Raw genomic sequence first — 72,089 nt, forward strand, 5'->3', positions numbered from 1 at the left:
TTCAGTGCAGGATGGTGTTGTTCAGTGCAGGATGGTGTTGTTCAGTGCGGCATGGTGTTGTTCAATGCAGGATCGTGTTGTTCAGTGCAGCATAATGTTGTTCAGTGCAGCATGGTGTTGTTCAGTGCGGCATGGTGTTGTTCAATGCGGCATGGTGTTGTTCAGTGCGGGATGGTGTTGTTCAGTGCGGCATGGTGTTTTTCAGTGCGGCATAATGTTGTTCAGTGCGGCATGGTGTTGTTCAGTGCGGCATGGTGTTGTTCAGTGCAGGATGGTGTTGTTCAGTGCGGCATGGTGTTGTTCAATGCAGGATCGTGTTGTTCAGTGCAGCATAATGTTGTTCAGTGCAGCATGGTGTTGTTCAGTGCGGCATGGTGTTGTTCAATGCGGCATGGTGTTGTTCACTGCGGGATGGTGTTGTTCAGTGCAGCATGGTGTTGTTCAGTGCGGCATGGTGTTGTTCAGTGCGACATAATGTTGTTTAGTGCGGCATAATGTTGTTCAGTGCGGCATAATGTTGTTCAGTGCGGCATGGTGTTGTTCAGTGCGGCATAGTGTTGTTCAGTGCGGCATGGTGTTGTTCAGTGCGGCATGGTGTTGTTCAGTGCGGCATGGTGTTGTTCAGTGCAGGATGGTGTTGTTCAGTGCGGCATGGTGTTGTTTAATGCGGCATGGTGTTGTTCAGTGCGGGATGGTGTTGTTCAGTGCAGGATGGTGTTGTTCAGTGCGGCATGGTGTTGTTCAGTGCGGAATGGTGTTGTTCAGTGCGGCATGGTGTTGTTCAGTGCGGCATGGTGTTGTTCAGTGCAGGATGGTGTTGTTCAATGCGGGATCGTGTTGTTCAGTGCGGCATGGTGTTGTTCAGTGCGGCATGGTGTTGTTCAGTGCGGCATAATGTTGTTCAGTGCGGCATGGTGTTGTTCAGTGCGGCATGGTGTTGTTCAGTGCGGCATGGTGTTGTTCAGTGCGGCATGGTGTTGTTCAGTGCGGCATAATGTTGTCCAGTGCGCCATAATGTTGTTCAGTGCGGCATGGTGTTGTTTAGTGCGGGATGGTGTTGTTCAGTGCAGGATGGTGTTGTTCAGTGCGGCATGGTGTTGTTCAATGCGGCATGGTGTTGTTCAGTGCGGGATGGTGTTGTTCAGTGCGGCATGGTGTTGTTCAGTGCGGCATAATGTTGTTCAGTGCGGCATGGTGTTGTTCAGTGCGGCATGGTGTTGTTCAGTGCGGCATGGTGTTGTTCAGTGCGGCATGGTGTTGTTCAGTGCGGAATGGTGTTGTTCAGTGCGGCATGGTGTTGTTCAGTGCGGGATGGTGTTGTTCAATGCGGGATCGTGTTGTTCAGTGCGGGGTGGTGTTGTTCAGTGCAGGATGGTGTTGTTCAGTGCAGGATGGTGTTGTTCAGTGCGGCATGGTGTTGTTCAATGCAGGATCGTGTTGTTCAGTGCAGCATAATGTTGTTCAGTGCAGCATGGTGTTGTTCAGTGCGGCATGGTGTTGTTCAATGCGGCATGGTGTTGTTCAGTGCGGGATGGTGTTGTTCAGTGCGGCATGGTGTTTTTCAGTGCGGCATAATGTTGTTCAGTGCGGCATGGTGTTGTTCAGTGCGGGATGGTGTTGTTCAGTGCGGCATGGTGTTGCTCAGTGCGGCATGGTGTTGTTCAGTGCGGGATGGTGTTTTTCAGTGCGGCATGGTGTTGTTCAGTGCGGCATAATGTTCAGTGCGGCATAATGTTGTTCAGTGCGGCATGGTGTTGTTCAGTGCGGGATGGTGTTGTTCAGTGCAGGATGGTGTTGTTCAGTGCGGCATGGTGTTCAGTGCGGGATGGTGTCTTTCAGTGCGGCATGGTGTCGTTCAGTGCGGCATGGTGTCTTTCAGTGCGGCATGGTGTCGTTCAGTGAGGCATGTTGTTGTTCAGTGCGGCATGGTGTTGTTTAGTGCGGCATGGTGTTGTTCAGTGCGGGATGGTGTTGTTCAGTGTGGCATGGTGTTCAGTGCGGCATGGTGTTGTTCAGTGCGGTATCGTGTTGTTCAGTGCGGTATCGTGTTTCTCAGTGCGGTATCGTGTTGTTCAGTGCAGTATCGTTGTGTTGTTCGTATTGTGTTTAACACTTAGCCTCTAACACTTAGCCTCTAACACTTAGCCTCTAGCATCTAGAAGGTAAATAAATAGGAAGGAAGGACTCACCGGTGACGTCTTCGCCCACGTCCAAGCGTTGTACTTTGTATTTTCATCCTTCTGACAGTGGAAAACATAGCCAACAAACACCGTGGAACCTAAACGAATGAAAGAAAACTATCATTTGGCCACAACCAACATTCACAGATACAACACAATGTGACGTGCGGGGTTGAGGTTAAAGGTTGAGTGAAGGGCCCTCGTTTTAAACTACTTTTTTGAAAAGGATTGGGAACAAGTAAGACGTATTTAATTTATTTAATGGGAAGTAGTAAGAGCTATTGAATTTAATCTATGTATTATATTCTATTGTATTGTATTCTGTTGTATTCTTTTGGATTGTATTCACACTAACCCCACTAAAACTTCAGCCCACAAAAACTCGCCTCTGGCGCCTAGCCTCTGGCACTTAGCCTCTAACACTTAGCCTTTAACACTTAGCCTTTAACACTTAGCCTTTAACACTTAGCCTAGAAGGTGAATAAATAGGGTTAAAGGTTGAGTGAAGGGACCTCGTTTTAAACTACTTTTTTGTAAAGGAGTGGGAACAAGTAAGACGTATTTAATTTATTTAATGGGAAGTAGTAAGACTTATTAAATTTATTTAATCTACTTTTCTTCCCAGGCAAAATTTGATGTGCTGCAATTCCAAATTTCCAAAGTGAATGAAGGAATGAAGTCCTTTAAATTATGATTTTGTATAAATACTAGGCATTAACACAAAATCGACGGCACAAAATGGGCAGACTTTACTTGTTTGAAAAGGACTGGTTACAAGACAGACTTTTTTAATTTATTTAATGGGAAGAAGACTTATTTAGTTTAATTGATCTATTTTTGTTCCCTGGCAAAATTCGATTTGCTGCAATTCCAAATTTCCAAAGTGAATGAAGGAAAGAAGTCGTTTAAATTATGATTTTGTTTAAATACTAGGCATAGACACAAAATCTACGGCACAAAATGGGCAGACTTTACTTGTTTGAAGAGGACTGGTTACAAGACAGACTTTTCTGATTTATTTAATGGGAAGAGGACTTATTTAGTTTATTTAATCTATTTTTGTTCCCTGGCAAAATTGGATTTGCTGAAATTGTATTTTGCCAAATCTCGATTTGAGACCTGATAGGAAGTATTAAACGCTTAGTTAAATCAATACAAGTTGGTAATAAGAGCGAGTAATGTTGGTTGAACCGATGAATGAAGGTTGAAAGCAATTTAAATTATGACTTTGTATAAATACTAGATATTAACAGAACATCTACTGCGCAAAATGGGCAGAGTTTACTTGTTTGAGAAGGAGTGGCTTATTCAAAACTAAGATTTATTTAATCTGTTTGTTCCCAGGCAAAATTGGATGTGATGCAATTCCAAATTTCACCACATGATGGTGCCCAATTTTGACTTCATAGGACATATTAAACACTTAGCTTGTTATTATGTTCAAGGTAATCAGATTTGTTTATCATTCTAATGGCCTCTTCAAAACTATTCTGGATTACTACTTTGGATCTATTCTACATTACTTGGCAACAACATACTCTGTAACAGATTAGGCAGTATAATCACATATGTTAACTTGAGAGTGCCCACACTCAATCTACTTATCGTGATGTGTTAAATCAATTACTGTTAGACATTATTTGTCTGATAATCTACCAAATCTTTGAATTGAAGAATTTGTGATTTAATTAATAGCTTGTTCAGGGTAATCAGACTTGTATATAATTCTAATGGCCTTCTTTTGAAAACTATTCTGAATTACAACTTTGGATCTTATATTACTTTGCAACAATCTACTCCGTGACAGATTAGGCAGTATAATCACATATGTTAACTTCAGTGCCCACACTGTATTTATTTATGGTTATTTGTTAAATCAAGTACTGTTAGACATGAAATAGGAAGTGTTTAACATAAATGTTATGGCTACTCACCATTGTAGCTCGCTCCTGGTCAATGATACGAGCCTCTTCTTGCAGTGGAAAACTTGCAGCCAACAAACACCGTGGAACCTAAAGGAATGAAATTAAACATTAACATTTCGCCTCGACCAATTTTCACACGTACAACGCAACGCGGCTACACTTCTGCTATTACAAACGTAAATCTCCTTAAACACAATGAGTGTTACTTACCGTGTACGCTCTAGACGGTCCAGTTGCAAGCAGAAAATAAAGATATTTCTGTTGATAATCGTCGCTGCTCAGTGGCTCACGGCCATCGCGCCAACAGATTTGAATTTTGGCGGAGGTTCGGGCAATTACGTCATATCCACGGCACATGACTGCGACGTAATACCCGCTTATCTGAAACGGCAGTTAAAAGTAGAGTTACATCAAGTTTTCTTGGAACCTAAACGAATGAAAGAAAACTATCATTTGGCCACAACCAACATTCACAGATACAACACAACGTGCGGGGTTGGGGTTAAAGATTGAGTGAAGGGCCCTCGTTTTAAACTACTGTTTTGAAAAGGAGTGGGAACAAGTAAGACGTATTTAATTTATTTAATGGGAAGTAGTAAGACTTATTAAATTTATTTAATCTACTTTTCTTCCCAGGCAAAATTTGATGTGCTGCAATTCCAAATTTCCAAAGTGAATGAAGGAATGAAGTCCTTTAAATTATGATTTTGTATAAATACTAGGCATTAACACAAAATCGACGGCACAAAATGGGCAGACTTTACTTGTTTGAAAAGGACTGGTTACAAGACAGACTTTTTTAATTTATTTAATGGGAAGAAGACTTATTTAGTTTAATTGATCTATTTTTGTTCCCTGCCAAAATTCGATTTGCTGCAATTCCAAATTTCCAAAGTGAATGAAGGAAAGAAGTCGTTTAAATTATGATTTTGTTTAAATACTAGGCATAGACACAAAATCTACGGCACAAAATGGGCAGACTTTACTTGTTTGAAGAGGACTGGTTACAAGACAGACTTTTCTGATTTATTTAATGGGAAGAGGACTTATTTAGTTTATTTAATCTATTTTTGTTCCCTGGCAAAATTGGATTTGCTGAAATTGTATTTTGCCAAATCTCGATTTGAGACCTGATAGGAAGTATTAAACGCTTAGTTAAATCAATACAAGTTGGTAATAAGAGCGAGTAATGTTGGTTGAACCGATGAATGAAGGTTGAAAGCAATTTAAATTATGACTTTGTATAAATACTAGATATTAACAGAACATCTACTGCGCAAAATGGGCAGAGTTTACTTGTTTGAGAAGGAGTGGCTTATTCAAAACTAAGATTTATGTAATCTGTTTGTTCCCAGGCAAAATTGGATGTGATGCAATTCCAAATTTCACCACATGATGGTGCCCAATTTTGACTTCATAGGACATATTAAACACTTAGCTTGTTATTATGTTCAAGGTAATCAGATTTGTTTATCATTCTAATGGCCTCTTCAAAACTATTCTGGATTACTACTTTGGATCTATTCTACATTACTTGGCAACAACATACTCTGTAACAGATTAGGCAGTATAATCACATATGTTAACTTGAGAGTGCCCACACTCAATCTACTTATCGTGATGTGTTAAATCAATTACTGTTAGACATTATTTGTCTGATAATCTACCAAATCTTTGAATTGAAGAATTTGTGATTTAATTAATAGCTTGTTCAGGGTAATCAGACTTGTATATAATTCTAATGGCCTTCTTTTGAAAACTATTCTGAATTACAACTTTGGATCTTATATTACTTTGCAACAATCTACTCCGTGACAGATTAGGCAGTATAATCACATATGTTAACTTCAGTGCCCACACTGTATTTATTTATGGTTATTTGTTAAATCAAGTACTGTTAGACATGAAATAGGAAGTGTTTAACATAAATGTTATGGCTACTCACCATTGTAGCTCGCTCCTGGTCAATGATACGAGCCTCTTCTTGCAGTGGAAAACTTGCAGCCAACAAACACCGTGGAACCTAAAGGAATGAAATTAAACATTAACATTTCGCCTCGACCAATTTTCACACGTACAACGCAACGCGGCTACACTTCTGCTATTACAAACGTAAATCTCCTTAAACACAATGAGTGTTACTTACCGTGTACGCTCTAGACGGTCCAGTTGCAAGCAGAAAATAAAGATATTTCTGTTGATAATCGTCGCTGCTCAGTGGCTCACGGCCATCGCGCCAACAGATTTGAATTTTGGCGGAGGTTCGGGCAATTACGTCATATCCGCGGCACATGACTGCGACGTAATACCCGCTTATCTGAAACGGCAGTTAAAAGTAGAGTTACATCAAGTTTTCTTGGAACCTAAACGAATGAAAGAAAACTATCATTTGGCCACAACCAACATTCACAGATACAACACAACGTGCGGGGTTGGGGTTAAAGATTGAGTGAAGGGCCCTCGTTTTAAACTACTGTTTTGAAAAGGAGTGGGAACAAGTAAGACGTATTTAATTTATTTAATGGGAAGTAGTAAGACTTATTAAATTTATTTAATCTACTTTTCTTCCCAGGCAAAATTTGATGTGCTGCAATTCCAAATTTCCAAAGTGAATGAAGGAATGAAGTCCTTTAAATTATGATTTTGTATAAATACTAGGCATTAACACAAAATCGACGGCACAAAATGGGCAGACTTTACTTGTTTGAAAAGGACTGGTTACAAGACAGACTTTTTTAATTTATTTAATGGGAAGAAGACTTATTTAGTTTAATTGATCTATTTTTGTTCCCTGCCAAAATTCGATTTGCTGCAATTCCAAATTTCCAAAGTGAATGAAGGAAAGAAGTCGTTTAAATTATGATTTTGTTTAAATACTAGGCATAGACACAAAATCTACGGCACAAAATGGGCAGACTTTACTTGTTTGAAGAGGACTGGTTACAAGACAGACTTTTCTGATTTATTTAATGGGAAGAGGACTTATTTAGTTTATTTAATCTATTTTTGTTCCCTGGCAAAATTGGATTTGCTGAAATTGTATTTTGCCAAATCTCGATTTGAGACCTGATAGGAAGTATTAAACGCTTAGTTAAATCAATACAAGTTGGTAATAAGAGCGAGTAATGTTGGTTGAACCGATGAATGAAGGTTGAAAGCAATTTAAATTATGACTTTGTATAAATACTAGATATTAACAGAACATCTACTGCGCAAAATGGGCAGAGTTTACTTGTTTGAGAAGGAGTGGCTTATTCAAAACTAAGATTTATGTAATCTGTTTGTTCCCAGGCAAAATTGGATGTGATGCAATTCCAAATTTCACCACATGATGGTGCCCAATTTTGACTTCATAGGACATATTAAACACTTAGCTTGTTATTATGTTCAAGGTAATCAGATTTGTTTATCATTCTAATGGCCTCTTCAAAACTATTCTGGATTACTACTTTGGATCTATTCTACATTACTTGGCAACAACATACTCTGTAACAGATTAGGCAGTATAATCACATATGTTAACTTGAGAGTGCCCACACTCAATCTACTTATCGTGATGTGTTAAATCAATTACTGTTAGACATTATTTGTCTGATAATCTACCAAATCTTTGAATTGAAGAATTTGTGATTTAATTAATAGCTTGTTCAGGGTAATCAGACTTGTATATAATTCTAATGGCCTTCTTTTGAAAACTATTCTGAATTACAACTTTGGATCTTATATTACTTTGCAACAATCTACTCGGTGACAGATTAGGCAGTATAATCACATATGTTAACTTCAGTGCCCACACTGTATTTATTTATGGTTATTTGTTAAATCAAGTACTGTTAGACATGAAATAGGAAGTGTTTAACATAAATGTTATGGCTACTCACCATTGTAGCTCGCTCCTGGTCAATGATATGAGCCTCTTCTTGCAGTGGAAAACTTGCAGCCAACAAACACCGTGGAACCTAAAGGAATGAAATTAAACATTAACATTTCGCCCGGACCAACATTCACACGTACAACGCAACGCGGCTACACTTCTGCTATTACAAACGTAAATCTCCTTAAACACAACGAGTGTTACTTACCGTGTACGCTCTAGGCAAAATTGGATGTGATGCAATTCCAAATCTATCTGAAACGGCAGTTAAAAGTAGAGTTACATCAAGTTTTCTTTTTTAATCAACACAATCATTTACAACCGTTGACCAGAAAGAATCGTCGAAATTCGACGTCCCCCACAAACGCCACGCTCACTCGCTTTTCAGGGCAACAAAAGTACTTCTTTTTAAAAACGATGAGTTGTACTTACCGTGTACGCTCTGGACGGTCCAGTTGCAAGCAGAAAATAAAAATATTTCTCTTGTTAGTCGTATGTTACCATCCGCTGTGTCTTTGTCAACATCGCCGCCATTTTCCTACTTCCTGCTGCGAGCCACGCCCACGGATTTAAATTTGGGCGGAAGCTCTTTCCATTGGCGTCGTTTTCGCGTATAGCAAATCCGATTGGTTGGGAAGGGGGCACGGTTATGCAGCCGAGGGGTCCTGTGATCGGTGGGATGTAAAGTAGGCGTCGACGTCACGTCCGCGTCACGTGACCACGACGTGGCAGACGTCATATAGCAACCGCTGTTTTGTTTAGTAGACTTACAGTTGTTATGCATTGACATAATGGCGCACACACCAAATAGATTTAAATAAATTAAATAATTCTTCTGCCCACTCTCTTTTAAACAAGTTAACTCTCCCCGCGGATTTGAATTCCGGCGAAAGTTACGCCCATCGACGTCACGTATGTCACGTGACCACGACGTGGCAGATGTCATATAGCAACCGCTGTTTTGTTTAGTAGATTTACAGTTGTTATGCATTGGCATAATGGTGTGCACTCAAAATAGATTTAAATAAATTAAATATTTCTTCTGCCTACTCCCTTTTAAACAAGTTAACTCTGCCCACGTCCATTGACGTCTTGTCTGCGTCACGTGACCACGACGTAGCGACGTCATATAGTAACCGCTGTTTTGACCAGTAGACTTAGTTATTATGCGTTGACATAATGGCGCACTGGTTAGCATGGCCACCTCTTAAGCATGATGATGCGGGTTCGACGCCTGATCAATGTTAGCATGGAGTGAGCTGAAGTGCATGGCGCTGAAGATTTGAATCTTTGAAATGCGCTGAGGTCTGACATATCAGGCAGAATGGTTTGCCATCACGTTCAACAAAAAATAGAAACTTTCCCACTCTGATTAAAACGTCCTGTGTTCATCTACGTATTTTCGTTTTGCTGTGCATCTTTTCCCTGCCATTTCGAGAGCCCAATTGACACTCATAGTTTAAAGAAATGTGTTTGCCCATCCTACTTTGTGGAATTTCACCACATGCGCTTTTGACCAAAATACCAAATTGAACTCAAGTGAAGCCAACACGCACAACCCCCCCCCCCCCACACACACACACACACACACACACACACACAAATGTTGATATGAACATAAAAGAGCCGCATGCGGTTCGGGAGTTGCGGCTTGGCCAAACCTGTACTATACAACTTTATTTGTATAAAATTTTCACAACAGCTGTCACACAAACAAAGCGGGAAAAACCGAAGACGTGCGTGTTCCGCCCACGCTGGATTTATTTGCACCTTTGAAAAGACACCGTATTGCCGCAGATGTGGCAAAGAGTACTTTTGGGCATCTGAGACGGAAGGATGTCCAAAGCATCACGTCACCTGCTCTGGTAGGCATGGTGGTGGGACGTTGAGGTCAACCGCTTTGGGGTTGGCTGACTCTTTGATCGCAGGATGCCACACACTTGAAGACAGAAGCAGAAAAGCAGAGCTAAATGCAAAATGTACTCACCGGTGACTCCAATTTTTTTCCCCCCTGAAGAAACAGCTGGACGGGTGGCCCCGGCTGGCCAGTGGGACTCTTGTTATTCTGACCCTTTTTAGTGCGCGTTTGGGGCAACAACCGTTTTTTGTGGCGCTCTCTTCTGGTTCAAAAGTGCCCTGCATGTGAATTTGCTTTTCCTGCCTTCTGATTGGATGAGCGCCGGTGTGACGCGGTGCCTCTGTCACCGTGGCGGGGGGTATACGTTGGCATCGGAGCGTCTGCCAACGTCTGAGACCGGCTGGCAGTGTATCGGAGGTGTCGAGTGCGGTGCCGCTGGAGCTCACTCACCAGCTGGTGTTAGGGCCACAGAATGAAGGCCAAGGAGAAGAATAGAAAGAGAAACAGAAACTTCTCCTCCAATTGTTTGATTTGTCTCTTCTGAGCTTCGATGAATTCTTTCAGCTCTTTGTTCCTCTAGGACGGACAAATGGAAAGTGGCATTCAAAAGCCAGTAAGCGTGCAAGTAAGTGCCGGGCTGGCTTTGGGCCCTTACCTGTTGCGCGCTGTGCAGCAGATCCATTCTCTCTTGGAGGATGCAAGCGTCGCGCTCCCTCAACTCGCACATCAGGGCTCGCTTCCATTGGTCCACGGCGCTCCTAAGCTCTTCTCTCTGATCCGCCGTCAGCACGTCATTCACGCCAGCGTGGCTGGCTTTTTCGCCGTCCGTGGCGGGGCAGTCCCGCTGCGGTAGCGCCTCGTACAACATGGCCTCCAGCTCCAGGATCCTCTGGGCCGCAATCCTCGTCCATCAGTGGTCCGGCGGGAGATTTGAGGGCGGCTTACCTTATGAGCCTGGTCCATGGAACACTTCCTGAAGTCCAACTCTTCATCCAGGTAGCCCTTCTGCTTGCAGAACATATCCTAGCACAGCTCAAGGTCAGAATTGTTGGGGCACATTGCCGGAGTTCCCCTTGGCTGATGTCGCGTGTCTGTCTACCTTCTCACTTTCAATGTCCAACATCTTCTGTTGAAGTGCTGACTTGGTCACTTTGATGTATTCTAACCACTGAGGAAAGGCTGCTGTCACATAAGCAGAATGCGAGAGCGTGCGTGGACGTGCGCGTTACCTTCTCGGCTAGGGTGAGAAGGGTCCTGGCGTGAATCACGACCACCTGCTCCTCGTTGGTGAGATTCTGCAAGAGCCCAAAGGCACAGCGTCAACAAGCTTCTTTCAGCGCAAAGCCTTCCAAAAGTCACATTTGAGCCGCCGAGTCTCGTGGAGTGCGAACATAAGGAGTTCGACATACACTTACGGCGTTATAGCCCAGGATGTCCAGCTTCTTCATCAGATCACTGATGACGATGTCCGGGGGAAAGGCGCAAGGAGCAATGTAAGGTGTTCTGGGACCTCGGGTTAAGGTTAGGGTTGCGAGGGACGCCTTACCTACGCTCACGCCCTCGGCCTCGCAGTAGATCTGCAAAGGGCTGAGGCCGTCTGGGAAACGGACTTGCAGAAACTTCAAGACGGGGGAGCGCCACTCCCTCTCCTGAAAGGCAGAGGCATGCATCCGTCCGTCCGTCCGTCCGTCCGTCACATCTCTGGCCTCAACACGCTTGTGCGAGTCTTCCCACCTCCAGCTCCAGGATGCGGAACTCAAGCAGTTCGTTTTGGTCTCGGATATCCTGGATGTGCTCTTTCAGACGCGCTTCTTCCGCCTCCATCCGCCTGACCTGAAAAGACAGTCAGACCTCATCTGCGGGGCTTCCCGACAGGTGTGACGCCAAGCGACTCCGCCCAGCGCCTTTCTTTCCGTCACCTTTTCGGCCAACTGCTGATTGCTCTGACGCAGCAGCTGCTTCTCCTCCACCCACTTGACATTCTAGAAGAGACAAACGCGTGGACAGCTTTGGAATGTTGTGTCATTTTCATCCACAAATTCTTTGGTTGACTGGAAAATGACATTTGCTTTTCTCCGCATTTTCCCAGCCACGTTCGGGGGGGGGGGGGGGGGGGTGGGGGGGTTGGTCCAGTAATGCCAGACGGATGAGTGACTGAAGAATGTAGCTATTTTGTCTGAGAAAAAGGTGTGCTCATTGATGAGCTTACCTGTCCTTGTTGCTTCAGCGCTGACTCCAGATCTGCTACTCTGCTTTGATAGTGACCCATTTCTACCATCAGCTTTTCTCTGGTCTGAAAGGAGGAGGAGGGAGGCTCCTCCTCCTCCTTTCAGACCAGAGAACACCCGAGGCTGGGTGAGAACGGGGAGGCTGCGACCCGGCCGGGGGTTGCGGGAAGGGGCGCCACCTTGATCTCCTTCTCGGCGTCGTAGTCCCCTTTCGCTGGTCTGGGCTAGCAGAGCGTAGGCTCGTTGCAGCGCTTGATATTCTTGCGTCAGCTGGCGGTAGCGAAGCTCCGCCTCTTCATGCACACACCAATGCAACACAGCACTAGTACCAGAATCAGTCAGACCGGCGACAAAGCACCCGCGACGCAAAGACGAGTCCGATTCCAGGCTGAAGAGGAATGTTTGGTGCCAATACGCTGGCAGAAATGGCGGGCTACCTCTTCGGGTTCCGTGTCGGGGGTTCTGTCGGTGTGAAAAGACAAGGACGATCCGTCCGAGTCCACCAACACGTCTTCGTCGTAGCCGTAAAATGTTTCGATGACCTGCGGGCGCGGAAGCAAACATCTCTCTGAACAAACTGAAGCGACACCTCACGATGAATCGACGAGAGGAACGATAGCGAGAAAAAGGCCATTTCATCTTGCGCAACACCAAGCAGCCGCAAACAAACAGACTCACCTTGCAGGACCTCACGCTTTGTTCCTCCTCAGAGATTCTCGACGTCGGTATCGTAGCAGCAAATCTCTCTCCTGTCGACACAAATAATCCGCCTTTGAGATTCTTTGGATGCAAAGGGAACGAACGGCTCCGGCGCAGAAACAAACGCGACTCACAATGACATTTCTGACATGAGCTCCTGTCTCCAGAGCCTGAAAAACACGTCACCGGCGATGATTGGAGGGACGCTCGTCTTTTCCAAAAGTGACAACTACAGGGTGTGTCAGGGTTTTCCAGATTATCTTTATCGTATCATTGTGTTGCTTTGACTTTGACTGCGACCTGTAATAAATAATATTATTTATCCCTTATTTATCCCTATCGCTTATCCCTTCCTACACAAAGTCGTAAAACACCCCTTGCTATGTTTTGACTAGAGGTCAAGGGCTTCCTCTATTCAATCCACTCTTACACCCACCCTGTTTCTCTTAATTAAAATGCTCGTGCAGGAGCCGAGAGTCAGACTTCATTCGTACAACGGATGGACTCTCCACCTGCAGGTGTCCAAAAGAACTTACTTGTCTCCCGTGTGGTTCTTGCAAAATAAGTTGGAGCGAGCGCAACTCTAACAGGGTGCATTTTGCCACTAGCTGCCTACGGACAATGACGTCGCGCTCCCGGCTCATGGTTGACGGGCTGAGCAGCCGGGCAAGTCCGTCGTTTTCAGCGCACAGCGAGTGGCAAAGGCGCTGACAAAACGGGAGCTTTGAGCTGCTGAAAACGGCAAAACAAGTCTAAAGCGTGTTCAAACGCGTGCGCACAATGCTCCTGCTTGAAAGGTCGGAATTTAAGGGGCCAATTTTTTGGATGGCGGCCGCCGGCCAAGCTTTGGACGGAAAAGGTTTCCTGGCGACAGCGAGCGAGCGCGGCGCTGCCGTACGTGCACCGAGTCGCCTGCCTGAAGACCTTGGACAAGTCGTCGATGATGTGCCGCTGCTCCACAACTTGAAGGAACTCCATTTCACCGTCCTGCTGGCCGCAACCGCGGTCCAGGTCATTGAGCGAACTAGGCCTTCTCTGTGGAACACAAATGCAGTGGACTCTGTTGGCACGCCGCCGTTGTCCGCGTCGACTTACCAAGCTTGCCATCTCCTCGTTCTCCTGGGTGACAAAGCGCACTTTGTTTTCAAAGCGACACAGCACCAGCGAGAGTTCTTCATTCTTCCTGCTCAGGCGTTTGTTTTTGTACAGGAGTGGCAGAAACTGGCTTTCTGTTTCTCTCAGTCGCTTTAGCTGCAAGCATGAAGTGCGGGATGTGAAAGACGCACAACACGCGGGCCAGAACGTATCCATTCCTTTTGCATCGGTTTGAACGGAATCGTGGCTTTGGCTCCCACTAAAAGACATCTACCAGGCAACCGACTCGCCGCGCCGCTCAACTAATAAGCAAGCGCAATGGGTGCCTCGCTGGATGGCGCGCATCAAACGTAGCGCAAACCTTCAAGCGTGCCGTCAATAAATTACCAGTTCATTGCGCTCTTCAGAAAGCAGGGCGTTTCGATCCTCCAGTTTCCTGATGACTGCGCTGAGCTCAGCGATTTTCAGATGAAACCGTCGCGTGTCCCGATCCTCCTGAGACTGAAAACGCCCCGCAACACACACACACAAGCACTCGTTCAAAGTTCAAAACTGTTTTTGTGCTACCTTCCTCCAGCAACGAACTAAGTCATGCGTACTGCAAGTGTGTGATGAGGTGGCTTACGCAATGAAGAGGATTGCTAGTAGCGGCGTTGACCCCACTTCCAGGGTAGTTTAGGCCCGCCCTTTGGGAATCCCTCAGGGCAGCGATCTGCTGCTCGGCAGCCTGAGTCTGCAGCTGAAGGCGGTGGACGTGGCCGGCCCCAGGGCTTCATCCAAAACACTAACCGCTCTGTCTTTCAGCTTGATCTCATCCGTCTGGATGTACAAACGGGGAGCGCTCAGGCAGGCGGGCAAACTCATTTGCCAGAATTGTGACAAAAACAAAGAGAGCAACCGGCCAATTTTTTTCTTGAATCGACTAGAACACCTTTGCTGTGACAAAAGCGAAGCGAGCAACCGGACATTTTCTTCTTGTGAAATAGAATAGAATAGAATGCCTTAGGTGTCATTGCACTGCAGGTATACAACGAAATTGGGAACATAGCCACGCACCGCGCATCTGATCAGTCCTACCAGTCGGCGGATCTCCCTCTCGCAGTCTCTCTTGGTTCGGCTCAGCTCCTCCCGATGCTGGTGATGAGCCGATCGGAGCTCGGCCGCTCGGGACTGCCAGGCCTGCTGGGCCGCTGCCAGGGCTTCTTCCGCGCTCCTGGTGGAGGCGACACCGCTCGGTCTCCCGACACCGCCGCGTCTCCTCCACCTCCGCCAGCAAAGCGCCCCCCCTCCTCACCTGAGCAGACATTGCGCCACACCGGGCCGTTGAGACCGCAACGGAGCGCCGCGACGCTTACTGGGGACAAGCTACACAATACGGTAGCGGCCGCATCGAAGCCCGACGTGGCGTGCGGATAGTCAGACACGGATAGAGCGGATCACCTTGTCCATGGAGCCGTCCCTCAGGCTGAGGACCAAGGCATTCAGTCGCTGGATCTCTCCATCTTTGATTTTGATCACTCTCATCAGCTCCATTTCATGCTGCCGCAGTAATGTCTCCCTGGTAATGGCTAACTCTTTCTGCTTCTCCTCATGGAGTTTGCTTTTGAGTTCCGTCATGGCGGCGGTGGCACGGTGGTGCTCCGCCCGCAGGTCCTGACTTCTCTCTCTCTCCAGACAGCTGACCTGACATGACTTAGACTTAGACAAACTTTATTGTCATCTTGTCTGCACATGGTGCATACAAAACGAAATTCCGTTGCATACGTCTTACAACAAAGTAGTGATATTGCAGTTGAATAGAAGTAACATATCCTATGAAAATATATATATATACATATATACTATATATATATATATATATATATATATTAAAAATAAGTATAAAGTGCAGCAGTGATAATTATGCAATAGTGCAAGTAGGCAAAACAGTATTCAAGAGTGTGCAGAGGAATGCTAAACCATGTATTAAACTTCTATTTAAAGGGTTTATACAAGTTCAGTAAAGTTGGTAGTGCGAGATAGTGCAAGATAGAGGTCCGTAGTGTCATAAAGTACAGTTCTGTGAATGTGTGATGCAGAGTTCAGTTTAGAGCTCAACAGTTCTAGTGTTCAACAGTCTGATGACAGCAGGGAAAAAGCTGTTGCAGAACCTGGTGGACCTGCAGCGGATGCTGCAAACCTCTTCCCAGAGGGCAGCAGGGAGAACAGTCCATGGTGGGGGTGTGATGGGTCATTGATGATGTTACGGGCACGGGACATGCAGCGCTGAGATGAAATGTCCTGAATGGAGGGAAGAGGAGCCCCTATGATCCTCTCTGCTGTCCTCACCACTCTCCTCACGTTCTTCCAATCGGAGGCGGTGCAGCCTCCACACCACACAGAGAGACAGCTTGTCAGAATGCTCTCTATGGTGCTCCTGTAGAACGTCCTCATGATGGGTGGGGGCAGGTGGGCTCTCCTCATCCTCCGCAGGAAGTACAAGCGCTTCTGTGCCCTCTTGACCAGTGCCGTAGTGTTCATAGTCCAGGTGAGGTCTTCTGTGATGTGGACCCCCAGGAATTTGGTGGTGCTGACCACCTCCACAGCTGAGCTGTTGATGATCAGTGGAGCGTGGTGAGGCTGTTTTTTCCTGAAGTCGACGATGATCTCCTTCATCTTCTCCTCATTCAGGATCAGGCTGTTTTCTCTGCACCAGCCCACCAGCTGCTCCACCTCCTCTCTGTAGTCCAGGTCGTTGTTGTCTCTGATGAGCCCCACCACCGTTGTGTCGTCTGCTGACTTCACGATGTGATTGGTGGTGAACCTGAGGACGCAGTCGTGTGTCATCAGGGTGCACAGCAGGGGGCTCAGGACGCAGCCCTGAAGGGAGCCTGTGCTGAGGGTGATGACATCAGAGGTGTTCTGTCCGACCCGGACTGACTGAGGTCTGTTGGTGAGGAAGTCTAGCAGCCAGTTGCGAAGGGGGGTGTTGAAGCCCAGGTGTTCCAATTTTCCTACCAGATGCTGTGGGATGATGGTGTTAAACGCTGAGCTGAAGTCCAGGAACAGCCTCCGCACATGGGTGTTCTTCTCCTCCAGGTGAGCCAGGCTCAGGTGAAGAACGGAGGAGATGGCGTCCTGAGTGGAGCGGTTTTGCCGGTCGGCAAACTGGAACGGGTCAAATAATAGGGGGAGTCTGGAAACGATGTGACCTTTAAGCAGCCTTTCGAAGCACTTCATCATAACCGGAGTCAGTGCAACAGGCCGGTAATCATTAAATGAGGTGATTTGAGGTTTCTTCGGCACCGGAATGATGGAGGCAGTCTTAAAGCACGCCGGCACTGTGGCTTGGCCCAGCGAGGTGTTAAAAATGTCTGTGATGACCCCAGCCAGATGACTTGCACATTCCCTGAACACACGCCCAGGAATGTTGTCGGGGCCAGGGGCCTTACAGGGGTTGACTCTCCTCAGGGTCTTCAACACATCGGCGGAGTCAAGGCAGAGTACCTCCTCTTCCTGATGGGGGACAGTTTTAACTGCTGGAGTGCCGTTTAGTGCCTCGAACCTCCCAAAGAAGTTATTTAGACCATTTAGAAAGTCAGCATCAACTACACCCACCGGGGGGGGGGAGGGTGAGTTGTAGTCTGTAATCGCCCGTATGCCTTGCCACATACTCCTGATGTTTTTGACGTCGTGGAAACGATCCTGAAATTTTCGACTGCGGTCTCGCTTCGCTATCCTGATGGCACGGTTCAAGTTGGCTCTCGCTGTCCTCAGTGTCTCCTTGTCGCCAGACTTGAAGGCAGAGTTCCGCGCTCGTAGCGTTTGACGTACCTCCTCAGTCATCCAGGGTCGTTGGTTGCCCCGGGTGATGATATTCTTAGTGGTGCTGACGTCCTCGGTGCATTTGTTGATGTAGGCTGACACAGTCATGGCACACGCATGTCTAATCTACATCGGGAAAACTGGGAGGGAGGGAGGCAGGCAGGGAGGCAGGCAGGGAGGCAGGCAGGGAGGCAGGCAGTGTCTGTCTGTTGAGGTTTTCACCTTGTTCTTCTCCTGCTGAAGTTCTAACTGGACGTCCATCAGTTTGGTTCTCAGCTCGTCATTGGCGGCCTGAAGGGCGTCCGTTCGCTCCGCCTTGGCCCGCCCTGCCGGAGCTCATTTGGACATCTCTTACTCGAGTCTCGCCCGGTCGTCAGTCAGAGATCACAACATTTGTACCTGGAGAGCACAAACGCAGCGCTGTTTTCCACTGGCTTCGAACTCAACTTCAATCGCTACCGTAACTTACAACATCATAAACATAGAACTAGCTTGACTTATTCATTGAATAAATGCATTTGGTTCTTCAAAACTGCATCACGCAACATAGCGTGACCGAGACGGCCGTTATCCACCTGCGTGAAGTTATTTGGTGAAATGAATGAGACGTTTAAGACACCATCGTTCTGTCTCTATGTAGATGAAGGTAAATAATCGATTGCTGAAGGTCCAAAGGTGTTGTGATAAACAAATAAACATATTAGTGATTAGTGACATATTTGTGATAAACATATTAGGCAGGATAATCACATATGTTAACGTGACTGCCCACACTGTATTTATTTATGGTTATTTGTTAAATCGAGTACTGTTAGACATGAAATAGGAAGTGTTTAACATAAATGGAAGACGAAAGGGGTACTCACCATTGTAGCTCCTGCTGGTCAATGATACGAGCCTCTTCTTGCAGTGGAAAACATACAGCCAACAAACACCGTGGAACCTAAAGGAATGAAATTAAACATTAACATTTAGCCTCAACCAACATTCACAGATACAACGCAACGCAAACTACACAAACGTAAATCTTTTTAAACACAATGAGTTGTACTTACCGTGTACGCTCTAGACGGTCCACTTGCAAGCAGAAAATAAAGATATTTCTGTTGATAATCGTCGTGTTTGTATCCGGTGTCTCGCTCAAGGCCATTGCGCCCACAGATTTGAATTTTGGCGAGAGTTCAGCCTATTGACGTCATTTCCGCGGTGTAATACCCGCATATCTGAAACGGCAAAGTTAAGAGTAGAGTTAAATAAAGTTTTTAGTCAACGCAATAATTTACAACCGTTGACCAGTCGAAATAATCGTCGAAATTTGGCGTCTGTGGCTGGAAGCAGACGCCGAGTTCGACATTCCTCCCAAACGCCACACTCCCTCGCTTTTCAGGGCTAAAAAAAAACAGTTGTAATTACCTTGTACGCTCTAGACGGTCAAGTTGCAAGCTGAAAACAAAAATATTTGCCTTGTTAGTCATCGTGTTACTAACCGCTGTGTCTTGTTTGCCAGAACTGCCGCTTTCCTACTTCCTGTTGCAAGCCACGCCCACGGATTATAATTTTGCCGTGAGTTCCGCCTATTGACGTCATGTCCGCGTCACATGACTGCGACGTAATATTATCTAAAACTGTTTGTGCGGTATTGTGTTGTTCTGTGCGGTATTGTGTTATTCTGTGCGGCGTCGTGTTGTTCTGTGCGGCGTCGTGTTGTTCAGTGCGACGTCGTGTTGTTCAGTGCGGCATGGTGTTGTTCAGTGCGGCATGGTGTTGTTCAGTGCGGCATGGTGTTGTTCAGTGCGGCATAATGTTGTTCAGTGCGGCATAATGTTGTTCAGTGCGGCATGGTGTTGTTCAGTGCGGCATGGTGTTGTTCAGTGCGGCATGGTGTTGTTCAGTGCGGCATAATGTTGTTCAGTGCGCCATAATGTTGTTCAGTGCGGCATGGTGTTGTTCAGTGCGGGATGGTGTTGTTCAGTGCAGGATGGTGTTGTTCAGTGCGGCATGGTGTTGTTAAATGCGGCATGGTGTTGTTCAGTGCGGGATGGTGTTGTTCAGTGCGGCATGGTGTTGTTCAGTGCGGCATAATGTTGTTCAGTGCGGCATGGTGTTGTTCAGTGCGGCATGGTGTTGTTCAGTGCGGCATGGTGTTGTTCAGTGCGGCATGGTGTTGTTCAGTGCGGAATGGTGTTGTTCAGTGCGGCATGGTGTTGTTCAGTTTGGGATGGTGTTGTTCAATGCGGGATCGTGTTGTTCAGTGCGGGGTGGTGTTGTTCAGTGCGGCATGGTGTTGTTCAATGCGGCATGGTGTTGTTCAGTGCGGCATGGTGTTGTTCAGTGCGGGATGGTGTTGTTCATTGCGGCATGGTGTTGTTCAGTGCGGCATGGTGTTGTTCAGTGCGGCATGGTGTTGTTCAGTGCGGCATGGTGTTGTTCAGTGCGGCATAATGTTGTTCAGTGCGGCATGGTGTTGTTCAGTGTGGAAAGGTGTTGTTCAGTGCAGGATGGTGTTGTTCAGTGCGGCATGGTGTTGTTCAATGCAGGATCGTGTTGTTCAGTGCAGCATAATGTTGTTCAGTGCAGCATGGTGTTGTTCAGTGCGGCATGGTGTTGTTCAATGCGGCATGGTGTTGTTCACTGCGGGATGGTGTTGTTCAATGCGGGATCGTGTTGTTCAGTGCGGCATAATGTTGTTGAGTGCAGCATGGTGTTGTTCAGTGCGGCATGGTGTTGTTCAGTGCGACATAATGTTGTTTAGTGCGGCATAATGTTGTTCAGTGCGGCATAATGTTGTTCAGTGCGGCATGGTGTTGTTCAGTGCGGCATGGTGTTGTTCAGTGCGGCATGGTGTTGTTCAGTGCAGGATGGTGTTGTTCAGTGCGGCATGGTGTTGTTCAATGCGGCATGGTGTTGTTCAGTGCGGGATGGTGTTGTTCAGTGCAGGATGGTGTTGTTCAGTGCGGCATGGTGTTGTTCAGTGCGGAATGCTGTTGTTCAGTGCGGCATGGTGTTGTTCAGTGCGGCATGGTGTTGTTCAGTGCAGGATGGTGTTGTTCGATGCGGGATCGTGTTGTTCAGTGCGGCATGGTGTTGTTCAGTGCGGCATGGTGTTGTTCAGTGCGGCATAATGTTGTTCAGTGCGGCATGGTGTTGTTCAGTGCGGCATGGTGTTGTTCAGTGCGGCATGGTGTTGTTCAGTGCGGCATAATGTTGTCCAGTGCGCCATAATGTTGTCCAGTGCGCCATAATGTTGTTTAGTGCGGGATGGTGTTGTTCAGTGCAGGATGGTGTTGTTCAGTGCGGCATGGTGTTGTTCAATGCGGCATGGTGTTGTTCAGTGCGGGATGGTGTTGTTCAGTGCGGCATGGTGTTGTTCAGTGCGGCATAATGTTGTTCAGTGCGGCATGGTGTTGTTCAGTGCGGCATGGTGTTGTTCAGTGCGGCATGGTGTTGTTCAGTGCGGAATGGTGTTGTTCAGTGCGGCATGGTGTTGTTCAGTGCGGGATGGTGTTGTTCAATGCGGGATCATGTTGTTCAGTGCGGGGTGGTGTTGTTCAGTGCAGGATGGTGTTGTTCAGTGCAGGATGGTGTTGTTCAGTGCGGCATGGTGTTGTTCAATGCAGGATCGTGTTGTTCAGTGCAGCATAATGTTGTTCAGTGCAGCATGGTGTTGTTCAGTGCGGCATGGTGTTGTTCAATGCGGCATGGTGTTGTTCAGTGCGGGATGGTGTTGTTCAGTGCGGCATGGTGTTTTTCAGTGCGGCATAATGTTGTTCAGTGCGGCATGGTGTTGTTCAGTGCGGCATGGTGTTGTTCAGTGCAGGATGGTGTTGTTCAGTGCGGCATGGTGTTGTTCAATGCAGGATCGTGTTGTTCAGTGCAGCATAATGTTGTTCAGTGCAGCATGGTGTTGTTCAGTGCGGCATGGTGTTGTTCAATGCGGCATGGTGTTGTTCACTGCGGGATGGTGTTGTTCAGTGCAGCATGGTGTTGTTCAGTGCGGCATGGTGTTGTTCAGTGCGACATAATGTTGTTTAGTGCGGCATAATGTTGTTCAGTGCGGCATAATGTTGTTCAGTGCGGCATGGTGTTGTTCAGTGCGGCATAGTGTTGTTCAGTGCGGCATGGTGTTGTTCAGTGCGGCATGGTGTTGTTCAGTGCGGCATGGTGTTGTTCAGTGCAGGATGGTGTTGTTCAGTGCGGCATGGTGTTGTTTAATGCGGCATGGTGTTGTTCAGTGCGGGATGGTGTTGTTCAGTGCAGGATGGTGTTGTTCAGTGCGGCATGGTGTTGTTCAGTGCGGAATGGTGTTGTTCAGTGCGGCATGGTGTTGTTCAGTGCGGCATGGTGTTGTTCAGTGCAGGATGGTGTTGTTCAATGCGGGATCGTGTTGTTCAGTGCGGCATGGTGTTGTTCAGTGCGGCATGGTGTTGTTCAGTGCGGCATAATGTTGTTCAGTGCGGCATGGTGTTGTTCAGTGCGGCATGGTGTTGTTCAGTGCGGCATGGTGTTGTTCAGTTCGGCATGGTGTTGTTCAGTGCGGCATAATGTTGTCCAGTGCGCCATAATGTTGTTCAGTGCGGCATGGTGTTGTTTAGTGCGGGATGGTGTTGTTCAGTGCAGGATGGTGTTGTTCAGTGCGGCATGGTGTTGTTCAATGCGGCATGGTGTTGTTCAGTGCGGGATGGTGTTGTTCAGTGCGGCATGGTGTTGTTCAGTGCGGCATAATGTTGTTCAGTGCGGCATGGTGTTGTTCAGTGCGGCATGGTGTTGTTCAGTGCGGCATGGTGTTGTTCAGTGCGGCATGGTGTTGTTCAGTGCGGAATGGTGTTGTTCAGTGCGGCATGGTGTTGTTCAGTGCGGGATGGTGTTGTTCAATGCAGGATCGTGTTGTTCAGTGCGGGGTGGTGTTGTTCAGTGCAGGATGGTGTTGTTCAGTGCAGGATGGTGTTGTTCAGTGCGGCATGGTGTTGTTCAATGCAGGATCGTGTTGTTCAGTGCAGCATAATGTTGTTCAGTGCAGCATGGTGTTGTTCAGTGCGGCATGGTGTTGTTCAATGCGGCATGGTGTTGTTCAGTGCGGGATGGTGTTGTTCAGTGCGGCATGGTGTTTTTCAGTGCGGCATAATGTTGTTCAGTGCGGCATGGTGTTGTTCAGTGCGGCATGGTGTTGTTCAGTGCGACATAATGTTGTTCAGTGCGGCATAATGTTGTTCAGTGCGGCATGGTGTTGTTCAGTGCGGCATGGTGTTGTTCAGTGCGGCATGGTGTTGTTCAGTGCGGCATGGTGTTGTTCAGTGCAGGATGGTGTTGTTCAGTGCAGGATGGTGTTGTTCAATGCGGCATGGTGTTGTTCAGTGCGGGATGGTGTTGTTCAGTGCAGGATGGTGTTGTTCAGTGCGGCATGGTGTTGTTCAGTGCGGAATGGTGTTGTTCAGTGCGGCATGGTGTTGTTCAGTGCGGCATGGTGTTGTTCAGTGCAGGATGGTGTTGTTCAATGCGGGATGGTGTTGTTCAGTGCGGGATGGTGTTGTTCAGTGCAGGATGGTGTTGTTCAGTGCGGCATGGTGTTGTTCAATGCGGCATGGTGTTGTTCAGTGCAGGATGGTGTTGTTCAGTGCGGCATGGTGTTGTTCAATGCGGCATGGTGTTGTTCAATGCGGCATGGTGTTGTTCAGTGCGGCATGGTGTTGTTCAGTGCGGCATGGTGTTGTTCAGTGCAGCGTAATGTTGTTCAGTGCGGCATGGTGTTGTTCAGTGCGGAATGGTGTTGTTCAGTGCGGCATGGTGTTGTTCAGTGCGGGATGGTGTTGTTCAGTGCGGCATGGTGTTGCTCAGTGCGGCATGGTGTTGTTCAGTGCGGGATGGTGTTTTTCAGTGCGGCATGGTGTTGTTCAGTGCGGCATAATGTTCAGTGCGGCATAATGTTGTTCAGTGCGGCATGGTGTTGTTCAGTGCGGGATGGTGTTGTTCAGTGCAGGATGGTGTTGTTCAGTGCGGCATGGTGTTCAGTGCGGGATGGTGTCTTTCAGTGCGGCATGGTGTCGTTCAGTGCGGCATGGTGTCTTTCAGTGCGGCATGGTGTCGTTCAGTGAGGCATGTTGTTGTTCAGTGCGGCATGGTGTTGTTTAGTGCGGCATGGTGTTGTTCAGTGCGGGATGGTGTTGTTCAGTGTGGCATGGTGTTCAGTGCGGCATGGTGTTGTTCAGTGCGGTATCGTGTTGTTCAGTGCGGTATCGTGTTTCTCAGTGCGGTATCGTGTTGTTCAGTGCAGTATCGTTGTGTTGTTCGTATTGTGTTTAACACTTAGCCTCTAACACTTAGCCTCTAACACTTAGCCTCTAGCATCTAGAAGGTAAATAAATAGGAAGGAAGGACTCACCGGTGACGTCTTCGCCCACGTCCAAGCGTTGTACTTTGTATTTTCATCCTTCTGACAGTGGAAAACATAGCCAACAAACACCGTGGAACCTAAACGAATGAAAGAAAACTATCATTTGGCCACAACCAACATTCACAGATACAACACAATGTGACGTGCGGGGTTGAGGTTAAAGGTTGAGTGAAGGGCCCTCGTTTTAAACTACTTTTTTGAAAAGGATTGGGAACAAGTAAGACGTATTTAATTTATTTAATGGGAAGTAGTAAGAGCTATTGAATTTAATCTATGTATTATATTCTATTGTATTGTATTCTGTTGTATTCTTTTGGATTGTATTCACACTAACCCCACTAAAACTTCAGCCCACAAAAACTCGCCTCTGGCGCCTAGCCTCTGGCACTTAGCCTCTAACACTTAGCCTTTAACACTTAGCCTTTAACACTTAGCCTTTAACACTTAGCCTAGAAGGTGAATAAATAGGGTTAAAGGTTGAGTGAAGGGACCTCGTTTTAAACTACTTTTTTGTAAAGGAGTGGGAACAAGTAAGACGTATTTAATTTATTTAATGGGAAGTAGTAAGACTTATTAAATTTATTTAATCTACTTTTCTTCCCAGGCAAAATTTGATGTGCTGCAATTCCAAATTTCCAAAGTGAATGAAGGAATGAAGTCCTTTAAATTATGATTTTGTATAAATACTAGGCATTAACACAAAATCGACGGCACAAAATGGGCAGACTTTACTTGTTTGAAAAGGACTGGTTACAAGACAGACTTTTTTAATTTATTTAATGGGAAGAAGACTTATTTAGTTTAATTGATCTATTTTTGTTCCCTGGCAAAATTCGATTTGCTGCAATTCCAAATTTCCAAAGTGAATGAAGGAAAGAAGTCGTTTAAATTATGATTTTGTTTAAATACTAGGCATAGACACAAAATCTACGGCACAAAATGGGCAGACTTTACTTGTTTGAAGAGGACTGGTTACAAGACAGACTTTTCTGATTTATTTAATGGGAAGAGGACTTATTTAGTTTATTTAATCTATTTTTGTTCCCTGGCAAAATTGGATTTGCTGAAATTGTATTTTGCCAAATCTCGATTTGAGACCTGATAGGAAGTATTAAACGCTTAGTTAAATCAATACAAGTTGGTAATAAGAGCGAGTAATGTTGGTTGAACCGATGAATGAAGGTTGAAAGCAATTTAAATTATGACTTTGTATAAATACTAGATATTAACAGAACATCTACTGCGCAAAATGGGCAGAGTTTACTTGTTTGAGAAGGAGTGGCTTATTCAAAACTAAGATTTATTTAATCTGTTTGTTCCCAGGCAAAATTGGATGTGATGCAATTCCAAATTTCACCACATGATGGTGCCCAATTTTGACTTCATAGGACATATTAAACACTTAGCTTGTTATTATGTTCAAGGTAATCAGATTTGTTTATCATTCTAATGGCCTCTTCAAAACTATTCTGGATTACTACTTTGGATCTATTCTACATTACTTGGCAACAACATACTCTGTAACAGATTAGGCAGTATAATCACATATGTTAACTTGAGAGTGCCCACACTCAATCTACTTATCGTGATGTGTTAAATCAATTACTGTTAGACATTATTTGTCTGATAATCTACCAAATCTTTGAATTGAAGAATTTGTGATTTAATTAATAGCTTGTTCAGGGTAATCAGACTTGTATATAATTCTAATGGCCTTCTTTTGAAAACTATTCTGAATTACAACTTTGGATCTTATATTACTTTGCAACAATCTACTCCGTGACAGATTAGGCAGTATAATCACATATGTTAACTTCAGTGCCCACACTGTATTTATTTATGGTTATTTGTTAAATCAAGTACTGTTAGACATGAAATAGGAAGTGTTTAACATAAATGTTATGGCTACTCACCATTGTAGCTCGCTCCTGGTCAATGATACGAGCCTCTTCTTGCAGTGGAAAACTTGCAGCCAACAAACACCGTGGAACCTAAAGGAATGAAATTAAACATTAACATTTCGCCTCGACCAATTTTCACACGTACAACGCAACGCGGCTACACTTCTGCTATTACAAACGTAAATCTCCTTAAACACAATGAGTGTTACTTACCGTGTACGCTCTAGACGGTCCAGTTGCAAGCAGAAAATAAAGATATTTCTGTTGATAATCGTCGCTGCTCAGTGGCTCACGGCCATCGCGCCAACAGATTTGAATTTTGGCGGAGGTTCGGGCAATTACGTCATATCCGCGGCACATGACTGCGACGTAATACCCGCTTATCTGAAACGGCAGTTAAAAGTAGAGTTACATCAAGTTTTCTTGGAACCTAAACGAATGAAAGAAAACTATCATTTGGCCACAACCAACATTCACAGATACAACACAACGTGCGGGGTTGGGGTTAAAGATTGAGTGAAGGGCCCTCGTTTTAAACTACTGTTTTGAAAAGGAGTGGGAACAAGTAAGACGTATTTAATTTATTTAATGGGAAGTAGTAAGACTTATTAAATTTATTTAATCTACTTTTCTTCCCAGGCAAAATTTGATGTGCTGCAATTCCAAATTTCCAAAGTGAATGAAGGAATGAAGTCCTTTAAATTATGATTTTGTATAAATACTAGGCATTAACACAAAATCGACGGCACAAAATGGGCAGACTTTACTTGTTTGAAAAGGACTGGTTACAAGACAGACTTTTTTAATTTATTTAATGGGAAGAAGACTTATTTAGTTTAATTGATCTATTTTTGTTCCCTGCCAAAATTCGATTTGCTGCAATTCCAAATTTCCAAAGTGAATGAAGGAAAGAAGTCGTTTAAATTATGATTTTGTTTAAATACTAGGCATAGACACAAAATCTACGGCACAAAATGGGCAGACTTTACTTGTTTGAAGAGGACTGGTTACAAGACAGACTTTTCTGATTTATTTAATGGGAAGAGGACTTATTTAGTTTATTTAATCTATTTTTGTTCCCTGGCAAAATTGGATTTGCTGAAATTGTATTTTGCCAAATCTCGATTTGAGACCTGATAGGAAGTATTAAACGCTTAGTTAAATCAATACAAGTTGGTAATAAGAGCGAGTAATGTTGGTTGAACCGATGAATGAAGGTTGAAAGCAATTTAAATTATGACTTTGTATAAATACTAGATATTAACAGAACATCTACTGCGCAAAATGGGCAGAGTTTACTTGTTTGAGAAGGAGTGGCTTATTCAAAACTAAGATTTATGTAATCTGTTTGTTCCCAGGCAAAATTGGATGTGATGCAATTCCAAATTTCACCACATGATGGTGCCCAATTTTGACTTCATAGGACATATTAAACACTTAGCTTGTTATTATGTTCAAGGTAATCAGATTTGTTTATCATTCTAATGGCCTCTTCAAAACTATTCTGGATTACTACTTTGGATCTATTCTACATTACTTGGCAACAACATACTCTGTAACAGATTAGGCAGTATAATCACATATGTTAACTTGAGAGTGCCCACACTCAATCTACTTATCGTGATGTGTTAAATCAATTACTGTTAGACATTATTTGTCTGATAATCTACCAAATCTTTGAATTGAAGAATTTGTGATTTAATTAATAGCTTGTTCAGGGTAATCAGACTTGTATATAATTCTAATGGCCTTCTTTTGAAAACTATTCTGAATTACAACTTTGGATCTTATATTACTTTGCAACAATCTACTCCGTGACAGATTAGGCAGTATAATCACATATGTTAACTTCAGTGCCCACACTGTATTTATTTATGGTTATTTGTTAAATCAAGTACTGTTAGACATGAAATAGGAAGTGTTTAACATAAATGTTATGGCTACTCACCATTGTAGCTCGCTCCTGGTCAATGATACGAGCCTCTTCTTGCAGTGGAAAACTTGCAGCCAACAAACACCGTGGAACCTAAAGGAATGAAATTAAACATTAACATTTCGCCTCGACCAATTTTCACACGTACAACGCAACGCGGCTACACTTCTGCTATTACAAACGTAAATCTCCTTAAACACAATGAGTGTTACTTACCGTGTACGCTCTAGACGGTCCAGTTGCAAGCAGAAAATAAAGATATTTCTGTTGATAATCGTCGCTGCTCAGTGGCTCACGGCCATCGCGCCAACAGATTTGAATTTTGGCGGAGGTTCGGGCAATTACGTCATATCCGCGGCACATGACTGCGACGTAATACCCGCTTATCTGAAACGGCAGTTAAAAGTAGAGTTACATCAAGTTTTCTTGGAACCTAAACGAATGAAAGAAAACTATCATTTGGCCACAACCAACATTCACAGATACAACACAACGTGCGGGGTTGGGGTTAAAGATTGAGTGAAGGGCCCTCGTTTTAAACTACTGTTTTGAAAAGGAGTGGGAACAAGTAAGACGTATTTAATTTATTTAATGGGAAGTAGTAAGACTTATTAAATTTATTTAATCTACTTTTCTTCCCAGGCAAAATTTGATGTGCTGCAATTCCAAATTTCCAAAGTGAATGAAGGAATGAAGTCCTTTAAATTATGATTTTGTATAAATACTAGGCATTAACACAAAATCGACGGCACAAAATGGGCAGACTTTACTTGTTTGAAAAGGACTGGTTACAAGACAGACTTTTTTAATTTATTTAATGGGAAGAAGACTTATTTAGTTTAATTGATCTATTTTTGTTCCCTGCCAAAATTCGATTTGCTGCAATTCCAAATTTCCAAAGTGAATGAAGGAAAGAAGTCGTTTAAATTATGATTTTGTTTAAATACTAGGCATAGACACAAAATCTACGGCACAAAATGGGCAGACTTTACTTGTTTGAAGAGGACTGGTTACAAGACAGACTTTTCTGATTTATTTAATGGGAAGAGGACTTATTTAGTTTATTTAATCTATTTTTGTTCCCTGGCAAAATTGGATTTGCTGAAATTGTATTTTGCCAAATCTCGATTTGAGACCTGATAGGAAGTATTAAACGCTTAGTTAAATCAATACAAGTTGGTAATAAGAGCGAGTAATGTTGGTTGAACCGATGAATGAAGGTTGAAAGCAATTTAAATTATGACTTTGTATAAATACTAGATATTAACAGAACATCTACTGCGCAAAATGGGCAGAGTTTACTTGTTTGAGAAGGAGTGGCTTATTCAAAACTAAGATTTATGTAATCTGTTTGTTCCCAGGCAAAATTGGATGTGATGCAATTCCAAATTTCACCACATGATGGTGCCCAATTTTGACTTCATAGGACATATTAAACACTTAGCTTGTTATTATGTTCAAGGTAATCAGATTTGTTTATCATTCTAATGGCCTCTTCAAAACTATTCTGGATTACTACTTTGGATCTATTCTACATTACTTGGCAACAACATACTCTGTAACAGATTAGGCAGTATAATCACATATGTTAACTTGAGAGTGCCCACACTCAATCTACTTATCGTGATGTGTTAAATCAATTACTGTTAGACATTATTTGTCTGATAATCTACCAAATCTTTGAATTGAAGAATTTGTGATTTAATTAATAGCTTGTTCAGGGTAATCAGACTTGTATATAATTCTAATGGCCTTCTTTTGAAAACTATTCTGAATTACAACTTTGGATCTTATATTACTTTGCAACAATCTACTCGGTGACAGATTAGGCAGTATAATCACATATGTTAACTTCAGTGCCCACACTGTATTTATTTATGGTTATTTGTTAAATCAAGTACTGTTAGACATGAAATAGGAAGTGTTTAACATAAATGTTATGGCTACTCACCATTGTAGCTCGCTCCTGGTCAATGATATGAGCCTCTTCTTGCAGTGGAAAACTTGCAGCCAACAAACACCGTGGAACCTAAAGGAATGAAATTAAACATTAACATTTCGCCCGGACCAACATTCACACGTACAACGCAACGCGGCTACACTTCTGCTATTACAAACGTAAATCTCCTTAAACACAACGAGTGTTACTTACCGTGTACGCTCTAGGCAAAATTGGATGTGATGCAATTCCAAATCTATCTGAAACGGCAGTTAAAAGTAGAGTTACATCAAGTTTTCTTTTTTAATCAACACAATCATTTACAACCGTTGACCAGAAAGAATCGTCGAAATTCGACGTCCCCCACAAACGCCACGCTCACTCGCTTTTCAGGGCAACAAAAGTACTTCTTTTTAAAAACGATGAGTTGTACTTACCGTGTACGCTCTGGACGGTCCAGTTGCAAGCAGAAAATAAAAATATTTCTCTTGTTAGTCGTATGTTACCATCCGCTGTGTCTTTGTCAACATCGCCGCCATTTTCCTACTTCCTGCTGCGAGCCACGCCCACGGATTTAAATTTGGGCGGAAGCTCTTTCCATTGGCGTCGTTTTCGCGTATAGCAAATCCGATTGGTTGGGAAGGGGGCACGGTTATGCAGCCGAGGGGTCCTGTGATCGGTGGGATGTAAAGTAGGCGTCGACGTCACGTCCGCGTCACGTGACCACGACGTGGCAGACGTCATATAGCAACCGCTGTTTTGTTTAGTAGACTTACAGTTGTTATGCATTGACATAATGGCGCACACACCAAATAGATTTAAATAAATTAAATAATTCTTCTGCCCACTCTCTTTTAAACAAGTTAACTCTCCCCGCGGATTTGAATTCCGGCGAAAGTTACGCCCATCGACGTCACGTATGTCACGTGACCACGACGTGGCAGATGTCATATAGCAACCGCTGTTTTGTTTAGTAGATTTACAGTTGTTATGCATTGGCATAATGGTGTGCACTCAAAATAGATTTAAATAAATTAAATATTTCTTCTGCCTACTCCCTTTTAAACAAGTTAACTCTGCCCACGTCCATTGACGTCTTGTCTGCGTCACGTGACCACGACGTAGCGACGTCATATAGTAACCGCTGTTTTGACCAGTAGACTTAGTTATTATGCGTTGACATAATGGCGCACTGGTTAGCATGGCCACCTCTTAAGCATGATGATGCGGGTTCGACGCCTGATCAATGTTAGCATGGAGTGAGCTGAAGTGCATGGCGCTGAAGATTTGAATCTTTGAAATGCGCTGAGGTCTGACATATCAGGCAGAATGGTTTGCCATCACGTTCAACAAAAAATAGAAACTTTCCCACTCTGATTAAAACGTCCTGTGTTCATCTACGTATTTTCGTTTTGCTGTGCATCTTTTCCCTGCCATTTCGAGAGCCCAATTGACACTCATAGTTTAAAGAAATGTGTTTGCCCATCCTACTTTGTGGAATTTCACCACATGCGCTTTTGACCAAAATACCAAATTGAACTCAAGTGAAGCCAACACGCACAACCCCCCCCCCCCCACACACACACACACACACACACACACACACAAATGTTGATATGAACATAAAAGAGCCGCATGCGGTTCGGGAGTTGCGGCTTGGCCAAACCTGTACTATACAACTTTATTTGTATAAAATTTTCACAACAGCTGTCACACAAACAAAGCGGGAAAAACCGAAGACGTGCGTGTTCCGCCCACGCTGGATTTATTTGCACCTTTGAAAAGACACCGTATTGCCGCAGATGTGGCAAAGAGTACTTTTGGGCATCTGAGACGGAAGGATGTCCAAAGCATCACGTCACCTGCTCTGGTAGGCATGGTGGTGGGACGTTGAGGTCAACCGCTTTGGGGTTGGCTGACTCTTTGATCGCAGGATGCCACACACTTGAAGACAGAAGCAGAAAAGCAGAGCTAAATGCAAAATGTACTCACCGGTGACTCCAATTTTTTTCCCCCCTGAAGAAACAGCTGGACGGGTGGCCCCGGCTGGCCAGTGGGACTCTTGTTATTCTGACCCTTTTTAGTGCGCGTTTGGGGCAACAACCGTTTTTTGTGGCGCTCTCTTCTGGTTCAAAAGTGCCCTGCATGTGAATTTGCTTTTCCTGCCTTCTGATTGGATGAGCGCCGGTGTGACGCGGTGCCTCTGTCACCGTGGCGGGGGGTATACGTTGGCATCGGAGCGTCTGCCAACGTCTGAGACCGGCTGGCAGTGTATCGGAGGTGTCGAGTGCGGTGCCGCTGGAGCTCACTCACCAGCTGGTGTTAGGGCCACAGAATGAAGGCCAAGGAGAAGAATAGAAAGAGAAACAGAAACTTCTCCTCCAATTGTTTGATTTGTCTCTTCTGAGCTTCGATGAATTCTTTCAGCTCTTTGTTCCTCTAGGACGGACAAATGGAAAGTGGCATTCAAAAGCCAGTAAGCGTGCAAGTAAGTGCCGGGCTGGCTTTGGGCCCTTACCTGTTGCGCGCTGTGCAGCAGATCCATTCTCTCTTGGAGGATGCAAGCGTCGCGCTCCCTCAACTCGCACATCAGGGCTCGCTTCCATTGGTCCACGGCGCTCCTAAGCTCTTCTCTCTGATCCGCCGTCAGCACGTCATTCACGCCAGCGTGGCTGGCTTTTTCGCCGTCCGTGGCGGGGCAGTCCCGCTGCGGTAGCGCCTCGTACAACATGGCCTCCAGCTCCAGGATCCTCTGGGCCGCAATCCTCGTCCATCAGTGGTCCGGCGGGAGATTTGAGGGCGGCTTACCTTATGAGCCTGGTCCATGGAACACTTCCTGAAGTCCAACTCTTCATCCAGGTAGCCCTTCTGCTTGCAGAACATATCCTAGCACAGCTCAAGGTCAGAATTGTTGGGGCACATTGCCGGAGTTCCCCTTGGCTGATGTCGCGTGTCTGTCTACCTTCTCACTTTCAATGTCCAACATCTTCTGTTGAAGTGCTGACTTGGTCACTTTGATGTATTCTAACCACTGAGGAAAGGCTGCTGTCACATAAGCAGAATGCGAGAGCGTGCGTGGACGTGCGCGTTACCTTCTCGGCTAGGGTGAGAAGGGTCCTGGCGTGAATCACGACCACCTGCTCCTCGTTGGTGAGATTCTGCAAGAGCCCAAAGGCACAGCGTCAACAAGCTTCTTTCAGCGCAAAGCCTTCCAAAAGTCACATTTGAGCCGCCGAGTCTCGTGGAGTGCGAACATAAGGAGTTCGACATACACTTACGGCGTTATAGCCCAGGATGTCCAGCTTCTTCATCAGATCACTGATGACGATGTCCGGGGGAAAGGCGCAAGGAGCAATGTAAGGTGTTCTGGGACCTCGGGTTAAGGTTAGGGTTGCGAGGGACGCCTTACCTACGCTCACGCCCTCGGCCTCGCAGTAGATCTGCAAAGGGCTGAGGCCGTCTGGGAAACGGACTTGCAGAAACTTCAAGACGGGGGAGCGCCACTCCCTCTCCTGAAAGGCAGAGGCATGCATCCGTCCGTCCGTCCGTCCGTCCGTCACATCTCTGGCCTCAACACGCTTGTGCGAGTCTTCCCACCTCCAGCTCCAGGATGCGGAACTCAAGCAGTTCGTTTTGGTCTCGGATATCCTGGATGTGCTCTTTCAGACGCGCTTCTTCCGCCTCCATCCGCCTGACCTGAAAAGACAGTCAGACCTCATCTGCGGGGCTTCCCGACAGGTGTGACGCCAAGCGACTCCGCCCAGCGCCTTTCTTTCCGTCACCTTTTCGGCCAACTGCTGATTGCTCTGACGCAGCAGCTGCTTCTCCTCCACCCACTTGACATTCTAGAAGAGACAAACGCGTGGACAGCTTTGGAATGTTGTGTCATTTTCATCCACAAATTCTTTGGTTGACTGGAAAATGACATTTGCTTTTCTCCGCATTTTCCCAGCCACGTTCGGGGGGGGGGGGGGGGGGGTGGGGGGGTTGGTCCAGTAATGCCAGACGGATGAGTGACTGAAGAATGTAGCTATTTTGTCTGAGAAAAAGGTGTGCTCATTGATGAGCTTACCTGTCCTTGTTGCTTCAGCGCTGACTCCAGATCTGCTACTCTGCTTTGATAGTGACCCATTTCTACCATCAGCTTTTCTCTGGTCTGAAAGGAGGAGGAGGGAGGCTCCTCCTCCTCCTTTCAGACCAGAGAACACCCGAGGCTGGGTGAGAACGGGGAGGCTGCGACCCGGCCGGGGGTTGCGGGAAGGGGCGCCACCTTGATCTCCTTCTCGGCGTCGTAGTCCCCTTTCGCTGGTCTGGGCTAGCAGAGCGTAGGCTCGTTGCAGCGCTTGATATTCTTGCGTCAGCTGGCGGTAGCGAAGCTCCGCCTCTTCATGCACACACCAATGCAACACAGCACTAGTACCAGAATCAGTCAGACCGGCGACAAAGCACCCGCGACGCAAAGACGAGTCCGATTCCAGGCTGAAGAGGAATGTTTGGTGCCAATACGCTGGCAGAAATGGCGGGCTACCTCTTCGGGTTCCGTGTCGGGGGTTCTGTCGGTGTGAAAAGACAAGGACGATCCGTCCGAGTCCACCAACACGTCTTCGTCGTAGCCGTAAAATGTTTCGATGACCTGCGGGCGCGGAAGCAAACATCTCTCTGAACAAACTGAAGCGACACCTCACGATGAATCGACGAGAGGAACGATAGCGAGAAAAAGGCCATTTCATCTTGCGCAACACCAAGCAGCCGCAAACAAACAGACTCACCTTGCAGGACCTCACGCTTTGTTCCTCCTCAGAGATTCTCGACGTCGGTATCGTAGCAGCAAATCTCTCTCCTGTCGACACAAATAATCCGCCTTTGAGATTCTTTGGATGCAAAGGGAACGAACGGCTCCGGCGCAGAAACAAACGCGACTCACAATGACATTTCTGACATGAGCTCCTGTCTCCAGAGCCTGAAAAACACGTCACCGGCGATGATTGGAGGGACGCTCGTCTTTTCCAAAAGTGACAACTACAGGGTGTGTCAGGGTTTTCCAGATTATCTTTATCGTATCATTGTGTTGCTTTGACTTTGACTGCGACCTGTAATAAATAATATTATTTATCCCTTATTTATCCCTATCGCTTATCCCTTCCTACACAAAGTCGTAAAACACCCCTTGCTATGTTTTGACTAGAGGTCAAGGGCTTCCTCTATTCAATCCACTCTTACACCCACCCTGTTTCTCTTAATTAAAATGCTCGTGCAGGAGCCGAGAGTCAGACTTCATTCGTACAACGGATGGACTCTCCACCTGCAGGTGTCCAAAAGAACTTACTTGTCTCCCGTGTGGTTCTTGCAAAATAAGTTGGAGCGAGCGCAACTCTAACAGGGTGCATTTTGCCACTAGCTGCCTACGGACAATGACGTCGCGCTCCCGGCTCATGGTTGACGGGCTGAGCAGCCGGGCAAGTCCGTCGTTTTCAGCGCACAGCGAGTGGCAAAGGCGCTGACAAAACGGGAGCTTTGAGCTGCTGAAAACGGCAAAACAAGTCTAAAGCGTGTTCAAACGCGTGCGCACAATGCTCCTGCTTGAAAGGTCGGAATTTAAGGGGCCAATTTTTTGGATGGCGGCCGCCGGCCAAGCTTTGGACGGAAAAGGTTTCCTGGCGACAGCGAGCGAGCGCGGCGCTGCCGTACGTGCACCGAGTCGCCTGCCTGAAGACCTTGGACAAGTCGTCGATGATGTGCCGCTGCTCCACAACTTGAAGGAACTCCATTTCACCGTCCTGCTGGCCGCAACCGCGGTCCAGGTCATTGAGCGAACTAGGCCTTCTCTGTGGAACACAAATGCAGTGGACTCTGTTGGCACGCCGCCGTTGTCCGCGTCGACTTACCAAGCTTGCCATCTCCTCGTTCTCCTGGGTGACAAAGCGCACTTTGTTTTCAAAGCGACACAGCACCAGCGAGAGTTCTTCATTCTTCCTGCTCAGGCGTTTGTTTTTGTACAGGAGTGGCAGAAACTGGCTTTCTGTTTCTCTCAGTCGCTTTAGCTGCAAGCATGAAGTGCGGGATGTGAAAGACGCACAACACGCGGGCCAGAACGTATCCATTCCTTTTGCATCGGTTTGAACGGAATCGTGGCTTTGGCTCCCACTAAAAGACATCTACCAGGCAACCGACTCGCCGCGCCGCTCAACTAATAAGCAAGCGCAATGGGTGCCTCGCTGGATGGCGCGCATCAAACGTAGCGCAAACCTTCAAGCGTGCCGTCAATAAATTACCAGTTCATTGCGCTCTTCAGAAAGCAGGGCGTTTCGATCCTCCAGTTTCCTGATGACTGCGCTGAGCTCAGCGATTTTCAGATGAAACCGTCGCGTGTCCCGATCCTCCTGAGACTGAAAACGCCCCGCAACACACACACACAAGCACTCGTTCAAAGTTCAAAACTGTTTTTGTGCTACCTTCCTCCAGCAACGAACTAAGTCATGCGTACTGCAAGTGTGTGATGAGGTGGCTTACGCAATGAAGAGGATTGCTAGTAGCGGCGTTGACCCCACTTCCAGGGTAGTTTAGGCCCGCCCTTTGGGAATCCCTCAGGGCAGCGATCTGCTGCTCGGCAGCCTGAGTCTGCAGCTGAAGGCGGTGGACGTGGCCGGCCCCAGGGCTTCATCCAAAACACTAACCGCTCTGTCTTTCAGCTTGATCTCATCCGTCTGGATGTACAAACGGGGAGCGCTCAGGCAGGCGGGCAAACTCATTTGCCAGAATTGTGACAAAAACAAAGAGAGCAACCGGCCAATTTTTTTCTTGAATCGACTAGAACACCTTTGCTGTGACAAAAGCGAAGCGAGCAACCGGACATTTTCTTCTTGTGAAATAGAATAGAATAGAATGCCTTAGGTGTCATTGCACTGCAGGTATACAACGAAATTGGGAACATAGCCACGCACCGCGCATCTGATCAGTCCTACCAGTCGGCGGATCTCCCTCTCGCAGTCTCTCTTGGTTCGGCTCAGCTCCTCCCGATGCTGGTGATGAGCCGATCGGAGCTCGGCCGCTCGGGACTGCCAGGCCTGCTGGGCCGCTGCCAGGGCTTCTTCCGCGCTCCTGGTGGAGGCGACACCGCTCGGTCTCCCGACACCGCCGCGTCTCCTCCACCTCCGCCAGCAAAGCGCCCCCCCTCCTCACCTGAGCAGACATTGCGCCACACCGGGCCGTTGAGACCGCAACGGAGCGCCGCGACGCTTACTGGGGACAAGCTACACAATACGGTAGCGGCCGCATCGAAGCCCGACGTGGCGTGCGGATAGTCAGACACGGATAGAGCGGATCACCTTGTCCATGGAGCCGTCCCTCAGGCTGAGGACCAAGGCATTCAGTCGCTGGATCTCTCCATCTTTGATTTTGATCACTCTCATCAGCTCCATTTCATGCTGCCGCAGTAATGTCTCCCTGGTAATGGCTAACTCTTTCTGCTTCTCCTCATGGAGTTTGCTTTTGAGTTCCGTCATGGCGGCGGTGGCACGGTGGTGCTCCGCCCGCAGGTCCTGACTTCTCTCTCTCTCCAGACAGCTGACCTGACATGACTTAGACTTAGACAAACTTTATTGTCATCTTGTCTGCACATGGTGCATACAAAACGAAATTCCGTTGCATACGTCTTACAACAAAGTAGTGATATTGCAGTTGAATAGAAGTAACATATCCTATGAAAATATATATATATACATATATACTATATATATATATATATATATATATATTAAAAATAAGTATAAAGTGCAGCAGTGATAATTATGCAATAGTGCAAGTAGGCAAAACAGTATTCAAGAGTGTGCAGAGGAATGCTAAACCATGTATTAAACTTCTATTTAAAGGGTTTATACAAGTTCAGTAAAGTTGGTAGTGCGAGATAGTGCAAGATAGAGGTCCGTAGTGTCATAAAGTACAGTTCTGTGAATGTGTGATGCAGAGTTCAGTTTAGAGCTCAACAGTTCTAGTGTTCAACAGTCTGATGACAGCAGGGAAAAAGCTGTTGCAGAACCTGGTGGACCTGCAGCGGATGCTGCAAACCTCTTCCCAGAGGGCAGCAGGGAGAACAGTCCATGGTGGGGGTGTGATGGGTCATTGATGATGTTACGGGCACGGGACATGCAGCGCTGAGATGAAATGTCCTGAATGGAGGGAAGAGGAGCCCCTATGATCCTCTCTGCTGTCCTCACCACTCTCCTCACGTTCTTCCAATCGGAGGCGGTGCAGCCTCCACACCACACAGAGAGACAGCTTGTCAGAATGCTCTCTATGGTGCTCCTGTAGAACGTCCTCATGATGGGTGGGGGCAGGTGGGCTCTCCTCATCCTCCGCAGGAAGTACAAGCGCTTCTGTGCCCTCTTGACCAGTGCCGTAGTGTTCATAGTCCAGGTGAGGTCTTCTGTGATGTGGACCCCCAGGAATTTGGTGGTGCTGACCACCTCCACAGCTGAGCTGTTGATGATCAGTGGAGCGTGGTGAGGCTGTTTTTTCCTGAAGTCGACGATGATCTCCTTCATCTTCTCCTCATTCAGGATCAGGCTGTTTTCTCTGCACCAGCCCACCAGCTGCTCCACCTCCTCTCTGTAGTCCAGGTCGTTGTTGTCTCTGATGAGCCCCACCACCGTTGTGTCGTCTGCTGACTTCACGATGTGATTGGTGGTGAACCTGAGGACGCAGTCGTGTGTCATCAGGGTGCACAGCAGGGGGCTCAGGACGCAGCCCTGAAGGGAGCCTGTGCTGAGGGTGATGACATCAGAGGTGTTCTGTCCGACCCGGACTGACTGAGGTCTGTTGGTGAGGAAGTCTAGCAGCCAGTTGCGAAGGGGGGTGTTGAAGCCCAGGTGTTCCAATTTTCCTACCAGATGCTGTGGGATGATGGTGTTAAACGCTGAGCTGAAGTCCAGGAACAGCCTCCGCACATGGGTGTTCTTCTCCTCCAGGTGAGCCAGGCTCAGGTGAAGAACGGAGGAGATGGCGTCCTGAGTGGAGCGGTTTTGCCGGTCGGCAAACTGGAACGGGTCAAATAATAGGGGGAGTCTGGAAACGATGTGACCTTTAAGCAGCCTTTCGAAGCACTTCATCATAACCGGAGTCAGTGCAACAGGCCGGTAATCATTAAATGAGGTGATTTGAGGTTTCTTCGGCACCGGAATGATGGAGGCAGTCTTAAAGCACGCCGGCACTGTGGCTTGGCCCAGCGAGGTGTTAAAAATGTCTGTGATGACCCCAGCCAGATGACTTGCACATTCCCTGAACACACGCCCAGGAATGTTGTCGGGGCCAGGGGCCTTACAGGGGTTGACTCTCCTCAGGGTCTTCAACACATCGGCGGAGTCAAGGCAGAGTACCTCCTCTTCCTGATGGGGGACAGTTTTAACTGCTGGAGTGCCGTTTAGTGCCTCGAACCTCCCAAAGAAGTTATTTAGACCATTTAGAAAGTCAGCATCAACTACACCCACCGGGGGGGGGGAGGGTGAGTTGTAGTCTGTAATCGCCCGTATGCCTTGCCACATACTCCTGATGTTTTTGACGTCGTGGAAACGATCCTGAAATTTTCGACTGCGGTCTCGCTTCGCTATCCTGATGGCACGGTTCAAGTTGGCTCTCGCTGTCCTCAGTGTCTCCTTGTCGCCAGACTTGAAGGCAGAGTTCCGCGCTCGTAGCGTTTGACGTACCTCCTCAGTCATCCAGGGTCGTTGGTTGCCCCGGGTGATGATATTCTTAGTGGTGCTGACGTCCTCGGTGCATTTGTTGATGTAGGCTGACACAGTCATGGCACACGCATGTCTAATCTACATCGGGAAAACTGGGAGGGAGGGAGGCAGGCAGGGAGGCAGGCAGGGAGGCAGGCAGGGAGGCAGGCAGTGTCTGTCTGTTGAGGTTTTCACCTTGTTCTTCTCCTGCTGAAGTTCTAACTGGACGTCCATCAGTTTGGTTCTCAGCTCGTCATTGGCGGCCTGAAGGGCGTCCGTTCGCTCCGCCTTGGCCCGCCCTGCCGGAGCTCATTTGGACATCTCTTACTCGAGTCTCGCCCGGTCGTCAGTCAGAGATCACAACATTTGTACCTGGAGAGCACAAACGCAGCGCTGTTTTCCACTGGCTTCGAACTCAACTTCAATCGCTACCGTAACTTACAACATCATAAACATAGAACTAGCTTGACTTATTCATTGAATAAATGCATTTGGTTCTTCAAAACTGCATCACGCAACATAGCGTGACCGAGACGGCCGTTATCCACCTGCGTGAAGTTATTTGGTGAAATGAATGAGACGTTTAAGACACCATCGTTCTGTCTCTATGTAGATGAAGGTAAATAATCGATTGCTGAAGGTCCAAAGGTGTTGTGATAAACAAATAAACATATTAGTGATTAGTGACATATTTGTGATAAACATATTAGGCAGGATAATCACATATGTTAACGTGACTGCCCACACTGTATTTATTTATGGTTATTTGTTAAATCGAGTACTGTTAGACATGAAATAGGAAGTGTTTAACATAAATGGAAGACGAAAGGGGTACTCACCATTGTAGCTCCTGCTGGTCAATGATACGAGCCTCTTCTTGCAGTGGAAAACATACAGCCAACAAACACCGTGGAACCTAAAGGAATGAAATTAAACATTAACATTTAGCCTCAACCAACATTCACAGATACAACGCAACGCAAACTACACAAACGTAAATCTTTTTAAACACAATGAGTTGTACTTACCGTGTACGCTCTAGACGGTCCACTTGCAAGCAGAAAATAAAGATATTTCTGTTGATAATCGTCGTGTTTGTATCCGGTGTCTCGCTCAAGGCCATTGCGCCCACAGATTTGAATTTTGGCGAGAGTTCAGCCTATTGACGTCATTTCCGCGGTGTAATACCCGCATATCTGAAACGGCAAAGTTAAGAGTAGAGTTAAATAAAGTTTTTAGTCAACGCAATAATTTACAACCGTTGACCAGTCGAAATAATCGTCGAAATTTGGCGTCTGTGGCTGGAAGCAGACGCCGAGTTCGACATTCCTCCCAAACGCCACACTCCCTCGCTTTTCAGGGCTAAAAAAAAACAGTTGTAATTACCTTGTACGCTCTAGACGGTCAAGTTGCAAGCTGAAAACAAAAATATTTGCCTTGTTAGTCATCGTGTTACTAACCGCTGTGTCTTGTTTGCCAGAACTGCCGCTTTCCTACTTCCTGTTGCAAGCCACGCCCACGGATTATAATTTTGCCGTGAGTTCCGCCTATTGACGTCATGTCCGCGTCACATGACTGCGACGTAATATTATCTAAAACTGTTTGTGCGGTATTGTGTTGTTCTGTGCGGTATTGTGTTATTCTGTGCGGCGTCGTGTTGTTCTGTGCGGCGTCGTGTTGTTCAGTGCGACGTCGTGTTGTTCAGTGCGGCATGGTGTTGTTCAGTGCGGCATGGTGTTGTTCAGTGCGGCATGGTGTTGTTCAGTGCGGCATAATGTTGTTCAGTGCGGCATAATGTTGTTCAGTGCGGCATGGTGTTGTTCAGTGCGGCATGGTGTTGTTCAGTGCGGCATGGTGTTGTTCAGTGCGGCATAATGTTGTTCAGTGCGCCATAATGTTGTTCAGTGCGGCATGGTGTTGTTCAGTGCGGGATGGTGTTGTTCAGTGCAGGATGGTGTTGTTCAGTGCGGCATGGTGTTGTTAAATGCGGCATGGTGTTGTTCAGTGCGGGATGGTGTTGTTCAGTGCGGCATGGTGTTGTTCAGTGCGGCATAATGTTGTTCAGTGCGGCATGGTGTTGTTCAGTGCGGCATGGTGTTGTTCAGTGCGGCATGGTGTTGTTCAGTGCGGCATGGTGTTGTTCAGTGCGGAATGGTGTTGTTCAGTGCGGCATGGTGTTGTTCAGTTTGGGATGGTGTTGTTCAATGCGGGATCGTGTTGTTCAGTGCGGGGTGGTGTTGTTCAGTGCGGCATGGTGTTGTTCAATGCGGCATGGTGTTGTTCAGTGCGGCATGGTGTTGTTCAGTGCGGGATGGTGTTGTTCATTGCGGCATGGTGTTGTTCAGTGCGGCATGGTGTTGTTCAGTGCGGCATGGTGTTGTTCAGTGCGGCATGGTGTTGTTCAGTGCGGCATAATGTTGTTCAGTGCGGCATGGTGTTGTTCAGTGTGGAAAGGTGTTGTTCAGTGCAGGATGGTGTTGTTCAGTGCGGCATGGTGTTGTTCAATGCAGGATCGTGTTGTTCAGTGCAGCATAATGTTGTTCAGTGCAGCATGGTGTTGTTCAGTGCGGCATGGTGTTGTTCAATGCGGCATGGTGTTGTTCACTGCGGGATGGTGTTGTTCAATGCGGGATCGTGTTGTTCAGTGCGGCATAATGTTGTTCAGTGCAGCATGGTGTTGTTCAGTGCGGCATGGTGTTGTTCAGTGCGACATAATGTTGTTTAGTGCGGCATAATGTTGTTCAGTGCGGCATAATGTTGTTCAGTGCGGCATGGTGTTGTTCAGTGCGGCATGGTGTTGTTCAGTGCGGCATGGTGTTGTTCAGTGCAGGATGGTGTTGTTCAGTGCGGCATGGTGTTGTTCAATGCGGCATGGTGTTGTTCAGTGCGGGATGGTGTTGTTCAGTGCAGGATGGTGTTGTTCAGTGCGGCATGGTGTTGTTCAGTGCGGAATGCTGTTGTTCAGTGCGGCATGGTGTTGTTCAGTGCGGCATGGTGTTGTTCAGTGCAGGATGGTGTTGTTCGATGCGGGATCGTGTTGTTCAGTGCGGCATGGTGTTGTTCAGTGCGGCATGGTGTTGTTCAGTGCGGCATAATGTTGTTCAGTGCGGCATGGTGTTGTTCAGTGCGGCATGGTGTTGTTCAGTGCGGCATGGTGTTGTTCAGTGCGGCATGGTGTTGTTCAGTGCGGCATAATGTTGTCCAGTGCGCCATAATGTTGTTCAGTGCGGCATGGTGTTGTTTAGTGCGGGATGGTGTTGTTCAGTGCAGGATGGTGTTGTTCAGTGCGGCATGGTGTTGTTCAATGCGGCATGGTGTTGTTCAGTGCGGGATGGTGTTGTTCAGTGCGGCATGGTGTTGTTCAGTGCGGCATAATGTTGTTCAGTGCGGCATGGTGTTGTTCAGTGCGGCATGGTGTTGTTCAGTGCGGCATGGTGTTGTTCAGTGCGGAATGGTGTTGTTCAGTGCGGCATGGTGTTGTTCAGTGCGGGATGGTGTTGTTCAATGCGGGATCATGTTGTTCAGTGCGGGGTGGTGTTGTTCAGTGCAGGATGGTGTTGTTCAGTGCAGGATGGTGTTGTTCAGTGCGGCATGGTGTTGTTCAATGCAGGATCGTGTTGTTCAGTGCAGCATAATGTTGTTCAGTGCAGCATGGTGTTGTTCAGTGCGGCATGGTGTTGTTCAATGCGGCATGGTGTTGTTCAGTGCGGGATGGTGTTGTTCAGTGCGGCATGGTGTTTTTCAGTGCGGCATAATGTTGTTCAGTGCGGCATGGTGTTGTTCAGTGCGGCATGGTGTTGTTCAGTGCAGGATGGTGTTGTTCAGTGCGGCATGGTGTTGTTCAATGCAGGATCGTGTTGTTCAGTGCAGCATAATGTTGTTCAGTGCAGCATGGTGTTGTTCAGTGCGGCATGGTGTTGTTCAATGCGGCATGGTGTTGTTCACTGCGGGATGGTGTTGTTCAGTGCAGCATGGTGTTGTTCAGTGCGGCATGGTGTTGTTCAGTGCGACATAATGTTGTTTAGTGCGGCATAATGTTGTTCAGTGCGGCATAATGTTGTTCAGTGCGGCATGGTGTTGTTCAGTGCGGCATAGTGTTGTTCAGTGCGGCATGGTGTTGTTCAGTGCGGCATGGTGTTGTTCAGTGCGGCATGGTGTTGTTCAGTGCAGGATGGTGTTGTTCAGTGCGGCATGGTGTTGTTTAATGCGGCATGGTGTTGTTCAGTGCGGGATGGTGTTGTTCAGTGCAGGATGGTGTTGTTCAGTGCGGCATGGTGTTGTTCAGTGCGGAATGGTGTTGTTCAGTGCGGCATGGTGTTGTTCAGTGCGGCATGGTGTTGTTCAGTGCAGGATGGTGTTGTTCAATGCGGGATCGTGTTGTTCAGTGCGGCATGGTGTTGTTCAGTGCGGCATGGTGTTGTTCAGTGCGGCATAATGTTGTTCAGTGCGGCATGGTGTTGTTCAGTGCGGCATGGTGTTGTTCAGTGCGGCATGGTGTTGTTCAGTTCGGCATGGTGTTGTTCAGTGCGGCATAATGTTGTCCAGTGCGCCATAATGTTGTTCAGTGCGGCATGGTGTTGTTTAGTGCGGGATGGTGTTGTTCAGTGCAGGATGGTGTTGTTCAGTGCGGCATGGTGTTGTTCAATGCGGCATGGTGTTGTTCAGTGCGGGATGGTGTTGTTCAGTGCGGCATGGTGTTGTTCAGTGCGGCATAATGTTGTTCAGTGCGGCATGGTGTTGTTCAGTGCGGCATGGTGTTGTTCAGTGCGGCATGGTGTTGTTCAGTGCGGCATGGTGTTGTTCAGTGCGGAATGGTGTTGTTCAGTGCGGCATGGTGTTGTTCAGTGCGGGATGGTGTTGTTCAATGCAGGATCGTGTTGTTCAGTGCGGGGTGGTGTTGTTCAGTGCAGGATGGTGTTGTTCAGTGCAGGATGGTGTTGTTCAGTGCGGCATGGTGTTGTTCAATGCAGGATCGTGTTGTTCAGTGCAGCATAATGTTGTTCAGTGCAGCATGGTGTTGTTCAGTGCGGCATGGTGTTGTTCAATGCGGCATGGTGTTGTTCAGTGCGGGATGGTGTTGTTCAGTGCGGCATGGTGTTTTTCAGTGCGGCATAATGTTGTTCAGTGCGGCATGGTGTTGTTCAGTGCGGCATGGTGTTGTTCAGTGCGACATAATGTTGTTCAGTGCGGCATAATGTTGTTCAGTGCGGCATGGTGTTGTTCAGTGCGGCATGGTGTTGTTCAGTGCGGCATGGTGTTGTTCAGTGCGGCATGGTGTTGTTCAGTGCAGGATGGTGTTGTTCAGTGCAGGATGGTGTTGTTCAATGCGGCATGGTGTTGTTCAGTGCGGGATGGTGTTGTTCAGTGCAGGATGGTGTTGTTCAGTGCGGCATGGTGTTGTTCAGTGCGGAATGGTGTTGTTCAGTGCGGCATGGTGTTGTTCAGTGCGGCATGGTGTTGTTCAGTGCAGGATGGTGTTGTTCAATGCGGGATGGTGTTGTTCAGTGCGGGATGGTGTTGTTCAGTGCAGGATGGTGTTGTTCAGTGCGGCATGGTGTTGTTCAATGCGGCATGGTGTTGTTCAGTGCAGGATGGTGTTGTTCAGTGCGGCATGGTGTTGTTCAATGCGGCATGGTGTTGTTCAATGCGGCATGGTGTTGTTCAGTGCGGCATGGTGTTGTTCAGTGCGGCATGGTGTTGTTCAGTGCAGCGTAATGTTGTTCAGTGCGGCATGGTGTTGTTCAGTGCGGAATGGTGTTGTTCAGTGCGGCATGGTGTTGTTCAGTGCGGGATGGTGTTGTTCAGTGCGGCATGGTGTTGCTCAGTGCGGCATGGTGTTGTTCAGTGCGGGATGGTGTTTTTCAGTGCGGCATGGTGTTGTTCAGTGCGGCATAATGTTCAGTGCGGCATAATGTTGTTCAGTGCGGCATGGTGTTGTTCAGTGCGGGATGGTGTTGTTCAGTGCAGGATGGTGTTGTTCAGTGCGGCATGGTGTTCAGTGCGGGATGGTGTCTTTCAGTGCGGCATGGTGTCGTTCAGTGCGGCATGGTGTCTTTCAGTGCGGCATGGTGTCGTTCAGTGAGGCATGTTGTTGTTCAGTGCGGCATGGTGTTGTTTAGTGCGGCATGGTGTTGTTCAGTGCGGGATGGTGTTGTTCAGTGTGGCATGGTGTTCAGTGCGGCATGGTGTTGTTCAGTGCGGTATCGTGTTGTTCAGTGCGGTATCGTGTTTCTCAGTGCGGTATCGTGTTGTTCAGTGCAGTATCGTTGTGTTGTTCGTATTGTGTTTAACACTTAGCCTCTAACACTTAGCCTCTAACACTTAGCCTCTAGCATCTAGAAGGTAAATAAATAGGAAGGAAGGACTCACCGGTGACGTCTTCGCCCACGTCCAAGCGTTGTACTTTGTATTTTCATCCTTCTGACAGTGGAAAACATAGCCAACAAACACCGTGGAACCTAAACGAATGAAAGAAAACTATCATTTGGCCACAACCAACATTCACAGATACAACACAATGTGACGTGCGGGGTTGAGGTTAAAGGTTGAGTGAAGGGCCCTCGTTTTAAACTACTTTTTTGAAAAGGATTGGGAACAAGTAAGACGTATTTAATTTATTTAATGGGAAGTAGTAAGAGCTATTGAATTTAATCTATGTATTATATTCTATTGTATTGTATTCTGTTGTATTCTTTTGGATTGTATTCACACTAACCCCACTAAAACTTCAGCCCACAAAAACTCGCCTCTGGCGCCTAGCCTCTGGCACTTAGCCTCTAACACTTAGCCTTTAACACTTAGCCTTTAACACTTAGCCTTTAACACTTAGCCTAGAAGGTGAATAAATAGGGTTAAAGGTTGAGTGAAGGGACCTCGTTTTAAACTACTTTTTTGTAAAGGAGTGGGAACAAGTAAGACGTATTTAATTTATTTAATGGGAAGTAGTAAGACTTATTAAATTTATTTAATCTACTTTTCTTCCCAGGCAAAATTTGATGTGCTGCAATTCCAAATTTCCAAAGTGAATGAAGGAATGAAGTCCTTTAAATTATGATTTTGTATAAATACTAGGCATTAACACAAAATCGACGGCACAAAATGGGCAGACTTTACTTGTTTGAAAAGGACTGGTTACAAGACAGACTTTTTTAATTTATTTAATGGGAAGAAGACTTATTTAGTTTAATTGATCTATTTTTGTTCCCTGGCAAAATTCGATTTGCTGCAATTCCAAATTTCCAAAGTGAATGAAGGAAAGAAGTCGTTTAAATTATGATTTTGTTTAAATACTAGGCATAGACACAAAATCTACGGCACAAAATGGGCAGACTTTACTTGTTTGAAGAGGACTGGTTACAAGACAGACTTTTCTGATTTATTTAATGGGAAGAGGACTTATTTAGTTTATTTAATCTATTTTTGTTCCCTGGCAAAATTGGATTTGCTGAAATTGTATTTTGCCAAATCTCGATTTGAGACCTGATAGGAAGTATTAAACGCTTAGTTAAATCAATACAAGTTGGTAATAAGAGCGAGTAATGTTGGTTGAACCGATGAATGAAGGTTGAAAGCAATTTAAATTATGACTTTGTATAAATACTAGATATTAACAGAACATCTACTGCGCAAAATGGGCAGAGTTTACTTGTTTGAGAAGGAGTGGCTTATTCAAAACTAAGATTTATTTAATCTGTTTGTTCCCAGGCAAAATTGGATGTGATGCAATTCCAAATTTCACCACATGATGGTGCCCAATTTTGACTTCATAGGACATATTAAACACTTAGCTTGTTATTATGTTCAAGGTAATCAGATTTGTTTATCATTCTAATGGCCTCTTCAAAACTATTCTGGATTACTACTTTGGATCTATTCTACATTACTTGGCAACAACATACTCTGTAACAGATTAGGCAGTATAATCACATATGTTAACTTGAGAGTGCCCACACTCAATCTACTTATCGTGATGTGTTAAATCAATTACTGTTAGACATTATTTGTCTGATAATCTACCAAATCTTTGAATTGAAGAATTTGTGATTTAATTAATAGCTTGTTCAGGGTAATCAGACTTGTATATAATTCTAATGGCCTTCTTTTGAAAACTATTCTGAATTACAACTTTGGATCTTATATTACTTTGCAACAATCTACTCCGTGACAGATTAGGCAGTATAATCACATATGTTAACTTCAGTGCCCACACTGTATTTATTTATGGTTATTTGTTAAATCAAGTACTGTTAGACATGAAATAGGAAGTGTTTAACATAAATGTTATGGCTACTCACCATTGTAGCTCGCTCCTGGTCAATGATACGAGCCTCTTCTTGCAGTGGAAAACTTGCAGCCAACAAACACCGTGGAACCTAAAGGAATGAAATTAAACAGTAACATTTCGCCTCGACCAATTTTCACACGTACAACGCAACGCGGCTACACTTCTGCTATTACAAACGTAAATCTCCTTAAACACAATGAGTGTTACTTACCGTGTACGCTCTAGACGGTCCAGTTGCAAGCAGAAAATAAAGATATTTCTGTTGATAATCGTCGCTGCTCAGTGGCTCACGGCCATCGCGCCAACAGATTTGAATTTTGGCGGAGGTTCGGGCAATTACGTCATATCCGCGGCATTTGACTGCGACGTAATACCCGCTTATCTGAAACGGCAGTTAAAAGTAGAGTTACATCAAGTTTTCTTGGAACCTAAACGAATGAAAGAAAACTATCATTTGGCCACAACCAACATTCACAGATACAACACAACGTGCGGGGTTGAGGTTAAAGATTGAGTGAAGGGCCCTCGTTTTAAACTACTGTTTTGAAAAGGAGTGGGAACAAGTAAGACGTATTTAATTTATTTAATGGGAAGTAGTAAGACTTATTAAATTTATTTAATCTACTTTTCTTCCCAGGCAAAATTTGATGTGCTGCAATTCCAAATTTCCAAAGTGAATGAAGGAATGAAGTCCTTTAAATTATGATTTTGTATAAATACTAGGCATTAACACAAAATCGACGGCACAAAATGGGCAGACTTTACTTGTTTGAAAAGGACTGGTTACAAGACAGACTTTTTTAATTTATTTAATGGGAAGAAGACTTATTTAGTTTAATTGATCTATTTTTGTTCCCTGCCAAAATTCGATTTGCTGCAATTCCAAATTTCCAAAGTGAATGAAGGAAAGAAGTCGTTTAAATTATGATTTTGTTTAAATACTAGGCATAGACACAAAATCTACGGCACAAAATGGGCAGACTTTACTTGTTTGAAGAGGACTGGTTACAAGACAGACTTTTCTGATTTATTTAATGGGAAGAGGACTTATTTAGTTTATTTAATCTATTTTTGTTCCCTGGCAAAATTGGATTTGCTGAAATTGTATTTTGCCAAATCTCGATTTGAGACCTGATAGGAAGTATTAAACGCTTAGTTAAATCAATACAAGTTGGTAATAAGAGCGAGTAATGTTGGTTGAACCGATGAATGAAGGTTGAAAGCAATTTAAATTATGACTTTGTATAAATACTAGATATTAACAGAACATCTACTGCGCAAAATGGGCAGAGTTTACTTGTTTGAGAAGGAGTGGCTTATTCAAAACTAAGATTTATGTAATCTGTTTGTTCCCAGGCAAAATTGGATGTGATGCAATTCCAAATTTCACCACATGATGGTGCCCAATTTTGACTTCATAGGACATATTAAACACTTAGCTTGTTATTATGTTCAAGGTAATCAGATTTGTTTATCATTCTAATGGCCTCTTCAAAACTATTCTGGATTACTACTTTGGATCTATTCTACATTACTTGGCAACAACATACTCTGTAACAGATTAGGCAGTATAATCACATATGTTAACTTGAGAGTGCCCACACTCAATCTACTTATCGTGATGTGTTAAATCAATTACTGTTAGACATTATTTGTCTGATAATCTACCAAATCTTTGAATTGAAGAATTTGTGATTTAATTAATAGCTTGTTCAGGGTAATCAGACTTGTATATAATTCTAATGGCCTTCTTTTGAAAACTATTCTGAATTACAACTTTGGATCTTATATTACTTTGCAACAATCTACTCGGTGACAGATTAGGCAGTATAATCACATATGTTAACTTCAGTGCCCACACTGTATTTATTTATGGTTATTTGTTAAATCAAGTACTGTTAGACATGAAATAGGAAGTGTTTAACATAAATGTTATGGCTACTCACCATTGTAGCTCGCTCCTGGTCAATGATATGAGCCTCTTCTTGCAGTGGAAAACTTGCAGCCAACAAACACCGTGGAACCTAAAGGAATGAAATTAAACATTAACATTTCGCCCGGACCAACATTCACACGTACAACGCAACGCGGCTACACTTCTGCTATTACAAACGTAAATCTCCTTAAACACAACGAGTGTTACTTACCGTGTACGCTCTAGGCAAAATTGGATGTGATGCAATTCCAAATCTATCTGAAACGGCAGTTAAAAGTAGAGTTACATCAAGTTTTCTTTTTTAATCAACACAATCATTTACAACCGTTGACCAGAAAGAATCGTCGAAATTCGACGTCCCCCACAAACGCCACGCTCACTCGCTTTTCAGGGCAACAAAAGTACTTCTTTTTAAAAACGATGAGTTGTACTTACCGTGTACGCTCTGGACGGTCCAGTTGCAAGCAGAAAATAAAAATATTTCTCTTGTTAGTCGTATGTTACCATCCGCTGTGTCTTTGTCAACATCGCCGCCATTTTCCTACTTCCTGCTGCGAGCCACGCCCACGGATTTAAATTTGGGCGGAAGCTCTTTCCATTGGCGTCGTTTTCGCGTATAGCAAATCCGATTGGTTGGGAAGGGGGCACGGTTATGCAGCCGAGGAGTCCTGTGATCGGTGGGATGTAAAGTAGGCGTCGACGTCACGTCCGCGTCACGTGACCACGACGTGGCAGACGTCAAATAGCAACCGCTGTTTTGTTTAGTAGACTTACAGTTGTTATGCATTGACATAATGGCGCACACACCAAATAGATTTAAATAAATTAAATAATTCTTCTGCCCACTCTCTTTTAAACAAGTTAACTCTCCCCGCGGATTTGAATTCCGGCGAAAGTTACGCCCATCGACGTCACGTATGTCACGTGACCACGACGTGGCAGATGTCATATAGCAACCGCTGTTTTGTTTAGTAGATTTACAGTTGTTATGCATTGGCATAATGGTGTGCACTCAAAATAGATTTAAATAAATTAAATATTTCTTCTGCCTACTCCCTTTTAAACAAGTTAACTCTGCCCACGTCCATTGACGTCTTGTCTGCGTCACGTGACCACGACGTAGCGACGTCATATAGTAACCGCTGTTTTGACCAGTAGACTTAGTTATTATGCGTTGACATAATGGCGCACTGGTTAGCATGGCCACCTCTTAAGCATGATGATGCGGGTTCGACGCCTGATCAATGTTAGCATGGAGTGAGCTGAAGTGCATGGCGCTGAAGATTTGAATCTTTGAAATGCGCTGAGGTCTGACATATCAGGCAGAATGGTTTGCCATCACGTTCAACAAAAAATAGAAACTTTCCCACTCTGATTAAAACGTCCTGTGTTCATCTACGTATTTTCGTTTTGCTGTGCATCTTTTCCCTGCCATTTCGAGAGCCCAATTGACACTCATAGTTTAAAGAAATGTGTTTGCCCATCCTACTTTGTGGAATTTCACCACATGCGCTTTTGACCAAAATACCAAATTGAACTCAAGTGAAGCCAACACGCACAGCCCCCCCCCCCCCCCCCCCCACACACACACACACACACAAATGTTGATATGAACATAAAAGAGCCGCATGCGGTTCGGGAGTTGCGGCTTGGCCAAACCTGTACTATACAACTTTATTTGTATAAAATTTTCACAACAGCTGTCACACAAACAAAGCGGGAAAAACCGAAGACGTGCGTGTTCCGCCCACGCTGGATTTATTTGCACCTTTGAAAAGACACCGTATTGCCGCAGATGTGGCAAAGAGTACTTTTGGGCATCTGAGACGGAAGGATGTCCAAAGCATCACGTCACCTGCTCTGGTAGGCATGGTGGTGGGACGTTGAGGTCAACCGCTTTGGGGTTGGCTGACTCTTTGATCGCAGGATGCCACACACTTGAAGACAGAAGCAGAAAAGCAGAGCTAAATGCAAAATGTACTCACCGGTGACTCCAATTTTTTTCCCCCCTGAAGAAACAGCTGGACGGGTGGCCCCGGCTGGCCAGTGGGACTCTTGTTATTCTGACCCTTTTTAGTGCGCGTTTGGGGCAACAACCGTTTTTTGTGGCGCTCTCTTCTGGTTCAAAAGTGCCCTGCATGTGAATTTGCTTTTCCTGCCTTCTGATTGGATGAGCGCCGGTGTGACGCGGTGCCTCTGTCACCGTGGCGGGGGGTATACGTTGGCATCGGAGCGTCTGCCAACGTCTGAGACCGGCTGGCAGTGTATCGGAGGTGTCGAGTGCGGTGCCGCTGGAGCTCACTCACCAGCTGGTGTTAGGGCCACAGAATGAAGGCCAAGGAGAAGAATAGAAAGAGAAACAGAAACTTCTCCTCCAATTGTTTGATTTGTCTCTTCTGAGCTTCGATGAATTCTTTCAGCTCTTTGTTCCTCTAGGACGGACAAATGGAAAGTGGCATTCAAAAGCCAGTAAGCGTGCAAGTAAGTGCCGGGCTGGCTTTGGGCCCTTACCTGTTGCGCGCTGTGCAGCAGATCCATTCTCTCTTGGAGGATGCAAGCGTCGCGCTCCCTCAACTCGCACATCAGGGCTCGCTTCCATTGGTCCACGGCGCTCCTAAGCTCTTCTCTCTGATCCGCCGTCAGCACGTCATTCACGCCAGCGTGGCTGGCTTTTTCGCCGTCCGTGGCGGGGCAGTCCCGCTGCGGTAGCGCCTCGTACAACATGGCCTCCAGCTCCAGGATCCTCTGGGCCGCAATCCTCGTCCATCAGTGGTCCGGCGGGAGATTTGAGGGCGGCTTACCTTATGAGCCTGGTCCATGGAACACTTCCTGAAGTCCAACTCTTCATCCAGGTAGCCCTTCTGCTTGCAGAACATATCCTAGCACAGCTCAAGGTCAGAATTGTTGGGGCACATTGCCGGAGTTCCCCTTGGCTGATGTCGCGTGTCTGTCTACCTTCTCACTTTCAATGTCCAACATCTTCTGTTGAAGTGCTGACTTGGTCACTTTGATGTATTCTAACCACTGAGGAAAGGCTGCTGTCACATAAGCAGAATGCGAGAGCGTGCGTGGACGTGCGCGTTACCTTCTCGGCTAGGGTGAGAAGGGTCCTGGCGTGAATCACGACCACCTGCTCCTCGTTGGTGAGATTCTGCAAGAGCCCAAAGGCACAGCGTCAACAAGCTTCTTTCAGCGCAAAGCCTTCCAAAAGTCACATTTGAGCCGCCGAGTCTCGTGGAGTGCGAACATAAGGAGTTCGACATACACTTACGGCGTTATAGCCCAGGATGTCCAGCTTCTTCATCAGATCACTGATGACGATGTCCGGGGGAAAGGCGCAAGGAGCAATGTAAGGTGTTCTGGGACCTCGGGTTAAGGTTAGGGTTGCGAGGGACGCCTTACGTACGCTCACGCCCTCGGCCTCGCAGTAGATCTGCAAAGGGCTGAGGCCGTCTGGGAAACGGACTTGCAGAAACTTCAAGACGGGGGAGCGCCACTCCCTCTCCTGAAAGGCAGAGGCATGCATCCGTCCGTCCGTCCGTCCGTCCGTCCGTCCGTCACATCTCTGGCCTCAACACGCTTGTGCGAGTCTTCCCACCTCCAGCTCCAGGATGCGGAACTCAAGCAGTTCGTTTTGGTCTCGGATATCCTGGATGTGCTCTTTCAGACGCGCTTCTTCCGCCTCCATCCGCCTGACCTGAAAAGACAGTCAGACCTCATCTGCGGGGCTTCCCGACAGGTGTGACGCCAAGCGACTCCGCCCAGCGCCTTTCTTTCCGTCACCTTTTCGGCCAACTGCTGATTGCTCTGACGCAGCAGCTGCTTCTCCTCCACCCACTTGACATTCTAGAAGAGACAAACGCGTGGACAGCTTTGGAATGTTGTGTCATTTTCATCCACAAATTCTTTGGTTGACTGGAAAATGACATTTGCTTTTCTCCGCATTTTCCCAGCCACGTTCGGGGGGGGGGGGGGGGGGGGGGGTTGGTCCAGTAATGCCAGACGGATGAGTGACTGAAGAATGTAGCTATTTTGTCTGAGAAAAAGGTGTGCTCATTGATGAGCTTACCTGTCCTTGTTGCTTCAGCGCTGACTCCAGATCTGCTACTCTGCTTTGATAGTGACCCATTTCTACCATCAGCTTTTCTCTGGTCTGAAAGGAGGAGGAGGGAGGCTCCTCCTCCTCCTTTCAGACCAGAGAACACCCGAGGCTGGGTGAGAACGGGGAGGCTGCGACCCGGCCGGGGGTTGCGGGAAGGGGCGCCACCTTGATCTCCTTCTCGGCGTCGTAGTCCCCTTTCGCTGGTCTGGGCTAGCAGAGCGTAGGCTCGTTGCAGCGCTTGATATTCTTGCGTCAGCTGGCGGTAGCGAAGCTCCGCCTCTTCATGCACACACCAATGCAACACAGCACTAGTACCAGAATCAGTCAGACCGGCGACAAAGCACCCGCGACGCAAAGACGAGTCCGATTCCAGGCTGAAGAGGAATGTTTGGTGCCAATACGCTGGCAGAAATGGCGGGCTACCTCTTCGGGTTCCGTGTCGGGGGTTCTGTCGGTGTGAAAAGACAAGGACGATCCGTCCGAGTCCACCAACACGTCTTCGTCGTAGCCGTAAAATGTTTCGATGACCTGCGGGCGCGGAAGCAAACATCTCTCTGAACAAACTGAAGCGACACCTCACGATGAATCGACGAGAGGAACGATAGCGAGAAAAAGGCCATTTCATCTTGCGCAACACCAAGCAGCCGCAAACAAACAGACTCACCTTGCAGGACCTCACGCTTTGTTCCTCCTCAGAGATTCTCGACGTCGGTATCGTAGCAGCAAATCTCTCTCCTGTCGACACAAATAATCCGCCTTTGAGATTCTTTGGATGCAAAGGGAACGAACGGCTCCGGCGCAGAAACAAACGCGACTCACAATGACATTTCTGACATGAGCTCCTGTCTCCAGAGCCTGAAAAACACGTCACCGGCGATGATTGGAGGGACGCTCGTCTTTTCCAAAAGTGACAACTACAGGGTGTGTCAGGGTTTTCCAGATTATCTTTATCGTATCATTGTGTTGCTTTGACTTTGACTGCGACCTGTAATAAATAATATTATTTATCCCTTATTTATCCCTATCGCTTATCCCTTCCTACACAAAGTCGTAAAACACCCCTTGCTATGTTTTGACTAGAGGTCAAGGGCTTCCTCTATTCAATCCACTCTTACACCCACCCTGTTTCTCTTAATTAAAATGCTCGTGCAGGAGCCGAGAGTCAGACTTCATTCGTACAACGGATGGACTCTCCACCTGCAGGTGTCCAAAAGAACTTACTTGTCTCCCGTGTGGTTCTTGCAAAATAAGTTGGAGCGAGCGCAACTCTAACAGGGTGCATTTTGCCACTAGCTGCCTACGGACAATGACGTCGCGCTCGCGGCTCATGGTTGACGGGCTGAGCAGCCGGGCAAGTCCGTCGTTTTCAGCGCACAGCGAGTGGCAAAGGCGCTGACAAAACGGGAGCTTTGAGCTGCTGAAAACGGCAAAACAAGTCTAAAGCGTGTTCAAACGCGTGCGCACAATGCTCCTGCTTGAAAGGTCGGAATTTAAGGGGCCAATTTTTTGGATGGCGGCCGCCGGCCAAGCTTTGGACGGAAAAGGTTTCCTGGCGACAGCGAGCGAGCGCGGCGCTGCCGTACGTGCACCGAGTCGCCTGCCTGAAGACCTTGGACAAGTCGTCGATGATGTGCCGCTGCTCCACAACTTGAAGGAACTCCATTTCACCGTCCTGCTGGCCGCAACCGCGGTCCAGGTCATTGAGCGAACTAGGCCTTCTCTGTGGAACACAAATGCAGTGGACTCTGTTGGCACGCCGCCGTTGTCCGCGTCGACTTACCAAGCTTGCCATCTCCTCGTTCTCCTGGGTGACAAAGCGCACTTTGTTTTCAAGGCGACACAGCACCAGCGAGAGTTCTTCATTCTTCCTGCTCAGGCGTTTGTTTTTGTACAGGAGTGGCAGAAACTGGCTTTCTGTTTCTCTCAGTCGCTTTAGCTGCAAGCATGAAGTGCGGGATGTGAAAGACGCACAACACGCGGGCCAGAACGTATCCATTCCTTTTGCATCGGTTTGAACGGAATCGTGGCTTTGGCTCCCAATAAAAGACATCTACCAGGCAACCGACTCGCCGCGCCGCTCAACTAATAAGCAAGCGCAATGGGTGCCTCGCTGGATGGCGCGCATCAAACGTAGCGCAAACCTTCAAGCGTGCCGTCAATAAATTACCAGTTCATTGCGCTCTTCAGAAAGCAGGGCGTTTCGATCCTCCAGTTTCCTGATGACTGCGCTGAGCTCAGCGATTTTCAGATGAAACCGTCGCGTGTCCCGATCCTCCTGAGACTGAAAACGCCCCGCAACACACACACACAAGCACTCGTTCAAAGTTCAAAACTGTTTTTGTGCTACCTTCCTCCAGCAACGAACTAAGTCATGCGTACTGCAAGTGTGTGATGAGGTGGCTTACGCAATGAAGAGGATTGCTAGTAGCGGCGTTGACCCCACTTCCAGGGTAGTTTAGGCCTGCCCTTTGGGAATCCCTCAGGGCAGCGATCTGCTGCTCGGCAGCCTGAGTCTGCAGCTGAAGGCGGTGGACGTGGCCGGCCCCAGGGCTTCATCCAAAACACTAACCGCTCTGTCTTTCAGCTTGATCTCATCCGTCTGGATGTACAAACGGGGAGCGCTCAGGCAGGCGGGCAAACTCATTTGCCAGAATTGTGACAAAAACAAAGAGAGCAACCGGCCAATTTTTTTCTTGAATCGACTAGAACACCTTTGCTGTGACAAAAGCGAAGCGAGCAACCGGACATTTTCTTCTTGTGAAATAGAATAGAATAGAATGCCTTAGGTGTCATTGCACTGCAGGTATACAACGAAATTGGGAACATAGCCACGCACCGCGCATCTGATCAGTCCTACCAGTCGGCGGATCTCCCTCTCGCAGTCTCTCTTGGTTCGGCTCAGCTCCTCCCGATGCTGGTGATGAGCCGATCGGAGCTCGGCCGCTCGGGACTGCCAGGCCTGCTGGGCCGCTGCCAGGGCTTCTTCCGCGCTCCTGGTGGAGGCGACACCGCTCGGTCTCCCGACACCGCCGCGTCTCCTCCACCTCCGCCAGCAAAGCGCCCCCCCTCCTCACCTGAGCAGACATTGCGCCACACCGGGCCGTTGAGACCGCAACGGAGCGCCGCGACGCTTACTGGGGACAAGCTACACAATACGGTAGCGGCCGCATCGAAGCCCGACGTGGCGTGCGGATAGTCAGACACGGATAGAGCGGATCACCTTGTCCATGGAGCCGTCCCTCAGGCTGAGGACCAAGGCATTCAGTCGCTGGATCTCTCCATCTTTGATTTTGATCACTCTCATCAGCTCCATTTCATGCTGCCGCAGTAATGTCTCCCTGGTAATGGCTAACTCTTTCTGCTTCTCCTCATGGAGTTTGCTTTTGAGTTCCGTCATGGCGGCGGTGGCACGGTGGTGCTCCGCCCGCAGGTCCTGACTTCTCTCTCTCTCCAGACAGCTGACCTGACATGACTTAGACTTAGACAAACTTTATTGTCATCTTGTCTGCACATGGTGCATACAAAACGAAATTCCGTTGCATACGTCTTACAACAAAGTAGTGATATTGCAGTTGAATAGAAGTAACATATCCTATGAAAATATATATATATACATATATACTATATATATATATATATATATATATATTAAAAATAAGTATAAAGTGCAGCAGTGATAATTATGCAATAGTGCAAGTAGGCAAAACAGTATTCAAGAGTGTGCAGAGGAATGCTAAACCATGTATTAAACTTCTATTTAAAGGGTTTATACAAGTTCAGTAAAGTTGGTAGTGCGAGATAGTGCAAGATAGAGGTCCGTAGTGTCATAAAGTACAGTTCTGTGAATGTGTGATGCAGAGTTCAGTTTAGAGCTCAACAGTTCTAGTGTTCAACAGTCTGATGACAGCAGGGAAAAAGCTGTTGCAGAACCTGGTGGACCTGCAGCGGATGCTGCAAACCTCTTCCCAGAGGGCAGCAGGGAGAACAGTCCATGGTGGGGGTGTGATGGGTCATTGATGATGTTACGGGCACGGGACATGCAGCGCTGAGATGAAATGTCCTGAATGGAGGGAAGAGGAGCCCCTATGATCCTCTCTGCTGTCCTCACCACTCTCCTCACGTTCTTCCAATCGGAGGCGGTGCAGCCTCCACACCACACAGAGAGACAGCTTGTCAGAATGCTCTCTATGGTGCTCCTGTAGAACGTCCTCATGATGGGTGGGGGCAGGTGGGCTCTCCTCATCCTCCGCAGGAAGTACAAGCGCTTCTGTGCCCTCTTGACCAGTGCCGTAGTGTTCATAGTCCAGGTGAGGTCTTCTGTGATGTGGACCCCCAGGAATTTGGTGGTGCTGACCACCTCCACAGCTGAGCTGTTGATGATCAGTGGAGCGTGGTGAGGCTGTTTTTTCCTGAAGTCGACGATGATCTCCTTCATCTTCTCCTCATTCAGGATCAGGCTGTTTTCTCTGCACCAGCCCACCAGCTGCTCCACCTCCTCTCTGTAGTCCAGGTCGTTGTTGTCTCTGATGAGCCCCACCACCGTTGTGTCGTCTGCTGACTTCACGATGTGATTGGTGGTGAACCTGAGGACGCAGTCGTGTGTCATCAGGGTGCACAGCAGGGGGCTCAGGACGCAGCCCTGAAGGGAGCCTGTGCTGAGGGTGATGACATCAGAGGTGTTCTGTCCGACCCGGACTGACTGAGGTCTGTTGGTGAGGAAGTCTAGCAGCCAGTTGCGAAGGGGGGTGTTGAAGCCCAGGTGTTCCAATTTTCCTACCAGATGCTGTGGGATGATGGTGTTAAACGCTGAGCTGAAGTCCAGGAACAGCCTCCGCACATGGGTGTTCTTCTCCTCCAGGTGAGCCAGGCTCAGGTGAAGAACGGAGGAGATGGCGTCCTGAGTGGAGCGGTTTTGCCGGTCGGCAAACTGGAACGGGTCAAATAATAGGGGGAGTCTGGAAACGATGTGACCTTTAAGCAGCCTTTCGAAGCACTTCATCATAACCGGAGTCAGTGCAACAGGCCGGTAATCATTAAATAAGGTGATTTGAGGTTTCTTCGGCACCGGAATGATGGAGGCAGTCTTAAAGCACGCCGGCACTGTGGCTTGGCCCAGCGAGGTGTTAAAAATGTCTGTGATGACCCCAGCCAGATGACTTGCACATTCCCTGAACACACGCCCAGGAATGTTGTCGGGGCCAGGGGCCTTACAGGGGTTGACTCTCCTCAGGGTCTTCAACACATCGGCGGAGTCAAGGCAGAGTACCTCCTCTTCCTGATGGGGGACAGTTTTAACTGCTGGAGTGCCGTTTAGTGCCTCGAACCTCCCAAAGAAGTTATTTAGACCATTTAGAAAGTCAGCATCAACTACACCCACCGGGGGGGGGGAGGGTGAGTTGTAGTCTGTAATCGCCCGTATGCCTTGCCACATACTCCTGATGTTTTTGACGTCGTGGAAACGATCCTGAAATTTTCGACTGCGGTCTCGCTTCGCTATCCTGATGGCACGGTTCAAGTTGGCTCTCGCTGTCCTCAGTGTCTCCTTGTCGCCAGACTTGAAGGCAGAGTTCCGCGCTCGTAGCGTTTGACGTACCTCCTCAGTCATCCAGGGTCGTTGGTTGCCCCGGGTGATGATATTCTTAGTGGTGCTGACGTCCTCGGTGCATTTGTTGATGTAGGCTGACACAGTCATGGCACACGCATGTCTAATCTACATCGGGAAAACTGGGAGGGAGGGAGGCAGGCAGGGAGGCAGGCAGGGAGGCAGGCAGGGAGGCAGGCAGTGTCTGTCTGTTGAGGTTTTCACCTTGTTCTTCTCCTGCTGAAGTTCTAACTGGACGTCCATCAGTTTGGTTCTCAGCTCGTCATTGGCGGCCTGAAGGGCGTCCGTTCGCTCCGCCTTGGCCCGCCCTGCCGGAGCTCGTTTGGACATCTCTTACTCGAGTCTCGCCCGGTCGTCAGTCAGAGATCACAACATTTGTACCTGGAGAGCACAAACGCAGCGCTGTTTTCCACTGGCTTCGAACTCAACTTCAATCGCTACCGTAACTTACAACATCATAAACATAGAACTAGCTTGACTTATTCATTGAATAAATGCATTTGGTTCTTCAAAACTGCATCACGCAACATAGCGTGACCGAGACGGCCGTTATCCACCTGCGTGAAGTTATTTGGTGAAATGAATGAGATGTTTAAGACACCATCGTTCTGTCTCTATGTAGATGAAGGTAAATAATCGATTGCTGAAGGTCCAAAGGTGTTGTGATAAACAAATAAACATATTAGTGATTAGTGACATATTTGTGATAAACATATTAGGCAGGATAATCACATATGTTAACGTGACTGCCCACACTGTATTTATTTATGGTTATTTGTTAAATCGAGTACTGTTAGACATGAAATAGGAAGTGTTTAACATAAATGGAAGACGAAAGGGGTACTCACCATTGTAGCTCCTGCTGGTCAATGATACGAGCCTCTTCTTGCAGTGGAAAACATACAGCCAACAAACACCGTGGAACCTAAAGGAATGAAATTAAACATTAACATTTAGCCTCAACCAACATTCACAGATACAACGCAACGCAAACTACACAAACGTAAATCTTTTTAAACACAATGAGTTGTACTTACCGTGTACGCTCTAGACGGTCCACTTGCAAGCAGAAAATAAAGATATTTCTGTTGATAATCGTCGTGTTTGTATCCGGTGTCTCGCTCAAGGCCATTGCGCCCACAGATTTGAATTTTGGCGAGAGTTCAGCCTATTGACGTCATTTCCGCGGTGTAATACCCGCATATCTGAAACGGCAAAGTTAAGAGTAGAGTTAAATAAAGTTTTTAGTCAACGCAATAATTTACAACCGTTGACCAGTCGAAATAATCGTCGAAATTTGGCGTCTGTGGCTGGAAGCAGACGCCGAGTTCGACATTCCTCCCAAACGCCACACTCCCTCGCTTTTCAGGGCTAAAAAAAAACAGTTGTAATTACCTTGTACGCTCTAGACGGTCAAGTTGCAAGCTGAAAACAAAAATATTTGCCTTGTTAGTCATCGTGTTACTAACCGCTGTGTCTTGTTTGCCAGAACTGCCGCTTTCCTACTTCCTGTTGCAAGCCACGCCCACGGATTATAATTTTGCCGTGAGTTCCGCCTATTGACGTCATGTCCGCGTCACATGACTGCGACGTAATATTATCTAAAACTGTTTGTGCGGTATTGTGTTGTTCTGTGCGGTATTGTGTTATTCTGTGCGGCGTCGTGTTGTTCTGTGCGGCGTCGTGTTGTTCAGTGCGACGTCGTGTTGTTCAGTGCGGCATGGTGTTGTTCAGTGCGGCATGGTGTTGTTCAGTGCGGCATGGTGTTGTTCAGTGCGGCATAATGTTGTTCAGTGCGGCATAATGTTGTTCAGTGCGGCATGGTGTTGTTCAGTGCGGCATGGTGTTGTTCAGTGCGGCATGGTGTTGTTCAGTGCGGCATAATGTTGTTCAGTGCGCCATAATGTTGTTCAGTGCGGCATGGTGTTGTTCAGTGCGGGATGGTGTTGTTCAGTGCAGGATGGTGTTGTTCAGTGCGGCATGGTGTTGTTCAATGCGGCATGGTGTTGTTCAGTGCGGGATGGTGTTGTTCAGTGCGGCATGGTGTTGTTCAGTGCGGCATAATGTTGTTCAGTGCGGCATGGTGTTGTTCAGTGCGGCATGGTGTTGTTCAGTGCGGCATGGTGTTGTTCAGTGCGGCATGGTGTTGTTCAGTGCGGAATGGTGTTGTTCAGTGCGGCATGGTGTTGTTCAGTTTGGGATGGTGTTGTTCAATGCGGGATCGTGTTGTTCAGTGCGGGGTGGTGTTGTTCAGTGCGGCATGGTGTTGTTCAATGCGGCATGGTGTTGTTCAGTGCGGCATGGTGTTGTTCAGTGCGGGATGGTGTTGTTCATTGCGGCATGGTGTTGTTCAGTGCGGCATGGTGTTGTTCAGTGCGGCATGGTGTTGTTCAGTGCGGCATGGTGTTGTTCAGTGCGGCATAATGTTGTTCAGTGCGGCATGGTGTTGTTCAGTGTGGAAAGGTGTTGTTCAGTGCAGGATGGTGTTGTTCAGTGCGGCATGGTGTTGTTCAGTGCGGCATGGTGTTGTTCAATGCAGGATCGTGTTGTTCAGTGCAGCATAATGTTGTTCAGTGCAGCATGGTGTTGTTCAGTGCGGCATGGTGTTGTTCAATGCGGCATGGTGTTGTTCACTGCGGGATGGTGTTGTTCAATGCGGGATCGTGTTGTTCAGTGCGGCATAATGTTGTTCAGTGCAGCATGGTGTTGTTCAGTGCGGCATGGTGTTGTTCAGTGCGACATAATGTTGTTCAGTGCGGCATAATGTTGTTCAGTGCGGCATAATGTTGTTCAGTGCGGCATGGTGTTGTTCAGTGCGGCATGGTGTTGTTCAGTGCGGCATGGTGTTGTTCAGTGCAGGATGGTGTTGTTCAGTGCGGCATGGTGTTGTTCAATGCGGCATGGTGTTGTTCAGTGCGGGATGGTGTTGTTCAGTGCAGGATGGTGTTGTTCAGTGCGGCATGGTGTTGTTCAGTGCGGAATGCTGTTGTTCAGTGCGGCATGGTGTTGTTCAGTGCGGCATGGTGTTGTTCAGTGCAGGATGGTGTTGTTCGATGCGGGATCGTGTTGTTCAGTGCGGCATGGTGTTGTTCAGTGCGGCATGGTGTTGTTCAGTGCGGCATAATGTTGTTCAGTGCGGCATGGTGTTGTTCAGTGCGGCATAATGTTGTTCAGTGCGGCATGGTGTTGTTCAGTGCGGCATGGTGTTGTTCAGTGCGGCATGGTGTTGTTCAGTGCGGAATGGTGTTGTTCAGTGCGGCATGGTGTTGTTCAGTGCGGGATGGTGTTGTTCAATGCGGGATCATGTTGTTCAGTGCGGGGTGGTGTTGTTCAGTGCAGGATGGTGTTGTTCAGTGCAGGATGGTGTTGTTCAGTGCGGCATGGTGTTGTTCAATGCAGGATCGTGTTGTTCAGTGCAGCATAATGTTGTTCAGTGCAGCATGGTGTTGTTCAGTGCGGCATGGTGTTGTTCAATGCGGCATGGTGTTGTTCAGTGCGGGATGGTGTTGTTCAGTGCGGCATGGTGTTTTTCAGTGCGGCATAATGTTGTTCAGTGCGGCATGGTGTTGTTCAGTGCGGCATGGTGTTGTTCAGTGCAGGATGGTGTTGTTCAGTGCGGCATGGTGTTGTTCAATGCAGGATCGTGTTGTTCAGTGCAGCATAATGTTGTTCAGTGCAGCATGGTGTTGTTCAGTGCGGCATGGTGTTGTTCAATGCGGCATGGTGTTGTTCACTGCGGGATGGTGTTGTTCAGTGCAGCATGGTGTTGTTCAGTGCGGCATGGTGTTGTTCAGTGCGACATAATGTTGTTTAGTGCGGCATAATGTTGTTCAGTGCGGCATAATGTTGTTCAGTGCGGCATGGTGTTGTTCAGTGCGGCATAGTGTTGTTCAGTGCGGCATGGTGTTGTTCAGTGCGGCATGGTGTTGTTCAGTGCGGCATGGTGTTGTTCAGTGCAGGATGGTGTTGTTCAGTGCGGCATGGTGTTGTTTAATGCGGCATGGTGTTGTTCAGTGCGGGATGGTGTTGTTCAGTGCAGGATGGTGTTGTTCAGTGCGGCATGGTGTTGTTCAGTGCGGAATGGTGTTGTTCAGTGCGGCATGGTGTTGTTCAGTGCGGCATGGTGTTGTTCAGTGCAGGATGGTGTTGTTCAATGCGGGATCGTGTTGTTCAGTGCGGCATGGTGTTGTTCAGTGCGGCATGGTGTTGTTCAGTGCGGCATAATGTTGTTCAGTGCGGCATGGTGTTGTTCAGTGCGGCATGGTGTTGTTCAGTGCGGCATGGTGTTGTTCAGTGCGGCATGGTGTTGTTCAGTGCGGCATAATGTTGTCCAGTGCGCCATAATGTTGTTCAGTGCGGCATGGTGTTGTTTAGTGCGGGATGGTGTTGTTCAGTGCAGGATGGTGTTGTTCAGTGCGGCATGGTGTTGTTCAATGCGGCATGGTGTTGTTCAGTGCGGGATGGTGTTGTTCAGTGCGGCATGGTGTTGTTCAGTGCGGCATAATGTTGTTCAGTGCGGCATGGTGTTGTTCAGTGCGGCATGGTGTTGTTCAGTGCGGCATGGTGTTGTTCAGTGCGGCATGGTGTTGTTCAGTGCGGAATGGTGTTGTTCAGTGCGGCATGGTGTTGTTCAGTGCGGGATGGTGTTGTTCAATGCGGGATCGTGTTGTTCAGTGCGGGGTGGTGTTGTTCAGTGCAGGATGGTGTTGTTCAGTGCAGGATGGTGTTGTTCAGTGCGGCATGGTGTTGTTCAATGCAGGATCGTGTTGTTCAGTGCAGCATAATGTTGTTCAGTGCAGCATGGTGTTGTTCAGTGCGGCATGGTGTTGTTCAATGCGGCATGGTGTTGTTCAGTGCGGGATGGTGTTGTTCAGTGCGGCATGGTGTTTTTCAGTGCGGCATAATGTTGTTCAGTGCGGCATGGTGTTGTTCAGTGCGGGATGGTGTTGTTCAGTGCGGCATGGTGTTGCTCAGTGCGGCATGGTGTTGTTCAGTGCGGGATGGTGTTTTTCAGTGCGGCATGGTGTTGTTCAGTGCGGCATAATGTTCAGTGCGGCATAATGTTGTTCAGTGCGGCATGGTGTTGTTCAGTGCGGGATGGTGTTGTTCAGTGCAGGATGGTGTTGTTCAGTGCGGCATGGTGTTCAGTGCGGGATGGTGTCTTTCAGTGCGGCATGGTGTCGTTCAGTGCGGCATGGTGTCTTTCAGTGCGGCATGGTGTCGTTCAGTGAGGCATGTTGTTGTTCAGTGCGGCATGGTGTTGTTTAGTGCGGCATGGTGTTGTTCAGTGCGGGATGGTGTTGTTCAGTGTGGCATGGTGTTCAGTGCGGCATGGTGTTGTTCAGTGCGGTATCGTGTTGTTCAGTGCGGTATCGTGTTTCTCAGTGCGGTATCGTGTTGTTCAGTGCAGTATCGTTGTGTTGTTCGTATTGTGTTTAACACTTAGCCTCTAACACTTAGCCTCTAACACTTAGCCTCTAGCATCTAGAAGGTAAATAAATAGGAAGGAAGGACTCACCGGTGACGTCTTCGCCCACGTCCAAGCGTTGTACTTTGTATTTTCATCCTTCTGACAGTGGAAAACATAGCCAACAAACACCGTGGAACCTAAACGAATGAAAGAAAACTATCATTTGGCCACAACCAACATTCACAGATACAACACAATGTGACGTGCGGGGTTGAGGTTAAAGGTTGAGTGAAGGGCCCTCGTTTTAAACTACTTTTTTGAAAAGGATTGGGAACAAGTAAGACGTATTTAATTTATTTAATGGGAAGTAGTAAGAGCTATTGAATTTAATCTATGTATTATATTCTATTGTATTGTATTCTGTTGTATTCTTTTGGATTGTATTCACACTAACCCCACTAAAACTTCAGCCCACAAAAACTCGCCTCTGGCGCCTAGCCTCTGGCACTTAGCCTCTAACACTTAGCCTTTAACACTTAGCCTTTAACACTTAGCCTTTAACACTTAGCCTAGAAGGTGAATAAATAGGGTTAAAGGTTGAGTGAAGGGACCTCGTTTTAAACTACTTTTTTGTAAAGGAGTGGGAACAAGTAAGACGTATTTAATTTATTTAATGGGAAGTAGTAAGACTTATTAAATTTATTTAATCTACTTTTCTTCCCAGGCAAAATTTGATGTGCTGCAATTCCAAATTTCCAAAGTGAATGAAGGAATGAAGTCCTTTAAATTATGATTTTGTATAAATACTAGGCATTAACACAAAATCGACGGCACAAAATGGGCAGACTTTACTTGTTTGAAAAGGACTGGTTACAAGACAGACTTTTTTAATTTATTTAATGGGAAGAAGACTTATTTAGTTTAATTGATCTATTTTTGTTCCCTGGCAAAATTCGATTTGCTGCAATTCCAAATTTCCAAAGTGAATGAAGGAAAGAAGTCGTTTAAATTATGATTTTGTTTAAATACTAGGCATAGACACAAAATCTACGGCACAAAATGGGCAGACTTTACTTGTTTGAAGAGGACTGGTTACAAGACAGACTTTTCTGATTTATTTAATGGGAAGAGGACTTATTTAGTTTATTTAATCTATTTTTGTTCCCTGGCAAAATTGGATTTGCTGAAATTGTATTTTGCCAAATCTCGATTTGAGACCTGATAGGAAGTATTAAACGCTTAGTTAAATCAATACAAGTTGGTAATAAGAGCGAGTAATGTTGGTTGAACCGATGAATGAAGGTTGAAAGCAATTTAAATTATGACTTTGTATAAATACTAGATATTAACAGAACATCTACTGCGCAAAATGGGCAGAGTTTACTTGTTTGAGAAGGAGTGGCTTATTCAAAACTAAGATTTATTTAATCTGTTTGTTCCCAGGCAAAATTGGATGTGATGCAATTCCAAATTTCACCACATGATGGTGCCCAATTTTGACTTCATAGGACATATTAAACACTTAGCTTGTTATTATGTTCAAGGTAATCAGATTTGTTTATCATTCTAATGGCCTCTTCAAAACTATTCTGGATTACTACTTTGGATCTATTCTACATTACTTGGCAACAACATACTCTGTAACAGATTAGGCAGTATAATCACATATGTTAACTTGAGAGTGCCCACACTCAATCTACTTATCGTGATGTGTTAAATCAATTACTGTTAGACATTATTTGTCTGATAATCTACCAAATCTTTGAATTGAAGAATTTGTGATTTAATTAATAGCTTGTTCAGGGTAATCAGACTTGTATATAATTCTAATGGCCTTCTTTTGAAAACTATTCTGAATTACAACTTTGGATCTTATATTACTTTGCAACAATCTACTCCGTGACAGATTAGGCAGTATAATCACATATGTTAACTTCAGTGCCCACACTGTATTTATTTATGGTTATTTGTTAAATCAAGTACTGTTAGACATGAAATAGGAAGTGTTTAACATAAATGTTATGGCTACTCACCATTGTAGCTCGCTCCTGGTCAATGATACGAGCCTCTTCTTGCAGTGGAAAACTTGCAGCCAACAAACACCGTGGAACCTAAAGGAATGAAATTAAACATTAACATTTCGCCTCGACCAATTTTCACACGTACAACGCAACGCGGCTACACTTCTGCTATTACAAACGTAAATCTCCTTAAACACAATGAGTGTTACTTACCGTGTACGCTCTAGACGGTCCAGTTGCAAGCAGAAAATAAAGATATTTCTGTTGATAATCGTCGCTGCTCAGTGGCTCACGGCCATCGCGCCAACAGATTTGAATTTTGGCGGAGGTTCGGGCAATTACGTCATATCCGCGGCACATGACTGCGACGTAATACCCGCTTATCTGAAACGGCAGTTAAAAGTAGAGTTACATCAAGTTTTCTTGGAACCTAAACGAATGAAAGAAAACTATCATTTGGCCACAACCAACATTCACAGATACAACACAACGTGCGGGGTTGGGGTTAAAGATTGAGTGAAGGGCCCTCGTTTTAAACTACTGTTTTGAAAAGGAGTGGGAACAAGTAAGACGTATTTAATTTATTTAATGGGAAGTAGTAAGACTTATTAAATTTATTTAATCTACTTTTCTTCCCAGGCAAAATTTGATGTGCTGCAATTCCAAATTTCCAAAGTGAATGAAGGAATGAAGTCCTTTAAATTATGATTTTGTATAAATACTAGGCATTAACACAAAATCGACGGCACAAAATGGGCAGACTTTACTTGTTTGAAAAGGACTGGTTACAAGACAGACTTTTTTAATTTATTTAATGGGAAGAAGACTTATTTAGTTTAATTGATCTATTTTTGTTCCCTGCCAAAATTCGATTTGCTGCAATTCCAAATTTCCAAAGTGAATGAAGGAAAGAAGTCGTTTAAATTATGATTTTGTTTAAATACTAGGCATAGACACAAAATCTACGGCACAAAATGGGCAGACTTTACTTGTTTGAAGAGGACTGGTTACAAGACAGACTTTTCTGATTTATTTAATGGGAAGAGGACTTATTTAGTTTATTTAATCTATTTTTGTTCCCTGGCAAAATTGGATTTGCTGAAATTGTATTTTGCCAAATCTCGATTTGAGACCTGATAGGAAGTATTAAACGCTTAGTTAAATCAATACAAGTTGGTAATAAGAGCGAGTAATGTTGGTTGAACCGATGAATGAAGGTTGAAAGCAATTTAAATTATGACTTTGTATAAATACTAGATATTAACAGAACATCTACTGCGCAAAATGGGCAGAGTTTACTTGTTTGAGAAGGAGTGGCTTATTCAAAACTAAGATTTATGTAATCTGTTTGTTCCCAGGCAAAATTGGATGTGATGCAATTCCAAATTTCACCACATGATGGTGCCCAATTTTGACTTCATAGGACATATTAAACACTTAGCTTGTTATTATGTTCAAGGTAATCAGATTTGTTTATCATTCTAATGGCCTCTTCAAAACTATTCTGGATTACTACTTTGGATCTATTCTACATTACTTGGCAACAACATACTCTGTAACAGATTAGGCAGTATAATCACATATGTTAACTTGAGAGTGCCCACACTCAATCTACTTATCGTGATGTGTTAAATCAATTACTGTTAGACATTATTTGTCTGATAATCTACCAAATCTTTGAATTGAAGAATTTGTGATTTAATTAATAGCTTGTTCAGGGTAATCAGACTTGTATATAATTCTAATGGCCTTCTTTTGAAAACTATTCTGAATTACAACTTTGGATCTTATATTACTTTGCAACAATCTACTCCGTGACAGATTAGGCAGTATAATCACATATGTTAACTTCAGTGCCCACACTGTATTTATTTATGGTTATTTGTTAAATCAAGTACTGTTAGACATGAAATAGGAAGTGTTTAACATAAATGTTATGGCTACTCACCATTGTAGCTCGCTCCTGGTCAATGATACGAGCCTCTTCTTGCAGTGGAAAACTTGCAGCCAACAAACACCGTGGAACCTAAAGGAATGAAATTAAACATTAACATTTCGCCTCGACCAATTTTCACACGTACAACGCAACGCGGCTACACTTCTGCTATTACAAACGTAAATCTCCTTAAACACAATGAGTGTTACTTACCGTGTACGCTCTAGACGGTCCAGTTGCAAGCAGAAAATAAAGATATTTCTGTTGATAATCGTCGCTGCTCAGTGGCTCACGGCCATCGCGCCAACAGATTTGAATTTTGGCGGAGGTTCGGGCAATTACGTCATATCCGCGGCACATGACTGCGACGTAATACCCGCTTATCTGAAACGGCAGTTAAAAGTAGAGTTACATCAAGTTTTCTTGGAACCTAAACGAATGAAAGAAAACTATCATTTGGCCACAACCAACATTCACAGATACAACACAACGTGCGGGGTTGGGGTTAAAGATTGAGTGAAGGGCCCTCGTTTTAAACTACTGTTTTGAAAAGGAGTGGGAACAAGTAAGACGTATTTAATTTATTTAATGGGAAGTAGTAAGACTTATTAAATTTATTTAATCTACTTTTCTTCCCAGGCAAAATTTGATGTGCTGCAATTCCAAATTTCCAAAGTGAATGAAGGAATGAAGTCCTTTAAATTATGATTTTGTATAAATACTAGGCATTAACACAAAATCGACGGCACAAAATGGGCAGACTTTACTTGTTTGAAAAGGACTGGTTACAAGACAGACTTTTTTAATTTATTTAATGGGAAGAAGACTTATTTAGTTTAATTGATCTATTTTTGTTCCCTGCCAAAATTCGATTTGCTGCAATTCCAAATTTCCAAAGTGAATGAAGGAAAGAAGTCGTTTAAATTATGATTTTGTTTAAATACTAGGCATAGACACAAAATCTACGGCACAAAATGGGCAGACTTTACTTGTTTGAAGAGGACTGGTTACAAGACAGACTTTTCTGATTTATTTAATGGGAAGAGGACTTATTTAGTTTATTTAATCTATTTTTGTTCCCTGGCAAAATTGGATTTGCTGAAATTGTATTTTGCCAAATCTCGATTTGAGACCTGATAGGAAGTATTAAACGCTTAGTTAAATCAATACAAGTTGGTAATAAGAGCGAGTAATGTTGGTTGAACCGATGAATGAAGGTTGAAAGCAATTTAAATTATGACTTTGTATAAATACTAGATATTAACAGAACATCTACTGCGCAAAATGGGCAGAGTTTACTTGTTTGAGAAGGAGTGGCTTATTCAAAACTAAGATTTATGTAATCTGTTTGTTCCCAGGCAAAATTGGATGTGATGCAATTCCAAATTTCACCACATGATGGTGCCCAATTTTGACTTCATAGGACATATTAAACACTTAGCTTGTTATTATGTTCAAGGTAATCAGATTTGTTTATCATTCTAATGGCCTCTTCAAAACTATTCTGGATTACTACTTTGGATCTATTCTACATTACTTGGCAACAACATACTCTGTAACAGATTAGGCAGTATAATCACATATGTTAACTTGAGAGTGCCCACACTCAATCTACTTATCGTGATGTGTTAAATCAATTACTGTTAGACATTATTTGTCTGATAATCTACCAAATCTTTGAATTGAAGAATTTGTGATTTAATTAATAGCTTGTTCAGGGTAATCAGACTTGTATATAATTCTAATGGCCTTCTTTTGAAAACTATTCTGAATTACAACTTTGGATCTTATATTACTTTGCAACAATCTACTCCGTGACAGATTAGGCAGTATAATCACATATGTTAACTTCAGTGCCCACACTGTATTTATTTATGGTTATTTGTTAAATCAAGTACTGTTAGACATGAAATAGGAAGTGTTTAACATAAATGTTATGGCTACTCACCATTGTAGCTCGCTCCTGGTCAATGATATGAGCCTCTTCTTGCAGTGGAAAACTTGCAGCCAACAAACACCGTGGAACCTAAAGGAATGAAATTAAACATTAACATTTCGCCCGGACCAACATTCACACGTACAACGCAACGCGGCTACACTTCTGCTATTACAAACGTAAATCTCCTTAAACACAACGAGTGTTACTTACCGTGTACGCTCTAGGCAAAATTGGATGTGATGCAATTCCAAATCTATCTGAAACGGCAGTTAAAAGTAGAGTTACATCAAGTTTTCTTTTTTAATCAACACAATCATTTACAACCGTTGACCAGAAAGAATCGTCGAAATTCGACGTCCCCCACAAACGCCACGCTCACTCGCTTTTCAGGGCAACAAAAGTACTTCTTTTTAAAAACGATGAGTTGTACTTACCGTGTACGCTCTGGACGGTCCAGTTGCAAGCAGAAAATAAAAATATTTCTCTTGTTAGTCGTATGTTACCATCCGCTGTGTCTTTGTCAACATCGCCGCCATTTTCCTACTTCCTGCTGCGAGCCACGCCCACGGATTTAAATTTGGGCGGAAGCTCTTTCCATTGGCGTCGTTTTCGCGTATAGCAAATCCGATTGGTTGGGAAGGGGGCACGGTTATGCAGCCGAGGGGTCCTGTGATCGGTGGGATGTAAAGTAGGCGTCGACGTCACGTCCGCGTCACGTGACCACGACGTGGCAGACGTCATATAGCAACCGCTGTTTTGTTTAGTAGACTTACAGTTGTTATGCATTGACATAATGGCGCACACACCAAATAGATTTAAATAAATTAAATAATTCTTCTGCCCACTCTCTTTTAAACAAGTTAACTCTCCCCGCGGATTTGAATTCCGGCGAAAGTTACGCCCATCGACGTCACGTATGTCACGTGACCACGACGTGGCAGATGTCATATAGCAACCGCTGTTTTGTTTAGTAGATTTACAGTTGTTATGCATTGGCATAATGGTGTGCACTCAAAATAGATTTAAATAAATTAAATATTTCTTCTGCCTACTCCCTTTTAAACAAGTTAACTCTGCCCACGTCCATTGACGTCTTGTCTGCGTCACGTGACCACGACGTAGCGACGTCATATAGTAACCGCTGTTTTGACCAGTAGACTTAGTTATTATGCGTTGACATAATGGCGCACTGGTTAGCATGGCCACCTCTTAAGCATGATGATGCGGGTTCGACGCCTGATCAATGTTAGCATGGAGTGAGCTGAAGTGCATGGCGCTGAAGATTTGAATCTTTGAAATGCGCTGAGGTCTGACATATC

The 72,089-nt window shown here is 46.0% G+C and overlaps 2 long non-coding RNA genes across 2 annotated transcripts; both read right to left on the minus strand.

The window, feature by feature from the left end:
* Positions 1–12,104: 12,104 nt before the first annotated feature.
* On the minus strand, positions 12,105–15,107 carry LOC148394721 (uncharacterized). Its single transcript, XR_015859902.1, has 3 exons — positions 14,937–15,107; positions 14,485–14,678; positions 12,105–14,360 (listed from the first exon to the last, which is right to left on the minus strand). It is a non-coding gene; the product is annotated as an uncharacterized LOC148394721 (long non-coding RNA).
* An 18,847-nt stretch (positions 15,108–33,954) lies between these two features.
* On the minus strand, positions 33,955–36,957 carry LOC148394722 (uncharacterized). The gene is made up of 3 exons (XR_015859903.1): positions 36,787–36,957; positions 36,335–36,528; positions 33,955–36,210 (listed from the first exon to the last, which is right to left on the minus strand). It is a non-coding gene; the product is annotated as an uncharacterized LOC148394722 (long non-coding RNA).
* Positions 36,958–72,089: the final 35,132 nt, after the last annotated feature.

This window comes from Syngnathus floridae, chromosome 8, assembly GCF_059516105.1.
Source record: "Syngnathus floridae isolate MCC-2025c chromosome 8, RoL_Sflo_1.0, whole genome shotgun sequence".
NCBI lineage: Eukaryota > Metazoa > Chordata > Actinopteri > Syngnathiformes > Syngnathidae > Syngnathus > Syngnathus floridae.